Here is a 71,333-nt window from a genome sequence, read left to right as displayed (position 1 = left end):
ATGGAAAATGTTTTCTTTTTATTTTATTCATTTTGTCCTCTATTCTCAGTGACGACCCACCAAGTAAGTTTACAGAGTTATGTTTTTTCCATGACTGCACTGTTGTCACCACTTCTATCACATTCACTGATACTGGTGAAGCTCAGAGGAGAGCTCTTAACAAGTCACTTTACAGTCTGAACACTGGTTGGAGTCTGGTCTCTAATGGAAAATAACTTGAGGAGCATTTATCTGTTTCGAATGACTTGGAGACAGAGTGTCGGGGTCGGATATTTCACAGACAGCAGTTCAAAGTTAATGTCATCTTTGTATCTTGTCTTTATCCAGACTTCTTGTGTGCTGTTGAAGAGCCTCCATATCCGTAAGTGTTGAGTTTCTTTCTAATCAGCAAGTGAAGCTTGATCTTTATTTGTATTAGCCGAGTACTGTCATGGCGTGTGAGGAGCACACTAAGTACTTCAGGTGCTTTGGCATTCACTCCATGAACTGCGGTGTTCTCTCTTTTTTTTTGTTTTTGTTTTGTGTGACAGTGAACAAGAGGTGGACTTCACAGAGCTGGAGCTGCTTCCTCCTCCACCACTATATGCTGACACCTTCTGATTGCCACATCAGCTAAAGCTGGGAATGTCGGTGCAGAAAAACCTCAACTGTACAGTTTATCTGTAGGATTTCATAGCGTGAAGAAGATTGATTTTCTTTGTCAACTATTTGAAAATGTTTATTTGACCCTCCACAGTAGAGAAAATAAAACACTATCATGTGCTAATGCAAATTTATTATAATCCAGATTAAACTTTTTGCTCACTTTGTGTATTATGGTGCATTTTCACTTTGTGTTCTTCACTCTTATTTTCTCTGAAGTTACTGTTAAAAAAATATAAATGGTGCACATATTTAATAATTGCACTTTGTCCAAAGCTTTACAACATGAAATAGCCAGTTGTCCACTTGTAATATCCTGCGTAGATGTTTGTGACTGTGTTCTTAGCATTTGGATTTTCTTCAGTTTGTGTGTTACATGTAATAAATATTTGTTATTGATTCATGTTTTCATGACATTTTGTGACATTGCCACGTTCTCGGTACAGTAGACCTACAAAATGTACAGTTATATTCTGATATAAAGCCATGAAATCTGTACTATCTAAATCCGTTTCCTTTCACAGCACTTGAATCTCACTATATTTTGTTGCAGTATCATGGACCGTATCGGGATTTCCCACATGTTTTGTTGCTTGACTTTTAAATGATGTAGGAAACTCATTATAGTGTTCAGGGTTTCCGTTTTCATACTGTAAATCAGACTGGGAAAACCTGAGTAATCTGGGAATTTTACTCCAGACTTAAACCAGACTGTTTATCTTGCTGCATCTTGAGTGAAAGTGAAAAATAACACCGGCTTACGGGATAGAAAATAAAGAAAAACAGCCCTAAATATGGAAAACATACATGTTCTTCTGACCCTGGGAAACAAACCCTTTCATGATGGAAGTGGCTGACTTGAGTTTTGTGTGGAATCCCCCTTGTTATTGCTGCTGTGTGTTGTAGTGAATGGGCTTGATCACAGAGAGGTGAGTGTGGGAATCGGCCTGAGTGAAGGAGCTTGCATATGGCATTAATTGTGAGGGGAGGGTCTAGAGGAGGGGCTTTCTTGGAAGGCTGTCACAGGACACCCACCCACCCCCATTGGAAAGGACTAGAGTAGAGGATGGTTAGAAGTTGCAAGGAGAAAGCGAGTGGTGATTGTAGTGAGAGGTGGCGGTCACTTTTAGAAGCAGCCTTTCCCCTTCATAGACTTTTCTTCATGACTACTCCTCCTCAGGATTCACGCAGCAGCCGCCCGTCACCTCTCGTAGTAGTTTAGCAAAAACTTCAAGTGAGCGCGGCGCTGACATAGCTTTTTTTTTTTTTTTCCTTTTCTTTATTTTATTTTCTTTAGCACACACATTTAGTTCCCTCACATTTGAAGCACACAAAACGTTTTAAATGCAACGCTGTTTGATTTATGAGAAAACTATGGCAGCCGAGACGAGGAACGGCGGGAGTTCGCTGAACAACAATAACAACTGCAAAGACCACCGCCGGAGAAAGTTACTGGTCGGAGTGGACCTCTTCTGCCTCTTCTTGGGTAAGTCACCAGTTACCGTATCAGTAACGTTACTTCTGTGCTCTGCTGTGACTTTAAACTTCCCTGTTGTTTCATTGGACATTGTTAATAATTAGGCTACTTGTGGTGTGTTCAAGGTGAGTTTGGCTGTCGGATTTCTTAATGTTTCCTCACCCTATGTTGTTTGATACCCCCCCCACACACACACACACACACTACTATACTCCTTACAATTAATTGTGATATTTTAAGACAGTATTAGGCTATATGATTAAATCACTTAGGCTATATTCAGAGCAAATTTAATTTTACACCGACAATTCCCTGATATGTTATCTGGACTATTCCCCGAGTAGAAGTGTCACTTAGTGTCACCAACTTAATTAAAACATTTAATAAAAGATGGGAATACATTAATTCAAAGTGAATGATCATAAATAAAACCTTTCTCAGTCAAGTGTGTTAGGCCTAAATGTTTTTGCCAGTTTTTACCAGCCTCACCAGCTGCGTTACCACAGCAACAAGTGATGCTTCATCAGTAACCACTGCCAGCACATTTAGCTGTTTGCTACATATTTTCCAGAAAGTAGCTTTAGCTCAGCTAGTGGATCTGTTTTTCTGAGCCTACACACAAAACTGCTGGCAAAGGGGAAACTAATGAATGAAATGCTCCAGGGGAAGGGGGTACATGTACATTTCTTTGGTCTCCACTCACACCTGTAGAGTAGACTTTACCTACCTCTGCTCTGCTTTGACTCCTCATTATATTTTCCAGAATGGCTCACATTCCACACCAGCAGGAATTCTTCTGATCCCAACATCTGGCATAATATATTTGTGTGTGTGTGTGTGTGGAGTAATTAAGGGAAGTGGTGAAAAGGTCACAAGTGTATGTGTGTGTTTGTGTGTGTGTGCATGTTCATGAGCAGATCCTGTGATGTTTTAGCAGCCGCAGACATTGTTATTGCAGGTGAAACAGTTTGAAGTCCAAACCTAAAAGTCCTAGAAGAAGTTTGCCGCTCCCCTCGGGATTTAAACCTTTGACTTTTCACTGATTTGACTCATTTATTTTCTTCTCTGAAAACCTTAATGCTTCCAAAATGCTGCTCTGTATATAGATCATGACATCAAACAGCCAAGGAGCATGTTTGGTCAAACGACTGCAGCTCAGTGAGAACGGCAGCAGTCCAGCTATTGTTGAAATATTCCACAAGTATAAACTCTCATTTTCAGACAAGCTATATTTAGTTTCGGTCTAGTTTTTGTCTCTGTGGAGGGTAAATCCCCATGATTTGCTCTAGATGTACATACCTCCCCACAGAGAGGCTTGTCAACAAACCAGGAGTGTTTTTCTGGCAAAAGATGTGGTTGAAGGGGAACGACCACAGGAGGAAATGGTGGGCCAGCTCTAGTAATCACCGCTCCTTCATTCACTGATTACAGCTGTGGTGTTGCAGCATCTGGGGATATCTCTGTCCCATCTCTGTTGTTCACAAGAACCTTCTCCAGTCACTCAGACCCCAGTAGACCATCAGTGCCAGTAAAGATACCATTAGTCAGTAGGCTGGAGGAAGACGTCACTCTGATTCAGAGGTGATTAGGGCTAAATTCCAATGAATAATGCTAAGGAAAGCAGGGGGGGGGGGTATTATTTATTTATTTATTTGCTTTAGCCTCCAGTGAGGTGAGCAGGCTCAGCTTGCAGTAAGCTGTAGCGGCTTTAATGTTTTCCAGTTAATCATTTTATAATGTCTCTGTGTTGTCTTTGTGCTGGTTCTGCAGTAAACAGAAGGTAGTAAACCAACCACACGTATGCCTGTACTTTCAAGTCAGTGAAAAAAACAAAAAAAACATGGTGTGCCAAGAAATCAGGCAAATGATGTTGAAAGTTGGGGTAATTTATGCTTTTTTAAGTCTTGGTTTTCCATATGTGGGTGGTATTTAGTGACTTGTAGCCTAATAGTTAGAAATTGCAAAGACAAATATCTCAAAACCTCAGTATGTAAAACTGAAAATTAAAGATTCAATTTTTTTGTAATTTGGTTTAACTGCCCCTTTAGAAATAATAACCATTAACTTGATCTTAAGCGAAGACAAGTGCGGACCAGTTGTACAGTAAGTTAATTTTTTGTGTGTGTGACATTATGAAAGAGTTGAATCACAGAAACATCTAAATGCTACTGAGGCTTTTATATCAGTTTAAGGAAGTACCACTTTTGTATGAAAATATTTCTGTATCATATTCTACAAATAATCCAAAAACAGGACATGGTTCATCATGTTAGACAGCGACATACAAAAATACTTAAAAATAAATAATATTTACAAGGAGTGAATAAGATGAAATGATTATTTGATAAAATCCACATTATCTAAGCTAATATTTTTGCTCTGCTTGACAGGTGTACAATTCATGGTATAGTCATGTATGTACAGGCATCATCTATTGAATGTGGTATTGTCTGTGATTAATGTACATGTTTGAATCTCTTCTGTATGTCTGTGTTTATTGGGGTTGTAGAAATGATGAACGAACAGATCTAGAGCAAATTGTAAACCACCTTGTGGATAATACCTGGTGCTCCTCTGAACACATCTGGATTATAAATGAGGGGCAAAATGGAACATGAGCAGCGGTTTGAGTCACTAGCAATAGACTGCTAAAGCGATTGTTTTGAACTGAGCAGGCAGATCCAGTTTCTCCTCCACAGTGGAACCGTGGACTAAAGTTTTGCAGCAGAACCAGACTGACTGACTGACTGACTGACAGGGAGCAGGTTGTGTGGGGGGCTGCTGCGAGTAAAAACAACTGCATCTGTGTATACACCACAACTACCTCAGACATGTATACATTTCTACACCAGACAGTGAGGGATCCCTGCAAGTGGAAAATGTGCGTCCGTTTATTTGAACAGTCACACTCGGTGTTTTGGCGAATGCCTTCAAAATACAGCGGCGCTTTAATTCAACGCGAGGGTTATACATTGATTTTAGTTTCCACAGAGTGCAGCTACATGGAACTTGCCAGGGCTGAACTGGGAGAGAGGCAGAACGGACAGGCGTAGGAAACATATTTTTTGAGCCCATTTTGATGCGAGGCGACGCGACGTTCAGTAATGTGCTGAAAAAGCCATCATCATTATTCATTAACTCTTGTTTGCTTATTTTCAGTTAGGGCTCCTCCCCTGTTGATGACCAAGCAAACTGCCTCAGGGCAAAAAAAGAAGTGGAGGACACCTGATGTTTAGATCAGGAACCAAGAACTCAGAAAAAAAATCCCTCCAACTATTTTGTTTGTTTCTGTTCTCTTCGGGTTGATGTTGAGCTAATGCAAAAGACATACCCATGCTTGCTGACTGGTGTTGTCGTTGGCAAGACGAGGACACACTCCCCCCCCCCATGATCCTCCTCCTCCGCCCCCCTACCCGGCTTTTTTAGAAGCGGGAAGGGAGGAAGAGGGTAGGAGGGGAAAATCCCAAGATGCCGTGTGTACTGCTGATGCTGCAGTGTTTAGACGGATGGAAGGGGTCAGAGGACTGAGCGGAGAAGAAAAAACAGCTCAATTTCAGCGAGACAGGACCTGACAGTGTCTCATTGTGTTTTCTTCCTGTCTTTCCAATCAGCTGTCTGAGGCTCCTGACCTCGCGCAGGTTCCTTTTTTTATAAACTCGAGACGTTTAATTTGATCAATCCATCTGCCACCTCTCTGTTACCGGCTGCCCTCTGCCTCCAGCCTTGTGTTTTCTATCAAGTCTGAATGTGTATAGGCACTTACAGAGGTCAGGCCTTCTGGGGTTTATGTGTTTCACGTCCAGCACTTTTACCCCTGTGATCCCCCCCCCCCCCCCTGACTGGTTAATATCAGCATTTTGGGCAGCATTTATATGTCCCAGGGACTGTGTTTTGCCAAGGCCTGTGTTGCTCTGTTCATGGCCAGGCTAAGTCAACTCAGGGATCAGACACTGAGGATTTGAAGTACAGTATATTTTGACTGTTGCACGGCTCAAACCCGTATCGCCCCACCACTCTTTCTACTGCTTCAGCTCCGTCCAAGGTATTTGTTTTAAGAAGGCAAGTGAAAAAGACCGAGTTAATAACGTGGATCCTGCTGAATGCGGAGGGAAGGCCAGTCTTCTGGAGTTCCCATCAAGCAGCACAGCTCAGCCTGAAACCTGAGCACAGCCCAGCTGGACCTTCAAAGGCCCAGTCAGCTGTGTGTGACTGTGTGTGTGACTGTGTGTGTGGATGCTAGGGGTTGAGGGGCTCAGCAGCAACTGAGGCCTGTGTTGACATTTGGTTTGAGAAATCCCCCCACCACCACCACCACCACCTCCATCCTGCCTTCAGCAGCTCTGACCTCTACACCCCAGTGCTTCTTAGCTTTTTTGACAAGGGGGGGGGGGGGGGGGGAGGGAGCGCTGATGTTTGATTTTCTTTGTATCGACAGATCTCCGAATTATTCAAAGGGGCGACTTGACTTGAAAGCCCCCGCCATCAGTTTAATGCTGCTTTGAAGTGATTTGAAAGTATGTTTTCCAAATTCTGTCAGATTTGAGGCATCTCCTGGGTCCCACGTCCACACTCGGATTTCAAAGTCCCCTCGCTGACGCCTCTAGTAAATGGAGAAAATAAGCTGTCCTTTTTGGCTCGCATCTGAGTTACACCCACTCTGTGTTTGTTGTTGGGAGATAAATAAGATCCTTTTGCCACTTTAAGTGGTGAAACACACTAAATTGATCAGACGTAGACACCCCCCAAAGGCATCTTAAAGTGGGCCTTTTAAAGTGCACTTGAAAGCCTCTGCGGGAAGGGAAGGAAGAGTCTCATAGTGTTTGTGTTTTTTTTCATCCTTGTCAGTTAGCCGCATTGGTCTCTCTCAAGGACATGACACATCGAAATCCCTTCTAGCGCCAACGCAGCCTGGTAGAACCTGAGAGTAGCATCAACTCGATCTCAAAGAGGTTCACTTAAGTCTAAAAACAATTGTATAGATTTGATTTTAACATTTATATCAGCTGATTTAGTTTTGTTTATTGTCTTATGACAGCATCAGTGTGCCTTCCTGTGAAAACAGGACGAGATCTACTTTAATCCATGTCTACGGGGAGTTTTTAATGTGTTTGTATGTCTAAGATTTCTATCTGTTTGTGCCTTTCTGTTTGTCTTCCTGTTGATAATGTCTGTTGATGCAGCTGTTCACTGTTTTTTTTAAAGAGCTGTCTGACCTGTGCTCGTGTATCTGTCCAACCATGCAGTGTTGCTTGTTGCCGTTTCTTTGCACAAATCCCCCTTCCCACCTTACCAGAGAGGATTCTTCTGCAACGACAACAGCATCAAGCTCCCCTATAAGAGCAGCACGGTGTCCACCGCTGTGCTCACAGCCGTGGGCGTCACTGTGCCCGTGGCCTCAGTAAGTCCTGGTTTTGGTGCAAGCAAGAGAACTAGAGAGCATCTGTCGGCACGCTGTCAATTCATCCCCTGGTTGGCTCCAAATACCTCTAATGACATGATTGGAACAACAGGCTCTGACTCACACTCTGTGGTGCATCCACGCTGTACCTCATTGGCTGTAAATCATGTATGCTGCACAGAACTGCCAACAGTTTCCCTGTGCGTATCCTTGTGAGCCTAGACTGATTTTCTTGCCCTACAGACAGCCATTGGTTTCCATTTATTTTACCAGTCAGAATATTGATTAATCGTCAAAGTAACAAAGACCTTTGGAGCCCTCTGTAGGTCAGCTGACAATTTCATTCCAGGTTCATTTTTACTTACAAACATCTGCTGTTTCATTACCATTCCGTATAGTTCAATAAATGGAAACCAATACGGCCCGGAGAGACAGATTGATATGAAATATATGGTGTGCTTTGGAATATGGTCAGCAATAAAGTAAAGCATACATGATTAGCAGTTAACAGGCTGAAACATGCAACAAACGGCACAGGTATGGTCCCTTAATACATCCAAAGATGTGCTCAGAAAGCCCCATTTCTACTGAATATTGAGCAAAGCGGGAGTCATTATTTCTTCATTAGTCACAGATAACAGCCGCAGAATGAATTGAGCCAGTCCCAGATGTTCCCTTGTTACCTCTTGCTCGTACCTGCGACCTCTGTAATTTGCGTATCATTAACCCAGCGCCTCCATCTCTCTCTCTCTCTCCCTCCCTCCCTCCCTCTCTCTCTCCCCCCTCCCTCACCCACCCTCACCCCCTCTCTTCCTCTCTGTGCCGCTCACTGCTTCTTCACACTAGCCGGCCTGCCTTTCTTGGTCATTGAGACCAGTGCTGTTCAGCCTTACCGTAGAGGGTTTTACTGCCACGATGAGTCCATCAAGTACCCGGCCAAACACGGAGACACCATTAGCGACGGTGTGCTTAGCGCTGCTGGCATTCTTATCACCATCCTGTCTGTAAGTTCACTTCACTTTGATCACTAATGACATCATCAGCTCTTGTGTTTCAGCGGCCTTCACCATTACTAGCAGCACGTACTGACACCTTTTAAAGGGATGGTTCAACATTTTGGCAGATTGGCCCATTGCCACAACCCCTATAGTCTTAGGAGTAGGTTTGTTCTCAGAGCTACGCTACGGAGGCTCATGGGATTTCTTGGTTTCCCTCATCAAACTTATCAAATACACAATCCAACAACTCCACAACGCTCTGGTGGACAAGTTGTGACCTGCACATTCACCACGCTATGAGATAATAACAGAACGTTATGAGACAGAGTTGTTTTCGAGGTAAATTCATGCAAAACCACTGATGCACGTTTCCTTCAGGGACAGTTTTTCATCAAACAATCTCTGTATTTCCCTCTAAAACAACTCTGTCTCGTAACGTTCCGTTATTATCTCATAGCGTGGTGAATGTGCAGGTCACAACTTGTCCACCAGAGCGTTTTGGAGTTGTTGGATTGTGTATTCGATGAGTTTGATGAGGGAAACCAAGAAATCCCATGAGCCGCCGTAGTGTAGCTCTGAGCAGCTCGCGGCTCTGCTCCACCATTCTGAAAAAAAGCCTGCACTCAACAATTAAAGGTAACAAACCTACTGCTATGACTATAGGGATTATGGCAATGGGCTCATTTCCCAAAATGTTGAACTATCCCTTTAAACTAGATGTTGACCACATCATTTCACAGTCCATCCTAGTAGTTCTCATCATCACCAGTAGGGGCTCTACTTATGATCACTGTAACATTTCCAAGAAGCAAGGTGTTTTATGAGTGTAATGATGTAGAGATGTTTATGCTGTGATATCAATTACAGGTGCAACGTGTGTTCATGCTTTTTCCCTAATCGAACCAGAAATACACAAGTGCTGTCACCATGATTGATAATTGACACTGACTATGACAATGGGTTAGACCATGTCTATATTTTAAGTTGATGATACATTGATTTATTTTCGTGCAGCCGTTCACACTTAACTGTTTTCTATTCATCATTATGGAAGCACTACCTTTCTGTCCTCTGGGAGAGGCGGGGCTGCAGCAACACACACAGACACGCACACACACGCTTCACTAGACTCAGAGCAAGGTGAAATAAAGTTGATTGGAATGAGTCAACTTTACGTTGCAGTAATGGTAAAAAGCCAATAAGAACTTTATGAAACCATCTGTACAACAAGCAACAATAAAAGAGAGATGTTCAGCTGCTTTGTTTGTTGAGCTAATAATTATCTGTTGGGAGAAGCTGTATGGGACAATGTCTTTGTTTACCATGAAACTTACAATGTGACTGGTTGTTATAAACTGAGGAACTGGTTGAGACCAATTCAAATCCTGTTGTGAATTTAAAAAAGAATCAGCAATAATATGATCCGGATCAATACGTTTATGGATGAGATCAAGTTAAAATGCTAACAACACCAATATCTCCAGCTGGTTAGAGGCTGACTTTAGGAGGATGAGCACATCAAAGCTCCAATTCCCTTTACTATAAATCCCCTGACTGTAAATTATTTTTATTTTTGTAAATATAACTTTTTATGGCACAGTGAGATCAGTAACAAACATGTAAAGGATTACTTCATTTTTAAGTGTTGTCTGTTCATTAATAGACAGAGCTGTTTAATATCCTTTGTCCTTGTAGCTGCTAAATACTCTCATAAAACCAAAATCGTCTGCTACTGCCTTTCTTTTTTTAAACTGAATAAGTGTTTGAGCAAATGTGGAGGACAGAATCTGGATTTATTGACTGTGCCAGTGTTTTAGTAACATCTTCTGAAGAAAAAAAAATTCTTAAGCTCAATTGACTACTAATAAAATAGTTGATGATTTCATCATTAAAAAAATAGTTGTCAGTGGCAGCCCTAAAATACATTTCTTCACGCTCCATCAGAGGGATTTATCTGAAAGTGACACTGTGTGTATGGACCCAGATTATCCCACATGATTACTGAAACAACACCTCCCCAAACCTGTGCTATCAGCCTCTCTGATTGCCTTCAGCACATTCGAGATAACAACCAGTCAACAGCATTTGTTCAAGATTTTCTCTTCGGGGGCTTAAGATGACAACAGCTGATAAAGCCACTTGAGAAAGTGAGGTGTTGAATTGTTTCTCTGTCTCAAATCTTCTGGGAGAAAACACTGAGGATCCAAAATCTGCGCTAAATCGTTTCCCTGCGTCCCGTAATTTGAAATCATTTTTGAGGCGGAGCTCAGATACGCTTCCTTTTTGACCTACAGTATGCGTCTGTCAACACCGGCTTTGGAGCGGCTCGTACTCGGCTCACATATTCACGGGGATAGCTGCGATTTCTACCCTCATGTGCAAGATTGTCTTTTGGCCCGTAAGGTTTCACAAAACACTTCTGAGCACTCAGCAGTACTGAGGCTCAATACATCCACTGTAGACAAGTGATGGAGGACTGCTGTCTGTGGTGCTGCTGACGAGGTGCTGCACCCACTGTGGACAGCACAGAGTAAAAGAACCATAACCCTGCATATCTTCTTTATATATCTACCAAATGAGTTTAGCAAAACAAAACAAAAGCCTACTTTGTGACTTAAGCGGCCAAACCCACTCGTATCTGGTAGCGTGATGAACATGAACACAAGGAGACTGGATCAAAACAACTGGGTCTGTGATTGTCAGAGGTCTGGACTCACTCAAGACGACTGCTTTTTTCCCCCCTTTTTTTGTTTTTTTATTGTGCAATACAAGTAACGAACATAGAGCAAACATAAAGACATGACAGCACAAGACAGGAAGGACATAACACTGAAATGCAGTGGCCAAAAAAGTAAATGAATTGAGATAAGAAAGAACAAAACAAGAGAATAATTAAAAAAAAACAAAAAAAAAACATCAGCAGCCAATCAAAGAGAGTTAGATCATTAAAACAGAACAAACCTTTCTCTTTTTTCAGGACATCTTTGGAAACATCACCAACCTCCCACTCCATAATGTGGTGGCAGTTCAAAGGAGCAGCCTCAGCAGAGGAAGTGAATCCTTCCATCACTTTTAGTTTGGACATTTACATTTACTTATTAGACAGAGACTTTTTTCCAAAGTGACATGCGGCATTCACACTTAAATCATTTAGAAACGTCCCACCAGCCTCTATGTTGCAAGTGAGAACTCCCCTGGCATGTCCAGTTGTCACCTGGCATGTCTTGGGTGGGACGGTGCCTCGCCTCATGGCACGGCTTCGCCATCGGCTCTCCCTTCTCCTGGAAAGCAGACTGCTCTGCAGGCTCGGGGCCACAGGGGTTTTCATGGTGAGAAGGAGTCCTGGCCCCCGTGTAATTATGGTTAACGCAATGGTTGTTCAGTTAAATACTGTAATTGGCAGGGTGGAATTGTGGTGAAGGCCCCAAAACAAGAAGACTTTGCCAGATAGCTCATTTTCCCTTGGCAAAACGTGACTTTGTAATCCGTCTCCCCCCTACAGCGTTCTGCCAAGCTTTGTGTTTTTTGAACCAGAAAACAACAACATTAGGTCATGTAGTGCTTCACAAACTCACCCCCCCCCCCCCCTCTTTAAAGAGCTGAGAAATGTAGGCCACATCCTTTATAATTTATGCAGATCTCTTTTAGAAGAAAGGAAAACACCATGGTGTCATTTGGAAAATGCAAGACTTTTGACATAAGCCACAAATCAACATCTCGTCCCCACGATTATCTCTGCGGTTTTTGAGTGCAACAGCAACATAATCTACAACGCCAGTTCATTTATTGCGCCATATTGTTGAATCTTTCACACGAGGGGAACCAGATCTGTTTTCTCCCCCCATCCCTCTCTCCCATGAAAGCAGCTGGCCTCTGTTGAGCTGGCTCTAAAGGCCTGGATGGTGGAAAACGACGCACTCTATCAGCTTGTTAAATCTCCTTAAGGGGCTATCCCTTTTGCAGAGAGTGTTTCCAAGAATGAGACTTATTCCTGCGCCCCTCGCAAGAATGTCTGATGAAACCAAGATACTAACATGAAAACAGCCAGACATCCCTTGTGAAATCGGAGACATTTCAGAGAGACAGCCGGAGCGGTGAAAAACAAACGCGCCCCCGACGTGCGCCTGGTGGAGTCTGGCCACCAAAAATCAGACATGTTGCCGAGCTCAGCGTTTCTGCTGATTAGAACCAGCGGTGCCTCCCCCACTCTCTCCCTCAGTCCTCCTCCTCCTCCAGCCTTCATTCCTCCTCTCACCTTCCTCTTTCTTCCCTTCACTCCTCCTCATTCGCACTCTTCTTATCCTCTTTTGCACAGTTTTTATGCTCTCTATAATCCTCTTCCATCCCTCCAATTTCACCCTTTATCTCCCCTCTTCGCTACTTTCATTTATGAGTGTCTGGAAGACAACAGAGGAGAAGAGGGGGTGCGGGGGGGGGGGGGGGGGGGGTCATATTTGAGCTTGAACAGCTGTTGCGAGTTATGACCGTCCACCTCCTCCTAAGTGCGCCTTACCCGTCAGTCGTCGGTTTTAGACGGTGGTTTATTTACACACTTCCATGGAGCTATACATGGCGGACAGTTTGAGTTGCCTCCCACGTTGCCTCACTGTTTTCTCTCAGAAGTAGAATGGCACAGGTAAACACGTTTAACTACAAAGTGGCCCCTTTTCAAACCACTTCAGAGGAAATCACAGCATTCCATTTCAGCTATCATAATAACATTTTGATTCTAAAAAAGTTACATACATATATTATTTATATTTATTCTTATATTCTGCTCTGTGAACATCAGAGCTCAGTGTGTCCTGGTTCCAAATGTCACTCTTCACAGACTTTGATGCATATTTCCATTAAAGGGATAGTTCACCCAAAATTCAAATTTCACTCATTATCTACTCACCCTCATGTGGACTAAGGGCTGGGAGAAGTTTCAGAGTCCTCCGTGGCTTCTCTGAGTTACAGCGGGGCTCCGTGCAGCACTGCATGTCCATATGATGGTTGCAAACGGAGCTCACTTTTCTTTGTCCAAAAAAGACAAACCAAAAAACATCCAAATACTTCCATACTGCTCGTCTGTAATGTCCCTCTTGTATTGAAGCCCCGACATGAGAAACTGTTCCGAAAAAAATTAAATAAGTCTATGTTTTAAGCTTGTTTGTAGCGGAAGCTCCCAGTGTCCCAAGCTTAAAATATAGACTTATTTAATTTTTTGGGAACAATTTCTCATGTCGGGGCTTCAATACAAGAGGGACATTACAGACGAGCACTATGGAGGTATTTGGATGTTTTTTGCTGTGTCTTTTTTGGACAAAGAAAAGTGAGCGCCATTCGCAACCGTCATATGGACATGCAGTGCTGCACGGAGCCCCGCTGTAACTCAGAGAAGGCACGGAGGACTCTGAAACTTCTCCCAGCCCTTAGTCCACATGAGGGTGAGTAGATAATGAGTGAAATTTTAATTTTGGGTGAACTATCCGTCTTGCTTGAGGGTTCGTTCATGAACACTTTCTGCTGCAGTCTTTGCTTGAAGGAATCACCTCAAGCAAAACTTGCATTCACAATTACCGATGTTTTAACATCCATCAGTGGAATATCAGGGGAAGTCTGAAATTATAAATAAGTGATTCTATATTTTCTTCATGTTATTAAAACAAACTGTCAGCTGGATGGTAAAAGACATGTAAAATACTAGCAGATGAAATTCGTCTGACTTTCGAAGTTCTCCACCGTTCCTCATGAAGTATTTTGGCCCCTCTCTACTCACACATTTTCACTGAACACTCAGGAGATTGGACATAAGTACTTAGGCATAAGTGGCTGGGACTCTGTCAAAATCACGATTGTGACATCGCCATCTCTTCTCTTCCTTCAGATCATCATCGGAGAAAGCTACAGGATCTACTTCCTGAACGAGGGCTCCAAGTCTTTTGTAGGGAACCCCTACATCTCTGCTCTCTACAAGCAGGTCGGGGTGTTCGTCTTTGGCTGTGCCATCAGTCAGTCCTTCACTGACATCGCCAAAGTGTCAGTGGGCCGCATGCGCCCGCACTTCCTGGATGTGTGCAAACCTGACTTCTCCACTATCAACTGCTCCCTGGGATACATCACTGACTATCAGTGTCAGGGGCCGGACAGCAAAGTTCAAGAAGCCAGGTATTGTGACAGACGTAAAGGTTTATCATGTCAAATGTTTTCTTTACAGACTATAAGATGTAGTAAATTGCTGATTCTCCTTTGTCCCTTAGGAAATCTTTCTTCTCTGGACATGCTTCGTTCTCCATGTACACCATGCTGTACTTGGTGGTGAGTTACTCAGTTGTTTTTCACATGCATACACGCATGTATTGTGGATACACACTATATGAAACCCACCTTCTTGTGTCTTTACCAGTTTTACCTACAGTCTCGTTTTACTTGGCATGGAGCCCGGCTGCTGCGCCCTCTCACCCAGTTCACCCTCATCATGATGTCTTTCTACACCGGCTTGTCCCGTGTCTCTGACCACAAGCACCACCCCACCGATGTCCTGGCAGGCTTCGTGCAGGGAGCGCTGGTGGCCTACTGCATAGTGAGTAGCTCTACCTTATTATTGTATCATTGCTTTGCATCTTGCCTTCCTGTTGATGAATAATAATAATAGTCATGCCTCCATTTATGGAGCCCCTCTCCAACAACAGGTTTTAAATTCTTCACAGAAATAGAAAAAGGACGTAGCACAGCACTGTAACAATAAATTCATGAATAAGGAAATACATTTCAAAATCCAAACTCAGAATTGCGGAGTTGTACGGTCAGTCTCTCTACAATAGTTCTCAAAGTGGGGTTCGGGGACCCTCAAGGGTCCTTGAGAGTGTTCAAGGGGGTCCCCAACTTTTTCTTGAAATTTTACCACTTTTTTCTAGAATTTTTTGGAGAAATTATTTCATTTTATTTTTTTATTTTTTTTTAGAAATTTAATTTAACTTTAAAAGAATATACTGTATATCTTACCACTTTTTTCCAGAAATTTCTCTATAATATTTCCAAAAATTCACGCCATTGGCTCTAATTTGAACGCACATTGACTGAAAAAGTAATGTTCTTCAGTCTCAGAAAAAATATTTGTGTATTTTGCTTCAAAATTTTGTCCAATGGGGGTCCGTGGTCTAATTTATGTCAATTTAGGGGTCCTTGATGTAAAAAAGTTGCTCTAGTACATGTCTAAACATTGTGGTTTCAATCATTGTAAATACAGGAACGAGCATCACTGTTCACTTTATAAAAGGTTACAGTAATGAATGTGAGGAAAATAAGAAATGAATATACAAATAAAATTAGAGGAATTTGAAACGTTTACTGTAAAAATTGGACTGACCCAATAGCTGTCCATGATCTACAGCCTGAAATCAGGTCAGGGTTTTCTGAGAGCTTTGGCAGAGCCACTGAAGAAGGAAAATCAAAAGGTTTCTCCACACTGTGAAGTTATCTTGATAATACTAAGAAGGTTTCTAATTAACATTTTCACTTTTCATTTAAATCCTACAGGTAAACAGGTACATACAATTGGCTTCTCTTAGCATAACAATAAAAGTAGAGACAGTGTTTACGAATTGAAATGGGGCAAGGTTACATGTAAATGGAAAAGAGAAGGAGGGGGTTGTGGGAACTTAAAGAACTTCACAGTCTCTCTCTAAAGGGAAGGGAGTGAGTAGGTAGGTGATTTATGAGGATAAAGATGTTGAAGGACGTTTTTCTCTCTACTCCCGCCACAGGTTTTCTTTGTGTCAGACTTGTTCAAGCCCAAAGGAAGACGTTCTACCATGTTGCCAACTCCAGTGAAGAAAGACCTGGTTCCTCCGGCAGACATCAGAGAGAGAAGCAACCATCTCATCATGGCGTAGGGAGGACTGCAGACTGACCCGCGCCATTCAAATCACTGCTATAGCCACTGGTCAATACTGGATGAAATAAACTCCCAAACAATCTGGATAACACAGGCAAATATGGAACCTCGAACATCTCAAAGGATGAGGGGACGCTACGGAAAAAAAAACAGTGAAGCAAGTTGTGCTCTCTCAATGGAAAGTTTCATCTTTTTCCCCAGACATGTTAATGTGGAAAAGAGGGAGAAGCGGGGGATAATTGAGTCTCTTCTCGTGTTGTGACAGAGATCGGCCTCGTAGATTCTCCTCTGTCGAGGCCTTTCCGTTGACTGAAGTCTGAAATGAAACAGAACTGAGAAATGGCAGCTGTAAACAAAGCTCTGTGTAGCTTTTGTGCCTCCTTCCCTCAGCTGTATCTCCAGCACGGGAGCTATAGGCTACTCGTATTCCTGCCGCTCGCTCACTCACTCTGTGACTAATGCAAACAAATCACGAGAAGAAAAAAACAAAACAAAGAAACAAATTCCTTGATTTCGGGAAGGATATTGTTGAAGTTTGGTGTTATTACAAGCATATTATTGTATGTATGTGTGATTTATAGCACTATTTTAGCTAAACTCAGTACTGTCACCACTTGAATGATCCTGAAGTGAAGCTTTTGGAAAGCTTTGTAAGCTTTTATTATGTCCATGATGTAGAGTTCCTCAGAAGGTGCACATGAGTTCCAGTAGGTGGAAAGTCTAGTGAGGGCGTATGTGTTGGATGTGGGCCTCTTTCTGCTGGCTGGGACGAGCCCCCACTGAGCCATTTAATGAAATGACTGTCTGTTATATGTACCAGACGGTGCCCACAAGTGTTAGGTCAGAGTGTGTGAGAGAGTGTGTGAGCGTCGGGTGTGTCTCTCGTGTACGCTCATGTGTATGTCTGTGTGTGTTTGGGTGAGGTCTTTCCCTGTGTGTGTGTGTGTGTGTGTTAATGTCATGTCTATATATTTCAGTGTTTATAGCCGTGGAGTGTGCCTGGCACCTGCTCCAACAGACACATGGAACCTGAGACTGGAACACTGTGGAGAAAAACGCATCATATACACTTAACATATTTTGCTGTTGCTAATCAAAGTGATTTTTCTCATCACTGAAGAGTCCTGTGATTTACTGTATCCTATACAGACCTTTTTATATACTTAAAAGCACGACTTCAGTACCAAAGCACAATTTAGCAAACAAATGACACAAACCAACTTAATATTTTTGGCACATTGTACCTGCTTAATATCTCATAAAGCCTTGTAAAGTAACAACAAGGCTGTCAGTGAGGCTGTATATTATAATAACAAGTGACGAAAATCATTACATTGAATTTTAAGGTAATAATCATGCTAATATGTTTGCATGAGATTGATGAAATTAACTTCTCAACAAAAAATGCTAATAATGAAAATAATTATTCTTAAAACCACTGACTGAAAGCAGCATCTTCCTGCAGTTTGAAGTCACTGAGACAAACTTTGATCTGACGCTTCTAGAGAAACTAGTCCTGTTCTCTTACATACATGTGTTGAGAATCTACTACAGTATATATATATATATGTATATATAGCATCAGAAGACTCTGCATGCTACCATACATTGTACAATACTGTAATGTTTATGTATACAGTTTGTTTTTTGAAGAAACACCCACTATGACCTTTGTGTCAAGACCTGTGTAAATGTAAAACGTGCTGCTTTAAAGAGGCAAAGCTTGGCAGATGTCATCCAGTCAAGTTGACAACATGTGAATATTGAGTTTTATGAAAAAAAAGAAAAAAAAAAGAAAGAGGGAAAAAAAACAAAGCTCTCATAGTAGACAGCTCAAGTACATTTTTATTAAAAATGCCTTTCATTATTTTTGTAATGTCATGTGAAATTTTGTACAATGAAACTGTAAGACGTATCAAAAGATAAAGTGTCTTTAATAAAACACAAAAGATCAAGCGAAGTGTGCTGTGGAGTTTATTTTATTCTCTGTGCCACACATGACAGAATACATTTTCTCTGATTTTTTGTTCTATAATTCAACAGTCGACCGGCTGCTGCGTGTGATGTGGAGATCTGGGCGTGGGGCAATAGTAGACTTCCATGCTCAACTTCCTGTGGGGAAATAGTGTACATTCCAGGCTTTAACCCCTCTCCCCAATGGTCCTCTGGAATAATATAGACTCCACACAGAAACTATGCCAGAGTGGCAAAGTACATTCACATGTGAGTGTTCAGGAATAACAACCTGCCTTCAGTGTCTCGTACTATCGTTTTAGGTTGCTTTGTCTCCATATAATGCATAAACAGTACCGACCATCCACAGGTTGTAATGTATTATGTGACTCAAGGTTATGTGCCAGCGTAGGCTACCATGAGCTGGGTTTTTGGTCCAGTGTGTTCACATGCTCTCCTAATCTGATTGATTTGACGGAGGATCAGGCATGTTGCCCAGAGGGAGATTAGCGCTGATTAGTTTAATAAGCTGCAAAATGTGTTTTGTTTTTATGACCACGCCATGGGTGATAGTATTGTGGAGCAGCTGCTTTTTGTTATGACTACTACTAAATGACTGTTTCCAGTGCCTTAATTAGGCACGAGACTACACCCTACAGAATCTGTGTACTCTGTGGAAGTAGTTTTTTTTTTTTTTTTTTTTTTTAGCAGTGTTATCTGGCTCTAGAGATGATAGCGTTAGTTGATGCCAGTCCACCACTTTAGTCCAAACTGAAAATATTTCAACAACTTTTGGATGGATTGTTATAAAAATGCATTCACAGTCCCCAAAGGATGAAGTCTACTGACTTCTGTTTTTTTTTTTTCCTCTGGCACGCTACAAGGCTGACGTTTTTGTTTTGTAGTAATGTTTCTCAACAGCTATAAAAATGGATTGCATTAAATTGGGTACAGCTTTGCACGCATCTTCCCCAGCGAACCCTAGTAATAACTTTGTTGATCCCCTGATTTATCATGCAGCGCCACCGGTGGCTCAAACCCTACTTTAGAGGTTGTTAGAAATGTGCACACATATTCATGAGCCCCTTACTGTTCCTGCAGAAGTGCTATAAGGCTGATTTGCAATTATGGACGAAATTATATCAAATTGCATCGAAACATCCAACCGAAAACTATTTGTAAAAACTATATTGCTTCAGTGCTACATCAGGTCGACATTTCATTTGGTACAGTTTATGAACGCATATCTGCAAAACTACTAACGTCTTAGCAGCCTCATGTTACCATACCAACACACTGAACTAGGATGGTGAACATGCTATAAGGCCTAGGGAGCCAGGGGTGGTGCACTATTATCCTATCTACATTGTTTTAATGGGGAACAACACTGTATGTGTAACTTTATGCCAACTTGTTCCCTTCCACCTACATAATTCCCACCTCTTTCTGCGTCCTCCTCTTTCCAAACCAAACATGGAGTGCGTTTGATTTAAATGATCAAACGGAGGTGTAAAGACTTCTCTGCTACCAAACATGGCAGTGCCTTTAATTCCTGCGTTCTCTGTTCAACAAATGCTCCTATCCCAGAGCCAAGGACTTGACATAATGTTTATCTTCATGACCGGCTACATTAAACCGTCAGTGGTGAAAGATTTTCTCAAAGATACAGTCCATTCATGTGTAATTGAAAGTGATAGAGGCTGCATGCTGAGTATATTTTTAGTATTAACCAGACCAAAAACAGTTTGATGTTTTTTTTTTTTTTTCACGTTTTCAGCTGGACCCCATTTTTCTCTTTGGGATTCAAAGAGGCTTTCTTCATCAGTGCTTAACGTTGTAATGGTGGAATCCTTTTCATGTGGTTTGGAGGAAAGAAACAGTTGTTGTTTTCCCACCACAGTTTAACCCCCGTTATTTGTGAAGTAATTACCCTGCGTGATTTACAAATTCCTCTTGTGAACTCTGTAGCACTGTTGTGGTTGCTCTGAAGTGATTGGTTATTCTCTTTCTTGTTTACCCCCTACACGCAAACACACAGACACACATACATACATACACACACACTTGAACCACCATCCCTGTTTCCCGCTTCCCACTAAGATTGTTGTCAGACTAAAGTGATACATTTTCTCATCACACAAACACATTAGTTTGCTTCCTCTGTGTTTATAGTGCATTTTTGACTTGTCTCTGTACAATGTAGGGGCTATTAAAGAGAAACGACAATAATAAATTCAGAGTTGGGTTTTTTCAAAAGTTGAAAGCAGTTGGAAGAAAAGGAGAAAAAAACAACCCTTCCTCTATAAAGGCCGTATGTCAAAAAGTTTGGCCTGTCTGCTTGGACATTCAACCTGAAGCCTGTCATACAGTCTGACGCCGCATGACATTATTGGCACTAGTTTCTGAGGTCATTTGTCCGCTCCCTGACAGATGGAGGGACGCTGAGAGGAAGTGAGGCGCACCCTCCAAATGCCCTCTCTGATAAGTGACCTCATTACAGCTCCACTGGGCATGTTTTTCTTATTCACAGAACACCACCATGATGACTGGCTCCCCAGGAGACCTCGGCTTTTCAGCTATGCCAAGCTCTTGGACTTTCACAGAGTTTTTCTTCACTCGGCGCATGGCACCACAATCAGTCTCCAGGACTATCGCTATCAGGCTGAAACACAAACGCGCAAAAAAAAAAAAAAAAAAATTGAACCACATCCCTTTAATCCCTCTGCGCTCGCTGTTTACAGGAACATTCAGCGTTTGTAAATGTTTTGTTTGAGTGGACTGAAACAAAAGCAAAGTGAGGACAGCAGGGCCTTAAACATGTTATGTAAGTCTCCTTTATCTGCCCCTCACTCATCCACATACAATACACGCAAACGCCCCTCATAAAAAAGTACTCTAAACCCTAATGTTAGCCATAATACGCTGTGTCCGTGCCCAGAAGCCCTCAGTCATGGAGGACTCTGGGTTGAAGTCCCACAGCTGTAAGTAATTCTCCCTCTCCCCGCTTCCTTCTTTCCCTCTTTCTCTCTTCATCCTCCCCTGTGTCTGGAGAATGTAAACATCAAGAGGGAGGCCAGATCTCTGCCATCACAACCTCTCAGAAGAGACATTGCTACCCTGACAGGGAGTCAGAGCCTGAAGCGGTTTAAATGTACACAGAGGGTTACAGAGTGTGATCAGGGTTTGGATTGCAATTGCAAACATTTTATTGACAGTTTAACTCTTTCCTGGAGGTTTTCCAGCTCTACAACAAAAGCTCAGCCGTCCACCTCATCTGGAACGCCCCTTGACGTGCTCTGCCATGGATGCAAAGCCAACAATCAAAACCATTCCTTCTTTATAGCGTCTTTTATGACGGGGCCTGAGGGCGGTGATATTGGCCAACGTGTTGGTCAGTAACAACCACGATGTTCCATAACCCAAAGTCTCAGTACCAGCTCAACAACAGTTACTTGTTGGCTTTTTTGTAAACATTCATGGTCCTTACAGCCACAGCCTTTTGTCTGGTGCCAGGTGAAGATTTTTTCCCTGATTAACTTTATTTCATGACACAGTGTGAACATATCTAATGGTTAAAATGCTGCAACAACTGCCACAGAGTTTGTGACCTTCTTCTGGCACCACCAGCAGGTAATATATCAATGCAGAAACTTGAAGGAGCCAAATATCCATTAACTTTTATTGTGTTTATTCATGATTCCCAGATGACAAACTCTGTGTGCCAGTCTTAACAGTTTTCTTCTTGTATAATGTGATGTATGCCTGAATTATCCCATTAAATTCCAAATTGTGTGTGTGTGTGTGACACGCTCCTTTATTATTTCAAGTCTGATTCCACTACCAGGTCAAAATCTATATCACGGCAAACTCAGTTTCATGACAAAGCATCGAGAAAAGTTAAAGCTTGATTTCCAGAAAGGTTGCTGTTGATATTTGTGGAGGATCAGGCCAAGGTTTCAAGGGCAGAGCAGAATGTCACAATATTTACCCACATTCATGCTCCCAGAGGATGAACACTTTCAATTTTGAGTTTAATTTCTATCGATACTGATTTTCAATAAACAAGGAGTTTTTATTAACAAAGGATAATTAAAGAGGAACTGTGCAGGATTTTTACCTTAAAGGGATAGTTCAACATTTTGGCAAATTGGCCTATTGCCATTATCCCTATGGTTATAGCAGTAGGTTCGTTACCTTTATTTGTCGGTGCAAGCTATTTTTAGAACGGCGGAGCACAGTCACGAGCTGCTCAGAGCTACGCTATGGAGGCTAATGGGATTTCTTTGTTTCCCTGATAAAACTCATCAAATACACAATCCACCAACTTCAAAACGCTCTGGTGGACAAGTTGTGACCTGCACATTCACCACGCTATGAGATAATTGTGGTGTTTAAGAGAAAAGCACAGCAAATGTTAAACTAAGGTTAAAAGGGTGTCACGTTAGACAGCGCCCTGCTGTTCCAGGTGTTGCACACTATGTCCCTTAGAGGGCGCTAGAAATATGTAGTGAAGAGTGTCACGGGGTTTCCTCCTCAGGTCAGTGAGGGGTGCTTTGTTCATGTCCACCTGCCTGCACGCAATAAATGGCTGCTGCCGGCTAGCACTCCTGGTCGTCGTTTTTCACCCCCTTTCCCACACAGTCTGACGACACGACAATAATAACAGAACGTTATGAGACAGAGTTGTTTTCGAGGTAAATTCATGCAAAACAGCTGATGCGTTGAACAGGGGCGTTTTTTTGGCAAGCAGTCTCTGTATTTGCCTCGAAAACAACTCCGTCTCGTAACGTTCCGTTATCTCATAGCGTGGTGACTGTGCAGGTCACAACTTGTCCACCAGAGCGTTGTGGAGTTGTTGGATTGTGTATTTGATCATTTGATCCCATGAGCCTCCGTAGTGTAGTTCTGAGCAGCTCGCGGCCGTTCTAAAAAATAGCTTGCACTGACAAAATGATAAAGGTAACAAACCTGTAACTTGTAACGAGGGAGAATGGAGGCTCTCTGCCTTCCACCTAGCGTCTGGCTGAAAAAACACCCTTGCAAGATCAGAGCCTCGTGTGGCACTGGCACCACGACACAAATGCGCCCCACCGGTAATCTCTTATGATACATGTAGATAATACTACACAAATGCACACATCGTAACGCGTATATCATATAGCTATAATGTTATCCACCTCTCCATGTATTACTTTCTTGCCAGCTTCATTGAAAACAAATGCACAGTTAGCAAAACAGGGGAAAAGTGACCAGACAAAATTCCCCTTCAACTAAAGACTGGCAGCCATGTGCTGGGAAACACAAAATGAATAGTAACCCAAAACAACCAATAAAACACAACCCAGACATAGGGATCCTGTCCACAATGCCACAATCTCCATGATTAGCTGCCACACTGGCTTGGCTGGCCCACTCTGGCCCCGAGCGCGCCTCCTCCAGCAGTTACACCCCGCCTCCTGATGGGGAATTGGACACAGGTTTGCTGATTTACCTGCTGGATGTCATTTTAAAAGCTCCATGACCTTTCCTCTGGTGCATTCTTTGAATGAAATCTTATAATACCAAAAAAACTGATTGCTGGATTACCCCCCAAATAATTACTGCAGCTATCACCGGTCCAGAGGATAGTTCTCTTAGGTCCTCCTGTGGCCAACATTAGACCGAAATGAAAAGAAAAATATTTCAATGCAATGGGTTAACTTGCTTGTTCACATACTTCCCAGATGCAGAAACATTTACACTTGGTGAGTTTACAACCTGATGCGTAGTGACAACCTGACTTTTAACCTTTCAGAGACAGAACAGAAGAACAATGAGGTCATCATGGGGAGCTGTAGACAATGATTTTTCTATATTATTTTTCATTTTCAGTTTGATGAAAACATCATGCAATCTCTAAATGCTCACGAACATGTTACTCGAAGCTCTTTAGAAGCCATTTCTCACAGAAAACCCCCACTCCCTCTGAACCCTCGAAGATGTGTACCCCCACCTGGTCCCAACCCCTCAAAATGATTTCCAACCCCAAAGTCCCAAGGCCATTTTTCTCCCTCCCATTTCTTTAGCTGCTGAAGAATTCAAACAAATTACCCCCATATGTGTCTGAAGGAGCCCCATGGGAGGGGGACCAAGAAGAATATACTGCTGACAGAACACAAACGTTGACTTCATCAAACATGAGAGCAGCGTGCTCTGATGCTCTCCATATGTTCACCTGGCACCGGCAGCCATTTGCTGACAGCACGGCAACATCTCCTCGGCGAGGCTCTTTATCTTCTCATGCCACATGTTGTTCAGTATCCAAGATGAGGAGTTGGATGGAGGTTGGTCATGCTTGTTGCTATCACCGGTGAGGTAACATGTCAGCGTAAAGAGGAGGCTGAGTGTTTCCTCAGGCCTTCAAAATGATAAAGAAGCAGCGTAGAGATAACAAAGATTCAATGTGTCCGTGAAATGTAAATGTTTTGGATGTAATGGTGGTGAAAAATCCCAGCATCCTTGTAGAGGGCCCCATGTTTTCAGCCAGTAACCCGAGTAACAGCACAAGGAGGAAGCGTGAGACACGACTGAAAAATGGAGTGAAGAAAAAAAAAGAGCAAGATGGGGTATAACTTTCCCTGCGTGATTAACTTAAATTTCAGGTGCCACGTTCATTCTAACTAAAATCTGTATTGCGTTTGGCATCTAGCCAGAGGCTTTTGACCTCGCTCCCTTTGTTTCTCACATCATTCGGCAGGTGCTCAGTTATGACCTTTCAGGCAATGAACACAGGGAAAGATCACTTACAGATTGTGCCTTAAAAAGAAAAATCACCCAATCAAGTAACAGCTATAGCAGGGTCCAAAACGACTTTTTTTTTTTTTTTGAGTATATATTTCACACAGTCATCAATGTGTCCGCAGCTGTGGTCCTCCCTCAGTGCTGACCTCCAACATCAGGAATGTGTGATTCACCGGGGGAGGGAAAGGGTGGACTCTGCTCCTATCTAGCGAGCTCCAAGCTGTACTATAACAGAGCTGGAGGCTGATCCAGAGGAATCCTGTCAGTGGTCGTGCCTCTTCCCCAGGCGTCTCTAACACCACAACATGCGCAGAGAGTGAGGGGGAGAGAGATCATCAAGGATTTGACGACAACAGACTCTCTGAGTAGAAGTGCAGCTATTAAATTGCAGGGGGGGCTTCATTGTGTAGCTTTCCATTTGGCTCCATAACTCAGCTGTTAGACAGGTTGTTTGGTGGTGATTACAGTGCAGAGGTAGAAACACAGCAGCCCGGTCGCTGTACGACTGAAGTATTGTAACACAGTGTGAGTGCTTGGTGTTGCTGTGCTGCAGGACAATCACACATGAGTAAAACATATATTTTCTCATGTCAGTGTGTTCAATAGGTGACCCATGGTAATTGTATAGTTAAATGTCATTCCTAATCTCACTCAACATGTTGACATATTGAGCAACACTAAAAGTACAGGCTGTGAACTTGCACAAATGTCATAACATCTGAATCACCAGGTTAAATCTTGGATAAGAAAGTAATTTCCAGCTTCAAGGAAAACAATAACATCTGATGGCCTCAGTCTGTTGTGGTAACCTGTCTATTTAAGGCTGCTCCATTCAACATTTCTTATTTTCACAATGGGTCAAATTACTATATATAATCATAACATATAATGGTAATAATGTATCAAATATACTATACACATAAACAGTCACTGCAGTGACAAACCAACTCTCCCTGGAGCAGTTCAACAACTTAAAGCTGCTTGTTCTGGCTTTACAGGCTAAAACTTTAATATTTCCTGTTGTGTTCATTAACAATATTAACTGATTTGCTTTATATTTTCTTCCTGTGGTATCAGTATCAGTGCTGCATTCTGAGTATGTGTGTAGCACTGATTATTGCTTATGTTATTTGATCTATATGACAGGCCTTTTATGAGTTTATTGAATATTGGTGTTTTCCAATGGACAGAATATTGATGTGTCTGAGCCTCTGGTGATCATAAATGATGCAGTCTGAGTTATGTAGTAATAATGGATGTTATTGATGACTTTAATGCAATTTGGTCTAGGATGTCATTTGGAGATTGTAATGGCTCTTGGCTCTACAGATTATCTATGAGAGTATTGATAATGAAAACACTTCCATTAAGACTGGAAACAGGTTATGGTGTATGCATCAGGTGCCAATGAAATACTTTCTACTGGTTTCTTTTCAAATGATTACAATCATCATATCATACGTTTTTGTTTGGTTTGGTTTTTGTCACCTACTGAAAACAGACCAGTCTTGGTCAAGTAAGAAGCTCAGGAAAATCTGGCTCACAAACTGAATCAGGTCACAATGGTTGAACATTGTTTCAGGGTTCAGTCTCTAGAACTGCCCTATTTATATGCACAGACCAGTGCAGGTACAATACTGAGCAAAACTCAGTCAGAACTTAAAAATGTGATACTTTTGGATCTAAATCACTTCAGTGTGAGGAGGACTAAAATTTGGAAGGAAGTAAATTAGGTCCTCAGGATATGGCATTTAAAGAACAGTAGAAAAAATGAATTAATTATAATGGAACAGAAAGATGAGTGAATACATTTAAGAGGTTATTAAAATGTACAATTTGTACTAAGGAGTAATAATTAAATGAATTTCCCAAGCTTCAAGATAGGAGCAGCCTTCTGATGTATTAGACTGATGCATTAGACTGCAATAGCATTAGATAGCAATGCATATTTTAGTATAAGATGCACCTATAAGATTTTATCCATACATGTTTATGGTAAAAATGCCAATTGAGACTCAATTAGCCTATGTTGGCTATGTTATGAGGGGATGATGATGCATTCACTGACATCTCCAAAATGTCACAAGATGAAAAGAGAACTAGATTTGAGTAAACAAAATGACAGAGAAAATCCTTGTCTTGTTCAATATTCTTGTTTTTTTAGAGGTTGAAGCAAAACCTAAATCTCACCTCTTCACCCTTACTGATTATTCTGAAAGCCCATCATTACAAACACAGGATGTGAGGTTATTTATGTGAACTCCTAGTATAGGCAAAATTGTAAAACTGTAGCCTACTCTCCTGTGGAAAATGACAAAAGCATAAAACATAGTTTTAAATTTTGATCTGGATTGATGGTGATTAAGTAAGTTTTTAATAAAGGGGTCAGGGGTTTGTGTTTGACAGCTTATGGTTTAAAGATCCAGGTGTGTCTGTATGTTTCGGTGGCGTATGGTTGGTCTATTTACAAGGAGTAATAAGCCTGCACCATAACCAGAATATCCAGAATTCTTTCATGTGGTGCAATTTCTGTAATTCTTAAAGAGATTTAATTTTTTTAAAGGAAGTATATGAGGGGTTTAAATATCTCTTCCTTTTGACGCCGAGTTCTTGAGCTGCTCTTAACCCCGGGGCGATGGAAACACCAGAGTGATGCCTGGCCGTTCTCCTGGGCTCTAGGAGGAAAATCCTGTTTAACGTCTCCACAATAACATTCCCTGGGGTTATTTATTCAGGAATGTTAATGTGCTTAGAATCTACTGGCCCCCATGGCCTCTGACACAGGCTCCTCTGGGCTTTCCTATCAAGCCTTCGATCAGGCACAGCAGAAGCTGTTTGGTGCCGCTGCCATCTGTTTAAACAACAAAGATTGATGCAGCAGGAATCTATTGATGACCCTGCAGTCAGACAACATGGGCTATCTGTTTGTGTAAAATCCTGCCTTTGCGCGTTCATTCAATGTGAATCACTCTTTTCCCTCATTTTGACATCACGATATGCACATGTTAGTGAGTCCTCTCAGTGGAAGGTCATGGGTTCTTGGTATGACTCCCCCTGCACTGTAAATACTGTATTAGTGTGTCTTTTTAGCTCCAGGATATGTGCTTTATGTCATGGTTTTAATAAACATGACACAATTACAGGATGTAAATGGGCCTCTCCATACATATGAGATCCATTACGTTTCCACACTCATTTAATCTCACTGTAGGTTCCTAAATGGAAACAGATGCACACAGCAGCATGATCACCTAACTAAAAATCCATGTGCAGAGGGAGGTATTAGCTATTTCTCTTTTAATCTTGTGCCTTTTTTTAAACCACAGTTCTTAGATATGTCAGTCAGACCCTTAAGGTATAGTTTGAAGTTATAGGCCTACTTATTCACTTTCTTGCTACAGTAAGAGTTTGATGAGAAAATCCACTACACTTGTAGCCATAAACATGAAGCTACTGCAGCAGCTGGCTAAATCAGCACAGCAGAGCAAAACGAAAAAGAAAAAAAAACTGCCTTCCAGCACCTTAAAGCTCACCAATTAAAAATGTTATAGTTTGTTTGTGTCTCTGTACAAGAATCAAAGTGTGAAAAAACATTATATGCGTGGGACTACTTCTTAATCAGTACCAGAAACTTCCTTGAGTCTTGAGCTGCTGGATGCCAGGCAACCAACCGCTCCAAAACACAGTCACAGTCACATTTAAAAAAAGTGATTTGTTGTCTTACATTTTTACTTGTGCTTTTCAGTATTTTTCCTTTGTGCAGATGCAACAAACAGCATGCAACGTGTACACAGATGCAGATACTTATAAGATGTTTTTGTTGTTTTTGACCAAGCCAGGCTGTTTCCCACTGTAGATTTTGTGCTAAGCTAAGTTAGCTTTTGGGGGTTATGAATATAGTGAGTTGTATCAGTCTTTTCTGAATCACACCAAGAAAGTGAAGAATACAATAAGAGTGTCTTACAAAACGAGTTTTGTGCTAAGTTAAGTTTGCTAATGGAGGTTGCATCAGTATGAGTCTCGTCTCAATCTCACCAACAAAGTGAAGAATACAATAAGTAGCCTATGCCTTATAAAATGTGGAACTTTTTCTTTAACATCATCTCTGCAGGCAGCCAAACTATTTTACATGAGGAAATGAAAAGTCTCAAATTGCACATTCGACAGATGAATATTTCCATCCTTGAGAGCTTATTTTTCTTGGGAAACTTGTGCGACCCTTTAACAGTTTTCTGGCCTAATTGTGCTGTAAAAAACCCAGGTGTCCCCACCCTCCCCGACCAGCTTTGTTTGCGTGTGAGGACCTTCCACAGCCCATGTGAACCTGAAGGATTTCCTGGCCCAGTGGCCTACCTTCATTTTAATGCTGTTTTTCTGACCTTCTACTCAGTGCATGCAAACACAAACACACACACACACACACACACACACGCCACGCTTCTGGCTTATTCACAGGGGAATCAGGCTCTACGCCACGAGGAAGTTTAAGTATCTGCTCCTCTTTTAAGATTACCCAAGATTTAAGGATGAATGCAGTCCACAGTCATGTATGTGGTTTCATGTCAGTCTCTCTGTGCTCTTCATATGTTTCAGGTGGTTTGGCCAAAATTTAGGGCAACTCCCCTAATAAACCACATATCCTCTTTATGAATCATGGTAAATCACATTTAATTGCACTGACAGATGCAGTAAAATCTTATCTGCTCATAATGCTGGCTTTTCAATGGCAGCCACATTTTGACCATTTTTTTTAATGTTTGCGTAAGTTTATGATTTCCCTAAAACTGGAAGTCAGAGGCCCGGACTCGTAAAAAACATAATTCTTTCTGTGTGAAACATTTTTATGATTAGCCTCCACCTCATGTAACACTGACCCCAGGGTCAGAGCCTCCCCGAACACTCTTGCTTCAATGTGGGTAATATTTTACAGAAGCCCCTGGGACTGCAGAGTAACCACATTTTTTTTTAAAAAGAAGTAGAAAATCAACTTCTCATTGCAATTTCTCATTTACATTTTCATGCCAAGAAATTACAAGAATGCAGAGTCAAGGATGACAAATTTGCTCTCAGTGTTATGTCTCTCGTGGATGAAGTCATGGAATATGTTCGCAGCAGGTGAGCATATTTGTCAAAAGATTTGGACAATTAATGGTCGACGCTCTCCTATAAAATTACAGAAAACATATTCTTTATGATTCCTAAATAGAGGAGATGACCTCAGAGTATTGACTTAGGCTCAGTTTCCAGGATTTTTTGTGAGTATGACGGCCTCGTTGGTGAAACGCGATCCATGCTCCTATGAAAACAGATTTAATGAATGAAATCCCAGAGGTGCAGGAATCAGGCTTGATTGCTCAACGCCTGAGAATGTCCTCGGCTGCCAGAGAGAGTAGAAATATTGAAGGTCTGCTGCCATCTAAAGGCCAGCTCAGAGAAAACAAGCAATTTGAGTTAAAAGACACTAACACAGTGATACTGCGGTTAGCGGTCCTGCCTCTCAACAAGAAGGCCCTGGGATCAACCTTGGGCTTTTCTGGGTGGAGTTTGCATGTTCTCCCGATGCCCTATGTGAGCTGGGATTGACCCCAGACCCCTGAAACCAGATGAGTATTATAGAAAATGGATGAATGTATTATAAAAACAAAAGAAGAAGCCCTGCATCATGGCCAAAAGTCAGAGAGTGTGTCAGACTGAGCAGATGTCTTTTAACAGCCAGACAGTGTGGAGTGAATATTAATGTTTCCTATTCATAAGAAGCGAAGAGCATCCAGCCACTGTCGACATCTATAACATTTGTATTTTATCCCTCCCAAGCTCCTTGGCTTTACTGCTTGGGTGCACTTTTGAATACAAAAAATGATCAGAAATCGTGATGTGCAGAATGAGGAAGGCCAGGTTATAAGATCAAAAGCTCCTTGGACTGTGTGGGGGGAGAAAGTGACATTGCCAGTGAAATGGCCTGCATGTTGCTGACAGTTTTTCTTTTTGTCTATAAAACTTTCCCTCTGGCTCCAGGTTGTTCAGAGATACAGTTTGTGTGAGAACAGTAATCCAAATCCTATTTAACCCTAACCCCCCCCCCAAAAAAAAAACCTTCTTCGTGTTACCACAGTGTTGTACTGCAGGGGTCGGGAGATTCTGTTGCACTGCTGAGATTTAAGAGCATAGGTGACTGAATTTTACGAGCCTCTAAAGTGTGAAGTAACCCACTGAGGGAGGTAAAGCGATAGGCTGGTAAAATATCCATCCTTTAAATCACACGAGTGAGATCATGATCCATTCTTAACCTTAGTGCTAAACTCTGTGAGCTTCTTTGGATCGCCTACTACATTTTTTAAAATGTACTGAACTTCTCTTTCCCACTCACACCTGACAAACCAATCACATGGGGTTTTCTTAACAGCCACAACTACTGTAGGCTACATCAGTCTGAGACTGTCATTATTCTGTTTTGTATGGTGTTTGCAGCAAGCTGACTCACTGTGGTGGAGGCATGAGTCTTTGTCTCCCTCTACAGTGGCCAGTAGTAAAAACCCTCCTGAAGGTTATCTCTGCAGTTAAACAGCCTCCACCCACAGTCTGACTTTTACTGTCATACATGTCATAGTTCCTTATCAGCCAATGCTGGGTTGGTCTACTTGTATTTCCTAGAGGCAGACACCCTCTCTGCATTTAAGATAAGGCTTCAAACGGCTCTCTGTGATAACACTGGCTCAAGTGAGACCATCCCTTTGTCATACTGCCTAGACCTGGACTGCTGGGGGATTCCCATGATGCACTAAGTGTTCTCTCTCTCTCGCTTTGTCTATCCCTCTGCATTTATATCATGCTCACTTTGTATTTCTCTATAGCTATCATAGTTTGTTCTCCTCTCTGTCTCTGTGTGTGTGTCCTCATTCCACATGTATGTCTGTTTTGGAGTAACATGACCCAGGCCTACGGGCATTATTATTAGCAATCAACATTATATATAGTGGAGAAAATAAGTATTTGGTCCCTGCTGAGTTTGTAAGTTTGCTCCCCCACAAAGAAAAATGTCTGTAGTTTTTATGGTAAGTTTATTTTAACATGAAGAGAATATCAACAAAACATATACTGTATCTATAGGCCTACTCCTATTCATGGTCTCTCTGTACTCTCAAACCCAACAGGTGGAGGCAGACAGCTATCCACCCTGATCTGATCTGATCGGATCCACCAAGTTCTGTTAGAAAAAGTGCTCACTTTTTTTGGGGGGGAAACTGCTGGGTCTCTCTCTGTAATAAGGTCCTGACCTGACCCTGTAAAGTTCCTTGAAATAAAGCATATATATATATACAGGTTTGTTTGGTGCGGAATTAAAAAGGGCTCTCCCCATATCTTTCAGTAATCTGTGTGCTACATTTCCCTCAAACAAAGAACTTAAATTTCCGTTCGCCTCCATCACCAGGAAGCAGGAAACTCCCATTGCCCTGATTTCAAAAGGCATTGATATGGGGCAAATAAAAATAAAACATCTATTTGAGTTGGTAGCAGATGTTAGCTGCTTATTTGGCCCATGTCTGCGTCTAAAAGTGGACTCTGTCCTGCAGACCTCTTCCTCCACCCATTTTCTCTTTGAAAAGTCTTGAGCACGTTCAGGCCGCAAAGTACAAAGGTAAAAAAATGTTTTTATCATGTGCATGGCAGAATGATTCAGATACATATTTGTACAGGGCATAAAAAGCTGTTTATATATTTTATTTTGAACAGAGTTTTCCGTACAAACTCACAGATATCAGCTGTTGTTCTGAATTTACCTGGAGCTAAACTTCTCAGGGACCAGAATCAGTTTTTCTTCATGTACCCTATGAGCAGTTTGACATTATTGCATGCATATTTTATGTGGACATGTTGAGTAGCCTACATTTGAAACAGGAGCTGATCCAAGGATAAGTAAAGATTTTAAATAGGTCTGCCTGTACACTGCAGATATAACTCCAGCTCTATGTTTACTGGCTTCAGTTTTGATCTGATCTTTATTTTTACACGGGGTTGTTTGTTTTTCCTGTGGGGCAATCAGTGTGTAATTTATTGGACTAATGGTAAAACACCGTGTTGATTAGTCTCTAATCAAACTAATACAGAGAGTGAGTCTCGTCTCCCTGTTGGAATATGTAATAGCCTCATCCCGCGCGCACAGGTGTCTACTCTCTGCAGCCTCTCCATGTAACTCCGCGTGGAATGAAACTCACACTCCCCCACTATTGTTCCACACAAAGAGCATTTCCACTTTCCAGCATCATGTTCTGGCTACATACCAGCAATACCTCTGCAGCATGAATGACAGGCAGCCGTCAGCAGGACGGACGGCTCGCACGTTCACACTTCCAGCGTTTTCACCGCTCGTTCTGCGCTTCTGTAGCGAAGTTTGTCATTGACGACCATGCTTTACAGCGGACTGTTCAGGAATATAACGTGAGAGTGCGTTTGTGTGTGCAAATGTGTGTGTGTGTGTGTGTGTGTGTGTGTGTGTATGTGAGAGAGAGTGTGTGTGTCTGATTTCTCACTGGAAGTTGGAAAGGTTTATGCACAAACTCATCTCCATCAAAGGTCGGGAACACTTGGAGGTGAAGAGAGGGGAGAGGGAGCATGGCGGAGGAAAACATCGACGATCCGTTTCCAGAGCTGAGAGAGGTGGAGAATAAGATCGGGAGGAAAACACCGGAGAGTCTTCTGATTTGGATGAAGGATGCTGCGGACTGCGGGGACGGCTGGAGGTCTGATGTGGGGGACGGTGAAGACCCCGGCTCTGTCCTCAGCTCTGATGGCTTCTCTGACAAGATCAGCAGCTTAAAACAAGAGATGGTAAATACTTCTAATTGTCTTCAGCTGATTTCTCATTTACTAGTACAGATTCGTGTTCGCATAGGCTTCAAAATAGTTTTCCCCACAGTTCAAAACCTGTGCATCTTGTTTCAGCAATCACCGCTGTGTTTACTGAGACATATCAGAATGTATGCAGCCACTTCACCTGCTCATTTTTTGTGCCTGCTGACAGCCACTGTCACCTGCTCTCAATGACCTCCATTCATTAGTCACATACTAACTGGATTCCTGTGCTGCTTCTCCACCACTATTGCTCCTCCCATCATTCCTCTCATGTCTTTCTCTCATGTGTTGTAGTGAGATGAGCGCACACAAGTAGGGGTGTTGTTTCGGGAGGTCCCTGACACCTAAGGACCTATGATGGGTGGTCACGTTAGGGAGGAATTTGTGGTGATGCCGATGAAGAAGAAGTACCAGAGTCCTGTATGTCTTATGCTGAAGGAGTTTATTTAGGCTCGGCCAAGGAGAACAGAAGAGTCGTCATGCGTGAGGCCACCTCAATTCTAAGGGTCAAACAGTAACGCTCAGATTCTTACTAGAAATGGACTGAGATAGCAAAGGGGAGATGTGTTAACATCCAATTGGCTATAGTGCATAAACATGAAGATAAGCATTCACACCAGCTAGGAAATGAGAGAGAAACAATAGTTTCTCTCCCCCCGCAAAGTGTCATCCAGTGACAGAGAGCGTTATCATCTGACTCTACAGCTGTGTCTGCAACCAGCCAGAGAGTGAGACTGAAGTCGCCAAAGAGCGACCATGGCCTTGGCATGTTCCTCAGAGAGAAAATAGGGCAGATAACTGCCCCAGCAGTAATCTAACAGAAAGTCACCATAACACAGAGGGATTGACCATTATCTACACAAACTATCTATAGGGAAGTGAAATTATTCTCTAACAATAGGTGCTGCAGGGAAAGCATAAACTTGCATCTTAGCTCAGGCCTAAAAACTAATACCATGCACATACAGTACACCTCAGTTAACTCTCTGTGCTGTTCATACAGAGGTGGCTGCGTTCTGCAGATGTGAGGATTCTCCGCCAGCTGGTGGCCGTGCACGAGGGGATCGAAGCCATGCGTTGGCTGATGGAGGAGCGTGGAGCCTTAGTCAGCAGAGGCAGCAGCTTGACAGGCAGCCTGAGCAGCCTGGTCACTGTGGAGGAGCACGGGCCCTCAGGCAGCCCCTTCAGGTAAGAGATGGAGAGATCAGACTGTCAGGTGTACTGGAGCCTGTTCTCTGCACTTATCACAGTCATAAATGTACATACAGGCCTATAAATGACAAATTAATTTTAAACTCAACCAAAACATTTTAATCTCTCATTAAGAATCACCATATTCGACATATTCACTGTTCTGAACAATGAGTTTATGTGAATTTATAGGATTGTACAAACATGTAAGAAAAAGTAGACAAGTAAAACTCTTGTACCTGAGCTGAGAATTTCCAAACATCTTTTTCAAACGTCCACAAAATAAATGTTTCCAGATTTTAAGAGAAGTTTTCCTGTCACATGTCAGAAAGAAAGTTTATACTTCTATTACCAGTCCCACATTTTGTTAGTTTCCCAAGTTGGGTGCATTAGCTGATGCTGCATCCTGAGGACTGAGTTTCCCAAATAATAAATAAGTGAATTTATACTTCACTGCCGCACTTTGTGGGTTAACCTGTGATTATGACTTTAAAGTAAAAACCCAAAGAAGTTTTTGGCTGAATCATGCTGGATGTAAAGCATCATTTGGTTTTAGGGCACATACTGTGCTCCACATGTGGCTCAATATTTCTAGTTTTTCCGATACAGGGGAAGCCCAAGTCCAACCTGCCCTCACACTGATGACGGTGACTCAGACCACAAGAGCTACTTTGACGTGCTGAGCCCTGAGTTTACTGAAGCAAGACCTCCCAGTCCTTCCAACTCCAAGTTCGAAGCCAGTGGTTCCACACATGACACTTATGATCCAGCAGCGCCCAATCCTGCCAATGATTTGGTTAGTGCCAGTTTACGAAAGTCACAACCACAGGACTTGGACATAGATCCTCTGAAAGACATGAAAGCTGGCACCATCAAAAGAGCTCTGCTCAGATCGACCAGGTCAAGAAAAAAAGTGGATCCTGGTAGTTTTACTACCCCCCAAGAGTTGAGGGAGACACATACAGAGCACAGTCTGCCTCAGGAGAGCGTCAAAGCCTCGCAGAGCAAGACAATGGAGGAGGAGGAGGAGGAGGAGGAGGAGGAGGAGGAGGAGGAGGAGGAGGAGGAGGAGAGCACACCTAGTGAAAAGTTGTTGCTGGGGTACGATGCTCAGTGGTGCTGGGTGGAGTCGCAGGATGATGTGACATTTTTATGATCTCCTTAAGCACAAGTGAAGCTCCTTCACCTCAACAGTTACTGTAGCTGACAGTAATGCAGTGGGATTTAAAATGCACTTTGATATTTAGTGTGTCTCATTTGAATAAGAATGATGCTTAAAGATGTACTTTGTAACTCTGTTGAACTGTTAAATCTGTCAGTAATTTTGTTTACACTGTTTCAATTGTGTTTTTTTCCCCCATTATCAATGTGAATTCCAAACCACCTAAATTACAAATGAAATTATGAATATTGTAGCTTTTTAAAATAAATTATAGAAGCCTCTCGCCTGAAAATGTTCTAGACACTGGGGGTTTGATTTTCATTATAACATCTTGGACATTGATTAAGCACCTCTCTATTCATTTTATTAATATATAAAAAATGCAATTATTGATAAGGCAAGCAGAGTAGATAATTTCACATGCTTATTTTTTCTTATAGCCTATTGTCCAGTCTTGTTAAAATCTTCCAGACATAGGATGATGCATCGACATACAGTGAGGCTTTAAGATGATGTTGTTCAGCTTCAGTTGTTTTGCAATGATGAATGATCAGTTTAGTTTATTACAACTTTTTTTATAATAAAAAAAATAACTTTTGAGATGTTCTCACTCATTTCTCAATCCAAAAAGTGTGAATGTGTTGAATGATTTATATTATATTATATTATATTATATTATATTATATTATATTATATTGTATTGTATTGTATTGTATTGTATTGTATCATATTATATTATATTATATTATATTATATTATATTATATTATATTATATACTTTTGTGTAATATTCAAACACAACTGTTTATTTTACATGTCGATGTGCGATGTTGATATTTCGGACGGACCCCAAAGGCAACACCGACGTCCCTCCTTGCGTCATGTGTTTTGTGCCTGAATCAGGAAGTGTTCCGCACGCAAAATGGTTAGCGACAGGTTAGTGTGACATTACAGGTGGGTAAAGGACGATGTAATGGTTCAGACAGTCGGAGGGGAAACATGGAAGTTTGTTTTCTACGCAGTCTCCTCTTCGTCGTCCTGTCGGCTGTGACATTAGGAGACGGTAAGTGTTTTCCGGCCGAAAGAGAGAGGTCAGAGAGAGTTAGCATGTTTGCTAACTCTGACGGCTTGTTAGTTCGCTGATGGCAGGTGCATAAAGCACCGTCCGCTTCTGTACAATGGCTTCACGCTACTTTCACTGTCCTAAGCACATTGTTGGATAACGTTAGATATTTTTGTCAGTCATCCGCTGACAGTTTGATATGAAGGTGACACCGAGCTGTTAGTTGGTTATTTATCGTAGTCAAAGTTGACTGTTTTTGCTTGGTATTCAGCAGCGTTTAGCCCCTTTTTTTTTTTTTTTTAACTCCATTATTATCGCAATGTGGTTTGAATTGCTATCCGTCAAACATTGAAAACCTTGTCCCGTACAGATGGACAGGTGACGTTTGTATCAGAGCTGTCGTCCAAACCAGCTCAGAAGTTGTCCAAGTACGGCTGGTACGCCAACGTGAGGCTGCAGCGGTTTCACATACCAGAGGAGACCGCTGTGGCACGCTGGCTCTTCTCTGTCACCAAGGGCCACAACTTCCACTGTGGACAGCACAACGTCACCATGTGAGACACTGAGTCATTTATCACGGAGAGATCCCCCTCCATCCACTGCTCTTCATCCTAACCTCTTCTTCTCTCCATCTCTCTATGTCAGCCATATTCGATGGGGTGCTCCTCCTGTCATTAACCCGACTGGTTCAGTGTTTCCTAATGCAACATTATGGATCCCCAGTCTGTCCCTGACACTGCCGGTCACATCACACAGCTCCACAACCTTTAACCTCTCCAACCCTGCTCCTGGTGATTGGTACATTGCTGCCCACCTGCCTGAAGATGACGGGCGCATAGAGCAGAAGGTAACCTGGATAGAGCTGTGTACAGTATTAGATTTTCTGTGCTTGTTCGTCTGCCCTGGTTCCTTTCATTATAATGCTGCAAAATCAGATGCCAAGTATGCTCTACTTATTATTTTCCCTCCAACCTGTTCCACCAGAGCAGGATTGTTTCTTATGTTAAGTAGCTAAACCACATTCTTTTGTTTATTTTTTTCTCAGCCTCTACTCATGTTGTAGAATTGCAGCAGGATGGTTTTAAAAATTATTATTATAATATATATACTAATGTCACGCCATGAAAGAAAGTTTCTTTTTGTTTGATTAGATCTCTTTATACTATATTGTGTTTGCCTTAGTTCAGTAATGTCTTACTGTATATGTGACTCATTTCAAAATGTGTCATTCACAAGTGCTGCATGAATATGAATGAATAATGCTATAGAAACAGAGTTTGTCTGACTGATGTTTATATACAATACAAATATTGGTATGAACTAAATTTGTCTTTTTTTTTTTCATCTGTCAGGGTTTTCCGTCCTGCTCCTATTTCTTCCAGCCTCAGTTATCAATCAGGAGAGCGGTGGACACACCCACTTTACAGCAGGGCACAGTCCTCCAACAGACTGCAGCCCCCGACAGACCTGCACGCCTTAAGTAAATAGTGCCAGTGTGTGTGTGTGTGTGTGTGTGTGGTTTATTGTATTGTTATTATGATTGTATACGGCACAGCTAATTTATCTGTGCATGTTTTAGGTTGTATGTTCCAGAGTTTGCCTCCTCTCTGTCCGTCTCCGTGGCGGACTGTTCATCAGGGGAAGGAGCAGAAAGTGGAAACTGTTCACTGATCCTCAGACTGGGCTCCTCCTCTCTGCAGCATGGCCCAGTAACGGTGAACTGCTCAGGGACCGGCTGCTCCGCGGTGCTCTCCAACCCACCTTGGGACACCTGGTTACGGGTTACTGTTGAGAGCAGCCAGGACAACCGTACTGTAACCTTTAGTGTCATCTCAAACTACACAAGTGAGCACAGAGAGACACGCATCTCAAAACTTCAGCTTGACATACTGTATTTCTGCTTTACTTGATTTTCTTATCTTCATTTGTGGGTGTTTGTTTCAGTTGGATGTAAGCCACAGAGTGTAGGCCTTAAAGTCGATGATGACATGAACAAGCTCCGTGGCAACAGCAGCCGTACCAACTCGACATCGACAAGCAACGGCTCACTAGGCGCAGACGTGGTCGCCTTTAACGAGTCGGCGTCGCTGTTAACGCCGCTGTCGGCGTCGGCGTGTGTGTGGAGCGTCCCTGTCCTCTACGAGGAGGTGGACGTCCTGTCCCTCCGATACACTCCGGTCAACGGGCCCAACGTCAGCGTCACAAACACACACCCCACCCTGCTCACCTACCCCCTGCACACACAGGCCACCGGTGGTACCCTCAATCTACAGCTCACACTCAACACCGTGAGTACCGCACAACACCACACACACACACACACAAACTCGGTATTCTCAGTGAGCTTATTGGATTTGAAGCAGCGTGTGTGTCTGTGCTGTTCAACTGTAACGTGTGTGTGTGTGTTTGTTTTGTGGGTGTGTGTTGTAGACTAATGTAACCCTGGGGAACGGCAGCAGTGTTGTGGCCTGTTTCACTCAGTGGGCTCCAGTCCTCGGTCTCAACCACTCTCAGCCCTGTCGCACAGGTATAGATGTACAGTATGCATTCAACTCACCAAAAAGATCAGTATGTTAACCAATCAGATGAATCATTATGTCATGATGTCTGCAGATTTGTTTGGAGGATATGGAGTCCGTGTGAACGTCAGCGTTCCCAAGGCTGTGGTCAGGCTACCGTTCCCTCAGTCAACAACATGGTACCTCACCCTGCAGCTCACATGCAACAGGTAACACACTCGCATGCATGTTGTATTTGTGTACTTGCAAATCTTTTTGAATATTATCTTGCCCCCATCTCTGTTGCTGCGTCCCACTCTTAACGATATACACATTTATTAAACACATGTTATAATTTCTGATTTAGACTAATGTAAGGGTTTTATGTTTTATGTATTTGTAGGTGTATGAAATGTGGGAATGCATGTAAATGTACTGTATGTAATATGGTCAAGGATACACTTTTCCTTTTTCCTGACTGGCTGTATGTATGGAATGGTGAAAACAATTTTCCTGTAAAGGACATATCTATCTATCTATCTATCTATCTATCTATCTATCTATCTATCTATCTATCTATCTATCTATCTATCTATCTATCTATCTATCTATCTATCTATCTATCTATCTATCTATCTATCTATCTAACTATCTATCTATCTAACGTGTAGTGCGTCTACAACATGTTTCATGATTACAAATCTACATTTAAAGTGTCAGTCTATATTTTTACCTGTAAATTTTAGCTTGTCTTTGAGTCAGAGGATGTATCGGCTTATCTGGGTGTGGTATCAGTCCACTGGGGTTGATGTCATATATCAGTCTTTTCTGTGCATCTTTAAAATGTAAATGTGTGTTGTTTCTTGCAGCAGTGACTGTGGTAACGTGTCAGTGGTGTCTGTGGTCCCAGAGGTGTCTGTCAGTGCCTGTATAGAGGACTGTGGGACGTATGGTGAATGTAGACTACTGAGATCCTACAGCTACCTGTACAGTGCCTGTGTCTGCAAGGCTGGTGAGACACACACACACGCACGCACGCACGCACGCACGCACGCACGCACGCACGCACGCACGCACACACACACACACACACACACACACACACACAGAGGAATGATGAATTAATCTATTAATCTAAAATGATGAGTGTCCTCACTGTGTCCTATCTTGCACTGATTTCTGTGCAGGCTGGAGTGGTTGGGGCTGCACTGATGACTCCACAGCTCTGTCCTACAGTCACCAGTTGACAGCCACTCTCTTGCTCACCATCAGTAATCTGTTCTTCCTGCCTGCCATCGTGGTGGCCATCAGGCGCTGCTACATCACAGAGGCATCCGTCTACCTCTTCACAATGTTCTTCTCCACGGTAAGAAACTCTAAATGCAAACACGTGGGCTGAATTTTTTATTTTTATTTTAGGCATTGTAACAGTTCGTCGTGAGTGTCGTGGTGTGAGCAGGGAAAAAAAGGAATGTGCACAAAAATACCTTACTTGGGACTTCACTGTTGCCCTTTTATTGAGCCGAACACCACGTTTTATCATACATGACAAAGAAGCGGTCTCACTTTACTCACTGTTAGGCTAGCTGAGTTGGGAATCAAGGAAAATGGGGAAAAACGGCAGCTCAGTAATGGCGTGCACTCATCGCGTACTCGTCTTCTCAACTGACCAAAACAAAGGGGCGCGACGCTCAGTGACGTCCTGGCGCTGTTACGTTTACGTTGTTAAAGGAACATTACAACTGTTACAGCATGTAATGTTGTGTAACAGGCAGGTTCCTGAAATCCAAAGCTACAAACTGCTCCAAGTTTAAACACATTGTAGCTAAAGTTTAGCAAGTGTTTGCTCCTGTCATCACACTTTTACTGAGTAATGTGACCTGAGGACTCAAAACACTGATCTAATTTAATACAATAGCATATTGCTGTGGTATATGAATACCAAACCAGTAATTTTGATATTGATAATGATGAACTAAAAGTACTGCAAAACCATAATTTATCACATCTCTCGATGTATGCTTGAGAAAACATTGTCTACAGTGGAAAGTGAAAGTGCATTTCATGTATGAATATGTCTTAAAATATTAGATCTCCATCCAAGTTAAAATAACCAACACCACAATCTAAACAATGACATTACTGTATTATAGCACACCATTGCTGTGAGTTTTTTTTTTTTTTTTTTACTGTGATTGAAAACAATTAAACAGACTGAGTTTGCTGTTCACAAGAAAACATCTGCTGATGTTAAACAGGCCTCACAATCAACAGAGCTCAGACGTCAAGCTAAAGGCTTAAAGGAGTTATTGGAGTGCAGCTGGTTAAAGGGATAGTTCACCCAAAATTGAGGGCTGGGAGAAGTTTCAGAGTCCTCCGTGGCTTCTCTGAGTTACAGGGGGTCTCGGCGTAGCAGTGCATGTCCATATAACGGTTGCTAATGGATACCAACTGTCTTTGTAACAAAAAGACACACCAAAAAGCTTGAAATATAGACTTATTTAATTTTTTTCGGGACAATTTCGCATTTCGGGGCTTCAATACAAGACGGACATTACATACGAGCAGCATGGAGGTATTTGGATGTTTCTTGGTGTGTCTTTTTGTTACGAAGACAGTTTGTATCCATTTGCAACCGTTATATGGACATGCACTGCTATGCCGAGACCCCCTGTAACTCAGAGAAGCCACAGAGGACTTCTGAAGCCCTTAGTCCACATGAGGGTGAGTAGATAATGAGTGACATTTCAATTTTGGGTGAACTATCCCTTTAATATCTCCATAAATCATGGTGCATAGTTGCATGGACGATGGTGTCTAAAGCTGCTGCTCTCAAAAAAAGGCATGACTCATTAAGGTTTTAAACTTAATTCTGAGTTTGAATGACAGAAATCGTTCAGATTTTAATGAGTGCAACAGGGAACCATATATTATGTAACAAAACAGCTTGATTATTAAGATCCCAAATAACATGGATTAAAACTGTTTAAGAACAAGAATTAACTTTAGATAGCCCTAGTTCAATACAATGTGACAAGGTTTTATAGCCTGTATATAAGGCCTGGGGTCGGGCCAAATCTAACCCTGCAGCAGGACAATGACCCTAAACATCAAAGTACATGTGCTACAGAATAACAGCCTGGAGTCAGAGCCCACCACTTAATCCACCTGAGATGATGTGAAATGACCTGAAGAGATCCGCTCACATCAGACGTCCTGAGATTAATTCTGAGCTGAAGCAGCTCTGTAGGGATACAAAATACCTCAGAGTGTTTTAGAGATCAGCTGACCAGCAGCTACTGGGATAGCCTGTTGAAAGTTATTGAGGATGTCTGACCAGTTTATAAACGCAATGGTTCACTTACTCTGTCTTCCAGCATTTTAAATGTTTGAGGCTGTGTTCAACAAAGACATGAAAGATTGTAATTATTGGGGGGTTGTGTGCTGAAGCACATTGTGTTTGCCTGTAGTAGTGACTTGGATGCAGGACAGATGTCCTGTTATTTATAGAGCTGTTAGGCATGGCCACTGATGTTTGATATCTCAAAACATTATCTCACAACAAAGTGCACACAAGCTTAACGCATTTATGATAAATGTTAAAGGTTATAGCTACAACTTTTTCATTAAAACGATTCATTTTTCAAAAATAATGCATCCACAGAAGGTCTAGAGGAATGCAGGATAAAAGTATTAATTTTACTGAAAAAAAAAGGATATTGTAGAAATAATTGTTTTATAAATTTTGACGGGTCCAAAATATTTTACATCTGCTGACATTGGCAACGTGGACAGGAAATTATCCCTGCACCAACAGCATTATTACATTGATGTGACATGACGCGGAGATCGTGCTGTGCTAACTAATGGTCAGCTGGTACTGTCAACAGGGTATTGCACAAAAGTAGAATAAAGAAATCCAGGATAACTGAGCAAGCGCGGCTTGACCTAGTCTGGTCGGAGCATCTTGGCTTAATTGGTTGCACTAATTGGTTGCACTAACGCCGAGCCAGGCTGAGGAGCAGCGGCTTGGTCGAGCCAGGTGTAACTTATTCTCTCGTCAGTAGACCACAGAGATTGATCACAGATTCACCGATGAGAGGACAGGTGTGGCTACTTTCCTCCAATCAACAGGAACTTAGTGCTGACGTCAGGTGACTCCTCTTGAAAAAAAAAAAAAAGCACCACTGTCTTAAAGCTCAGAGAGAGCGCAGCGGACAACTGCGGACTCATTGAATAATCCAAAACTATAATCACAGCTCAAGTTCCTTGTCCCAGTTGTGCACTTTGCCTAATAAATGATGAGCAGTGGAAGTTGATTCATTGCCCAAATTCCTTATAATCTTAAGTACATAACAAGTAATACAAGTTCATACAGAAAAAATGGCCAAAAGTTCAACAGGTGAAAATGAATTACCGGTAAATATAAAAACATTAAGCAGTCTGCTGCTTCAATAAATTGCTGATAACAATGTTCACATGAGGTGTATAAATTATTTGGAAGGTGGTTGCTCACAGTCACTCAATTTTATTCTCATTTTCTTACCTCAACCAATATTTAGGCCAATATATTAACATTTTATTAAAAAAAAAAAAAAAAAAAAATCTATATGCCATTTTTGCTACATTGCTTTTTATGAGAAGCCAGTGATGTATAGATAATAGTGGTCATAAAATATCATAGATGGACACAGATTTGTAAATGTATTTAGTTTGTTTAGAAATCAGGCCAATATGTACATAAGAACATGGAATAACTGTATGAAACACATTGATTTCTGATCAGAGTGACTGCTGACTTGACAGATAAAGACAACAGAATCAACTTAGCCTGGCTGTTAGCCTGGTCTGGAGCAGGCTAGCTGCAGAGAATAAATCACCATAGTAACTTGACCAGGATAAAGGTAGCTAGCTTTTGAACAACCGACTTGAGGCTAAATTCAGCCAGGATAACCAACATATCCCGGCTTAATCCCTTATCTAGGTTTTGTGCAATACCGCTACGTTAGCTTAGCTTTAGCTACTAGCTGAGCGTTAGCTTAGCTTTGGCATGCCTGAAGGTTGGAGCGAGATCGGGCGAGTGTGAGTGCGACACCTACTGACTGGGAGGAATTAAAGTTGTAGCTAACACCTTTAAGTTGTGTAATGAACTTAAAAACAACTGGGTATTATGTGTGTGTGTGTTTTGTATGTAACTATGAGGAAGTAGAGCGTGCAAAAATGTGAGATAGATTTATGTGATGACTGATTATTCTCCACCATGTCTTTCTTTATTTAAATTTGTATTCCTAGTTCTACCATGCATGTGACCAGCCGGGTGGAGCCGTGCTGTGTATAATGGACTACGACACACTACAGTACTGTGACTTCCTGGGCTCTGTGTGTGCCATCTGGGTCACCATCCTGTGCATGGCTCGCATCAGAGACACATTCAAATATGTACGACTCTTACAAATGTATCATTATATGAAACTTTATGCTCCAAGATTACTTTGATGTTGTGTTTGTTTCTGAATACTCTTGTGTGTGTGTATGTGTGTGTGTGTAGACTCTGTTTATGCTCGGGGCTCTGCTGATCGCCATGTCAATGCAACTGGACCGCAAAGGCCTGTGGAACCTGCTGGGCCCTGTCCTCTGTGCACTGCTCATCATGGTCACTACATGGGTAAGATACTGTGAGACAAAGAATCTGTTGCTGATAAAGACAATAGTTTACATTGAGCCAGTCACATACTGGTACCATCTTTTGTTTTTTCGTTTTATTTGTTTATTTCAGTCAATACATGTCATTAAAAGAGAAGTAACAAACCAAAGAGAGAAAAAACAACAACAAAAACATCGATCAGAGTAAACAATAAGTAAACAGAAAAAGAAAATTTGGACCGAAAAGGCATAGGCTGAAGCATAGCTTATTACGCCTACCCTGTTACAACTCAAGTTCATTTAAAAATTTTAAAATGTACAATTTGTTATTTATTAATAGAAGAAATAAGCAATCACAAAAGAGTGAAAAGAGAGAAGCTGCTTGATTTGATTTCCCTTTCTTCTTCCTTTCCTTTCCCTTCCTTCTTCTTCTCCTTTCCCTTCTTCCTCCCCTACTTCCTTCCTCCTCAAAAAAGAAAAAAGACAATCAAACATACAGAACAAAACCTTGCTAAACCTGGTTCTGTTCTGTTGACAGGTGTACCGAGGTGTACGGCGTCGACATTGTTACCCGCCTTCTTGGCAACGCTGGGTGCTCTATCTGATGCCCGGGGCGCTCTGCGCTCTCATCGGGGTGTGCTTGTACATTTTCGCCGAGACCGAGGACAACTACTACTACATCCACTCGCTGTGGCACATGCTGGTGGCCAGCTGCGTGGTGTTCCTGCTGCCACCAAGGGAGAAGGACAGGGAGGCGCTGGGCTGGAGCAGGGGCTGGACGTGGAGCCTGAGCTGGAGACCCCGGGTCTGTGGCTACACTCTCTGTGAGAGCAGCAAGGATGAACTCTACACTGTCACGTAGTGGGAGAGGAGATGCTGTAAGGAGGCAAAGTGATTTGACATTGACAGACACACATAAGAGAAATTTTACAATGTCTTTAATTTTCTGACTCCTCAGTTTTTGAATATCTTGAAAAACATATTTTAAAATCAAATTGAAACCTATATTCTCATAGGTCTATGGTTTTCATACACACATGCACTTCAAGTGTGAAACTGTTCCTGTATTTGGATTTAAAAAGATCTTAAAATCTTTAATGAAAAACACATTCATTTCCACACATCCTGAAATACACACACACACACACACACACACACACACACACACACACACACACACACACACACACACACACACACACACACACACACACACACACACACACACACAGACTCCACTTTAACCCAAATCGAACCTGCTGAAACCTCCATGGTGGCTTTTGCACCAGCTTAGGTATAAACATCAGAACCTTCAGGTAGCAGACCGCCTGACCTTTGACCTCATGACCAGTAGTTTGTACATATTGTGTATGTACATAATAGAGTAGATAATGAATGTTCAAAGTATTTATAAGGAATAGCACTTTGAGGACTATTTAAATCTTTTCTATACAGTCTATCATTCACTTTACTGATCAAATATGCTATATTTATAGTTGATGTAAACTCTTCTCACTCTTGCATCCTCCTCAAGTCTTTTTGAAATAGTTTCACAAAACCTGTCTCTATCATGTGGTCTTCATTCGCTACCTTCCTATCTTCAGACTAGATCACTTCAAGACACTGAATACGAATAGTCTCAAATATTTAATAGTCACCATTTAAAAAGTAACTCCACTATATACTGTAAACTGCTTTTTTGCCAAAGTCTAATCAACCCCATTACTGATGCCTTCCCTTTGTGTCACCACCAGCTGCTCAGTGTCCCTCCATGTTGTGTCTGTTGCATCAGATTCCACTGAGGTGCAGTGATTTGTAACCCAGGGTTCCTCCTGACTCCTGTAAACAAATCTGTGTCTTTAAATACTGCACAGCAGGAGGTTAAGTTGGAGCACAGACGTACATGCAGCTTGTATTGAAACTGCATGACTCCGTGTCCTGTCCTCTGCTGTGTTGACAGCCTTTGTGTGTTTATTCTCTCCCTAAAACCTTAATCTTATTTTTTACCAGCATTCATTCTAAAGCACTTTTGTGACTGGAAAGCTTATTCCACAATGTAATGTACATAGCCCATTGTGTATGAATGGGCACTTGATGAATGTATATTCAAATAACTGTGTCCAGTGCCTCCTCTATGTACTGTATGTGTTTTTTCCTCCATTTCCATATTTAATTTGGTCTCAGACCGACTTTATGTTTTGTCTGTTTTCACTGTTTCTTCTCCACTGTGATATTTGCACATGTTTCAAGTTGAACGCCTCAGAACTGTCACACTTATATAGCCTTCCTTTCATGGCTCAAAACATTGTTTTTCTCATGTGTGTGAGGGTGTACATCATTTTATGTTGTCATATTTAAGCAGGTGTATCAAAAAGGCAGTCTACCACTTAAACATACAGTAGCTCTCATAGTGTGTAAGGATGAACAAATGTAATTCTCCATGTAAAATGTGATTTTACTACCTTGTACTGGACAATTACTTTCAAATCAGTTAAAAATCCAAACAGCATTTAGTCCACCAAAAATAAATCTTTTGTATAATGACAAATGTTACATGATTTATTTTTTCATGGGTCTAGTCTCATACTGTTTTTCTTTCCTCAGGCGCACACAGACTCTCCTAGTGAGAGTGGATTGGGGAATAAAGGGAAGCAGATTATCATAATCCTTAGAAATGTTGAAAGTGCATGTGATGAAATGCACATTTCTGTGTATGCGCATGTTTTTATTTGCCCGTGTTCCTATTTACAGCTTACAGTACCTCCATTAGTGGATTTATTGGTCGTAGCTGACAGACCAGTGCTGCAGATCACTTCATCATCCCAGTGTTTTGGTGCAGCTGGCGTGTGAGAAGACTGAAGGCTGTGTCATGAATCTAAAATCTTGTTTGATGGGTGGGTGCACCAGCAATTTAGTAATGTCTGGATGAAACCAGCGGAGGTAGAGATGTGCTCATTTTAAGTCTAGCTTCAAAAATGTGTGACCCTACACATCCCATAATCCAACTTCTATTCAGTCACATTTTTCATTACTCTGATTTTTCTGCATCTTTAAAACTCCACACTGTCGGCCAGTGGAGCAGGTTCTCTGTCAGATGTCTCAACATATTTGACTATTGCATCTTTTGGTAACCCTGATAGCATCAGAGTCTCCTTCTGAGCAAAAGACATTATTCAAGTGTTCAAAGGCTGGGCTTTGTTTTCTCAACATGAGTAAACTGACATTCATGCTTAAAATGCTGAAATAACAATCAACAATAAAAAGTGACCTTGTACTATATGTCACAAGTGAAAATGATTCCCATGGTTGGTGGCCATGGTTCCCAACCTCAGTCCGACTCCTTCCCCAACCTGACATATGTCATATAAAACCATTATTTCTTTCAGATCTCCTCTCATTCTTTGCTGCTGTGATACGTTGACCTCCCCAGCTCCCTGGACGTCTGAGGAGTGAAATTCACTCTCTGGTTGAAATGCTCCTCTCATCTCACAATCAAACTAATTTGATGAAGGGTGTTCAGTCTTTAGTAACTGCCATGACCACATGATGCCACTAGAGGGAGCCAGTCCAGTGGAAGAAACTGCAGCTCCCACAGGACCAATAGAGGGAAGATGGGAGGGAGGTAAACACTGCAAGGTTATTAGATGAAGTAGAACGGTGTAAAAGGAGGAGAGAGTGCAGACAGATGGCGCTGTAGGAAACAGACTGGAGCCAAACAACTGCTGCTTTGATTTGGTTTGGTTGAGCATTACAAAGATTCAGTTGTTAATTTTAAAAAACAAACATTAGATTATCTTTTTTTTATTATCAGGGGATTGCCTAAATTCTGTAGCAGTTTATGATGCAGTCAGTATATCCTAAAACAAACCACATGTACAATAAAGTCTACAGATGAAGTGACGGATGTGAATGAAAGAGAAAATAGAGAACTTCAGAGAAAATGATGAAGTGGATTTAAAAATAAAAGCCTAATCACATCCCCCCACCCCAACCCCACCAACACACACACACACACACTCACAGTTTTCCATAGCATGCTGAGCTGAGAGCACAACACAACACCGAATGCTGTCATGACATTTTATTGGAATGAAAACATGCTCGAGCAAAATTAACAGCAACAACGATCACAAAGTGAAGCTCCGGCGTGGAATGAGGAAAACTACGATAATTAATAACACAGACATGCTGAGGCAAATCTCTCACTACCTCATTATTTTACTTCTCAATTACTTATAAATAACACCTTTAGCTCAAACTGCTCATAAGAGATAGGATTGGCTTCAGCAGAAATGCTAGTGAGAAAATAAAAAAGTAAGAGTGACTATAGAAAACAATGGGGCAGAGTCTTGGAGGGTGAGTATGGAGCAGTAAAGGCTGTAACAGTATCACCACAAGCTTGTGCTGTGGGAATAAGATGAGGTTTGCATTAACACCTGCGCTCTAGGAGGAAGCTCGTCTACGTTGAAATCCTAACCGGGGAAATTTTGCAGGAGAACTGCTCGGATGGTTACTATAGAGACGGAGTCGGATGGAGACGGAGATGATTGAGTCTGACACAGTTTTTTGTATGCCCTGGCATCAGACATTGGAGGCGGCTGCAGAGTTGGTACCTGCTTGCCCCGCCCCCTTGGCACGCCCGTCTTCCTCCGTGGCCTGGATGGCAGCCTGAGCGGGGGAGGGGCTGGAGTGGCGCTGGCGTCTCATGAAGGGGAACACACTGTGAGGGAGAGGGGGGCGGGGGGAGGAGGAAAAATTGTGATGGCACAGAATAAATCAGTTTTTACAAAAAAAAGAGAAAAAGAGGGACAAACCTCACCTCTTTTTGGTCTCCTGGGGGACAACAGCTTTGGCGAGCATGTTCTTATACAGGTCAGACTTAAGATATCTTGGGAAGGAGTCCTGAATTCATGAATACACACACACACACACACACACACACACACACAAGAAACGTGACACAGACACGTTGTTGTTGCTTTACACATCTAGAAACAGGTGTATATGAGTAAAGGAACAACGTTTGATCCTGACTGATTCCTCCGTGTTGACTTAAAGTCCCCCTCCAATGACACTTTTTGGTTGTGGTCTTTAAATTGTCATTATGAAGTTTTTAGCCAAAATCACAAAACCTGTGCCATTTCCCAGAGCTCTCCTTCTGCACAGTACCAGCAGCTCATTAGCAATGCGCCTCTGAGTGGTGGGCGGAGACTGTGCTGCTCTGCACCCACCCAGCCACCCCCCTCGCACCGACTATGCCCCGCCCTGGGGTTGTGACGTGTCAACCCCAGTCTCCCCTGAAACTGCCGGTTTGCGTCTGCATTTCTTTGCAGTTTTTTTGCCTTCAAATTATGACAATTTTGCACTTCCCTTTCTGCTGATATGTCCTCTAACATCAGAAAAATGCCACAAGAACATGTGAAAAGCACGAAAAACACGATTTTCATTGGAGGGGGTCTTTAAAGGGATAGTTCACTCAAAATTTGAATTTCACTCATTATCTACTCACCCTCATGTCGACTAAGGGCTGGGAGAAGTTTCCTTCGTCCTCCGTGGCTTCTCTGAGTTACAGCGGGGCTCCGTGCAGCACTGCATGTCAATATAACGGTTGCAAATGGATACCACACACCAAAAAACATCCAAATACCTAAATCTCGCGAGATTTGGACGAGGAAGAGGAGCTTCCGCTACAAACAAGCTTGAAATATAGACTTATTTAATTTTTTTCGGAACAATTTCGCATTTCGGGGCTTCAATACAAGACGGACATTACATACGAGCAGCATGAAGGTATTTGGATGTTTTTTGGTGTGTCTTTTTGTTACGAAGACAGTTGGTATCCATTTGCAACCGTTATATGGACATGCACTGCTACGCCGAGACCCCCTGTAACTCAGAGAAGCCACGGAGGACTCTGAAACTTCTCCCAGCCCTTAGTCGACATGAGGGTGAATAGATAATGAGTGCAATTTGAATTTTGGGTGAACTATTCTTTTAATGTTTTGCTCCGATAACATGTACGGTTTGAATTTTAGCAAACAGATCCTTTTTGTTATCTCTGGGAAAGCTGACAATCAGACTCCACTGCTGTTCATGTCACAGCTAGGCCACAGTTGTTACAACACACAGGTAAACCTTGATATTGTTACATGTAGTTTGTGGCCCTATACGTTTTGGTGGCTTGGTTCATACTCTACCTGCCATTGGAAACTTCCTGGAAAGTCTGGGAATGTTAAAATATCATGTGTATCTCTATATTGAGTGCCTGAAGCAAGCCTTGTTGTTGATTGGTTGTCCTTTTATTAATTTTTTTCCTACCAACAGCACCCTGCATCACCTGGAATTGACTTGTTTTGACCCCCCCCCCCCCCCCCCCCCCCCCCGCAGTCTCTTCATATTAAAGTATCATTGTTAAAGTGCAGATTGATTTGATGTCTGCACTGCATTAACTCACAACAAGTTGTCATTGTGTTGTGGTGAGTAGAGTAAGTGTCAAAGAGTCAGAGGACAGACCTTTTTCATGAGGAAGTAAATGTGCATTTGTGCGTCATCCATAACAAAGCGATGTGGGTGTTTGATTCCCTCTAGAGTCTTGTCCATGGTCTTACTGTCGATGTTGACCCAGCGGGCGGCGCCTGGAGCCAGGAAGTTTCTGAATCACACACACACACACACACACACACACACACACACACACACACACACACACACACACACACACACACACACACACACACACACACACACACACACAGAGAGAGAAGAGTGGCTGTCACCACAGACAGTAGATGTGAGCATGTATTCCTGCATTTTGTGTGTGTGTGTGCTTGTTCACTTACTTGTAGATCTCTTCCACGTTCTCTATGATCTTGGAACTTTCTCCATGTCTGATTTCCTCACAGGCCAGCCAGAAACACAGGTTCTCCGCTGGGGGCAGAGAGACAAACAGGGAGCTGTTGACTGAGGGATGGAGCAACAACAATGACGCAGGAAAAAGTGAAACACGGCAAGAGACTTTTTATAGCCCGGACAGCCTCTGTGGAAAACTTTGGCCCTTGGCAATAGTTCTTACAGTGCAGCACGTCTGCATGAGTGAACAAATCCTTCTTCTGCCAGCTGTCTATCTCACCTCTCCACTCTGCACCGGCCCGGTTTAATCTCTCCATCCTCCTTGTAGCCATGTCATGAAATGAGTCTACTACACCTCACCTCACCTCACTTCACCTCAGCTCAGCTCACGCTGGGACTGGAAAGTGTCATTAGGTAAGATAATGAAATTCTGAATGCTAAGCAGAGTGAGAACCGATTGCAGGTTAATATGAATAACAATTATGTTTATTTTTCTCTGTTTATTATTGTAATTGATTCTGCATTTGAATAATTATTCAGTGTGCAGCAGCACCCCAGTGGCAATTTATACCATGATTCATCAAAAATAATGTAATAAGGTGGAAGAAATATGGGACCTAGGAACATGAAAATGCTGTGTAATATTAATTCCATTGTATATGTGAATTATTAATAGTATTTTGGACATGATGCAACTCTTCTGTCACTGTTGTTCCTCACCACTAAACTCTTTCTCCAGGTAGGTCATGAACTCCTGCCGGCCCATGGAGTCGTTGAGAAGCTCCATGAAGCTGAAGCTCCAACGCTCCACTCGAAGACGCGTCGGCGCCGGCACGCTGCTCACACAAACACCCAGACAATGCAATGCAATACATTTCACTCTAGTATTCATAACAAAAACTATCACTTTCATTTTGAACTTGAATGTACATGATCAGAAATGCTTCAAAAGTGGAGAGCAGCAAATCCAGATGAGAAATGTGTGTACGCACTACATGTCATGGAGTGTAGTTTTGTATCTATTACTGTAAAACATGTGTGTATCTGTGTGTCTTCTCTCACATGTCTGTGTTCATTGTCCAGTGAGCAGTGTCATCTGAGATCCAGGGGTTACTGGGAAGGCAGCCTTGCATGATGGGATCGTGGTTCTGGTACTGCTCGCTGAATTTTACAAACCTGCCAATCCACAACACAAATGCAGAGGCATGCACACACACAGAAACACGCACGCACACCCACAGACACATACACACAATATTATTGTATTAGTGCAGCAGATCATAAGATTTAATGGCCACTAATTCCAACTTGCCTCAGGAAGCATCCATTAGTGGCTCTTACAGCGGGGGGAACTAAGCCTTATGTGCGTGTGTGTGCTAGAGATCTACAGTAAAGTTTGGTTCAGGCAGCGATGCATCCATTAGTGTTTATGTGTGTCAGTACATGTGTGTCTGTATATGTTTCTGCATATGTGCATTCAGTGGGACACACACCCTTCTAGGCAGATGGATGACTTTACACGGTTTCTTCCTAGGGCCCTTCTACAGGAGTCAATCTGTAAACAAAGACAGAAGTCACACACAAAGTGAGCTATAACATAGACTATAGCTGTATTTAAAGAGATAGTGTATAAATGATACATGATGTTTACCTCTCTTTTGTAGTAGTCACTATTCTAGTTCTGCAAAGAGAAACAACGAGTCATCATGTTAGGTCACACACTGACTGCCTCACATATTTATACTATGTAGTCATATCAGTAGTAAAAGCATATACAGTATATATATACTGTATACATAGTATATGGATACGTAGATTATCCAGCTGACTTGGACACTTACTTTTAAATAATCCCAATAGGAAGAAAGAGGAAAAGCAATAAAAGAATAGAGTTAGACAGTAGATGTGTGGATGGAGAATATAAAACAGGAAGTAAAACAATGTGATGATGTCACTGACCAGTGTAACTCGAGAGCTGAAGTTATTTGGTCTGTCTAGACCCATTTCCAATACATTGTGTGCCCCACTCTGGAAAAAGAACATAACATAAATGCACTGCAATACACTAACTAAGTATATGTTTGTCATGTGTGTGTGTGTGTGTGTGTGTGTGTGTGTGTGTGTTTGTGTGTGAGGATGCGTGTGAGTGAGCACTTATCCTTCCTTGAGATTTCCACTCCACTAGCTTTGACTTTTATTCCCTGGTTTGTCTTTCTTCTTCTCCATGCCCTCGTCCCTAATTCATAAGGGCAAGACAAGATGGAGTCCCTCCTCCAAACCCTTGTCCTTTGCTTCAACCTCTTATCACTCACACAGTCAGTAACTCTACACTATCCATCATTCCTTCCCCACCCACCCTCCACCCTTTCCCCCTCCCTTCTCTTGTCTGTCCGTGTCTGTTAGACAATCAGATGAGCTGCTGCTGCTGTGGTGTTAAGTTAACACATAAAGACAGTGTGGTGATTTTCTTTCTCTCGACATTACACCATCTCTCTCTCTCTCTCTCTCTCTCTCTCTCCCCTGTCGTCAGCTGAGGCTTTCACCAGATGGGTTGAATATTTCATGCAGGAGGCAAAAGGGACTGTGGGTGAACATTAGTGGGACCTCTGACAGTTTTATATAATATGATACACTTTTCATGTTTTTAGATGTACAGTGTTATACAGTGTTACATATATAATTTATCTTGATTTTATATTCACTTTACATTATTATCTAAATAATTTTGTTATTATTTGTACACTCTCTTGTCTATGCTATCATTGTGTCAGGTAGTCCTTTCAAATGAGAGTTTGCTCAAGAGCCTTCCCTGACTAAATAAATGAAAAGTAAATAATATATATATATATATATATATATATATATATATATATATATATATATATATATATATATATATATGTATAAAAATACAATAGGGTATAGTATAGTATAGTGTAGTGCAGTGTAGTATAACATAATATAGTATAGTAATAGTATAGTACCGTATATCATATCATATCGTATAGTATAGTATATCATATCGTATCATATTGTATAGTATAATAGGCTATAGTAAAGTATAGTACCATATATCATATAATATAGTATATCATATCGTATCATATAGTATAGTGTAGTACCATATATCATATAATATCATATCATATCATATAGTAGGCTATAGTATAGTATAGTATAGTATAGTATAGTACCATATATCAGTGGTTCTCAACTGGTGGGTCGGGACCCAAAAGTGGGTCGCGGACCCGTTCTGGATGGGTCGCGGACAGCTGGTCAAAAAAAGTAAATATTTAATGCGCATGTGATGTTGGATATGTCTTTTATTTTGAAATATAACTTATTTTGAAAGGCACACGACACTTGCACACATGCAGTTGTAATGGTCCTCCTCAGTTTCTTATAATTTACTCTGAATGCAAAGATATGAGTTTCTTATTAATGCGGCCTGAATGCAGTGAAAATACCTTGTTTTGTGGGTCTTTATTTTGTGCAATTTGATATTTATTCACTTTTGTGAACATGCTCTGAATGCAGAGATGCATTAGAAGTCAAATATATCATTTTGTTGGTCTCCATTTTGTGCAGTTTGATATTATTTTATTCACTTCCGTACATGCAGTTGTCATGGTCCTCCTCAGTTTCATTCATGTGCCCTGAAATGCACTTTGCTCAATAAAGAGCAAAATGAGTTTAAAAAAAAAAATTCTTGGTTTGAATTCTATAAAAGTGGGTCGCGACTTAATGACCATGGGAAAATGTGGGTCCCAGAGTGAGACTAGTTGAGAACCCCTGCCATATATCATATCATATAGTAGGCTAGTATTATATCGTATCATATCGTATAGTATAGTGTGGGATGGGGCAGTGTGGGTTGGAGTTGTGTACAGTAGAAAAGCACAGAAAACAGTAGAGTACATATTACAGTAAATTAGAGTAGAATAAATTAGAGTAGAGTAGAGTAGAGCAGAGCAGAGTAGTGACAGTGAACATACCGGTGGTCTGTTGATGAGCCAGTAAGCCTGCTCCTGACATTCTAGGACAATGCGGTCTGCCTTCCGCCTCTGTTTGGACGCTCTAAACATAAATCACATAGTAAGTGTTTGTGTGTGTGTGTGTGTGTGTGTGTGTGTGTGTGTGTGTGTGTGTGTGTGTGTGTGTGTGTGTGTGTGTGTGTGTGTGTGTGTGTGTGTGTGTGTGTGTGTGTGTGTGTGTGGAGGTAACATCTGAACACACCTGAGTTGCTCTCTTGCTTGCATCACCACAAAGTCCCAGGTGTGGTTGATCCTCTTGTGCAACACACTGTACCTCTCCTAAAAAGGAAGAGGAGGAAGGATGACGTGTTTCCACACACTTACTTCTGCATATTTCATAATACGCACATGTCCCTTCCTTTCTTTGACGCTGACAAACACACCCAGACACGTTCCTCACCTTTTCATATTCCATCAGCTCTCCTTGTTTCCTGATGTTCTTTTTAGCCAGATAGATTGCTTATGGGATATAAAAGGTAACAACAGAGAAACACATGGGTTAAGAGATGTATGCAATCATTTATATCACAGTTATAGTTTAAGTATAGGACTTCTTTCTTTAAAGTATGGATTTACATTCTAGTTTGTTGTTAGTTTCCACCAGTGTTTAATACTTTGGTCTTACCATAGTCCAGTTCCGAGGCCGGCCATCTGGTACTAGTCCAGAAGTAGGGAGTCTGCGGAAAACAAGTGACATTTTAAAATTTCTGATAGAGATTGATGTTGAAGCGGCTGATGTGAGGTGGCAGCAGAGAGTGGCAGATGGATGGTGGGATTAGGAAGTGGGCTAATGGAGAGAGAGAGAGAGAGAGGGAGAGAATATGCACAGTGGTAGAGAGACGGTGAAATGTAGATGGAGGGAGGGAGTATTTTTTTTACAAGCATGAAGCAGGAAGAACAGAATGGTCATCTGACCTGGAAGCGGTACGGCCACTCGTCTGCTCTCAACAGCAGAGATCTGGGCTCCTTCAGAGGGTAAATATACCCGTATCTCACCAACATGCCACCAAGATGTAGAGCCTCTGTTAAAAACCACAGAAGAAGTCACTGGGCTGTCACACATATTATGTTTTTTTCACATTTTAGTCCAGATCACACACTTTTCAAGGTAGAAATCTTTCTGTGGTGTATTTACAGACATATACTGTAATTATTTGTAGTAAATGACAGAATATATTAAGTTCAAAAACGTATTTATCACTTTTCGCAGGTTTCTGTTCATTCCTGTGTTTGATGCCAAGTCATAGAGCCATCAAACTGAAAATAGACGCTATAAATAAAACATAGGGAATAAAATTAGTTCAAAATGCTGCTGGTGTAATTTGTCATACGTTTTCTCTCACGCTCTAGCACACTGTCAGCACTCTCTCTCAAATGAAGGCTTTGTTCCAGTGATGAAATGCATCATCAATCTTCAGTCCCTGCTCATTTGTTAAAAAGCCCTACTTCTGTGAGTGACAGCTTCCAAAAAAAGCTGTGCTCTGCATTTTAATCAGCTTTCTCTTTTGCTGACTGACTCCACTCTTTCCCTATTTCTCCTGAGGTGAAACTGTCCACAGAGGCGTTAATCAAACCCAGATCATCAGGTGAGTTAATCAAACTTGGATCCTCTGGGGTTCAGCCCATGCCTGTTTACTGGAAACAGCTAGCGCCACAGCACACACACACACACACACACACACACATCACTTTCACATCAGCTTGAGAGAAAACACCATATCCTGGCAACACATTAGCAACCACACACAACAAGACAGACTGAACCATACAATCACAGCAGCTTCAACAAAGTCTTTCACCCAACAACACACATACACACACACACAGTGTAGGCATCATTACCCTCCTCACAGATGCTGTACTTCTGGATCAACCAGTCAATTATATCTCGACCTGCAGGCAAAGGAGCAGAGAGTGAGGAGACAAGAAAAGAGGACAAACTTTCTCCTTCTACTCTATAAAGCACACAGTATTTCTCCAAAATTCACTGCTGCATTATGCATGACCAGCGGGACAAACACAAGCTGCAATGTGCATTTCTACACACGCACACACAGATGCTAATGCACACTGACATAAAGGGACACACACACTCACACACACACATACATATAGTACACACACCTGTCATGGCATGAGGAATGACAGTGATAAGGAGCCTCTGGTTTCTCATCTTCATGCCCATGTCAGGGTCCTGCATGGCCACTATCACTTTCTCCATCTGCCAAAGGAACACACACACACACACACACACACACACACACACACACACACACGCACATACAGATGCAAAAAAAAAGACATGCACACACAATCCATAAACACAATCAACAACACATAGCCTACATAACTCTGGAGTCCAGTAAAACTATGCAAACATCAAATATTCCATCCTTTCATAACTAGTTTTCATGCTGTTGAAGGCTGACATGTAGGCTACTGTAGCTATGTTGTTGTTGGTACAAAAGGTCTCATCTATCAGCCTAATAGGCCTATTATATGTCACATAATATAATCAAACTAAAATAAACAGAAGCGGGTGATCTCACCTTTCGAAAGCATGTCATTTGCTCCCGGTGCCAGCCTCCTTTGGCCAGAGTATTGATGGTCATCTTGCAGGCTGCTGGGATCACTCGACGGGACGGGAAAGTGCCTGCTGTCTGACCGAAGTGCTGCCGGGAGCGCGCAGCAGAGAGTGCACCACCACCACTGTTGCTTTTTTTTTTTTTTTTCCTTGCATCAGGCGGTCGGTTGCCTGGCGGGCGCGCCCCTGTGTAGATTAGAAAGGATTACAGTGTGATTTTCAGTATATAGTTTGTGTCCAGAGGAAAAATACAACAGTGTGTCTGCTGCAAGCCTTTGTGTATCTCTGATTTATGAGCGTAAGAGATAAATATGTTTAATAACTACAAATAAATCTATCTGTCCATTAAAATTCAAATCTTTATAATCTTGAATTACTAAGATTTAAGTTTTATTTTTGTAGACAAATTAAACAACTGAACTGACTGAAAGTTACCAAACTATTCTGAAGTGCTTCCTCCAACACGAACACAGACAGTGAAACAGTCTTTGTTGACATTTGTTCGCCACCACATGTTTTTTTTTTATTTTTTTATTCAAAACTTTGTTTCACAATACAAAAACAGTTTTTCATGGTAAAATGCAATTAATAAAGCACATTTATATTATACGCCAGGGGGAATTTATAAGTTTACAATTTTTTTTTTCAAGTTTTCACATATTGATAGTCTTAATCGCTTCTGGTTGTTTGAAAATGTGATGGAGGTTATGTAGGCCTATTGCTTGAGCTCACCGTTAAAAGCAGTAAAGGAAGGGTTTTTTTTTAATGAACTTACATTTGTGAATATTAAATTTTGCCATTAAAATAATAAGGTTGATAATAAAAGTTATGTTAGCTTTTTCCTTGTTTTTTTTCAGGTCAGGGAGCCCAAACAGAACTCCAAAACAAAATAAAATCACCATCAACATTGATAGCAACAAAATTACAAATATCACTCCATAGTTTTTGCACAATAGGGCAGAGCCAAAACAAATGGGTCACAGTTTCAGCATGTAGCTACAGAACAGAAAGTACAATTCACATCAATGTCTTTTTAAAATCGTTTTACAATGTGGTCATTGGATGGACAACATTTATGAATAATCTTAAATGAAACTCCATAAAATTGTTCCAGTATGAGATCACGTATGGAACTGTGGTGGCATCCCTTTTAAACAGGAGTCTTATTAATTTATTGATTTTCCCATGGTTGCTTCCTCCGACACGAACACAGACAGTGAAACAGTCTTTGTTGACATTTGTTCGCCACCACATGTACATGCGCCGACTCCTCCGCTGAAACGTCAACAACAGTATTTTGTCCGTCGCAGGCTTCTGTAGGCACCGGAAGTGGCTCCGCTGTCGTTCACAGACCACTCACTAGTCTCGTTGTGGGCTCATTTCTTAAGCAAATCGCGTGTTTTTTGCAGAGGTAAGGTCTCCACCAAATACATTATGTATTTAGAGATGGCTCCCGTGAAAATAAAACCAAGCGAGGTTTTGTCGGAGATTGAAAAACAGTCTAGTCTTTTTTAGCTAACCTTGCTAACAGTAACTTAGCGGTAGCAGGATGGGGGGGACCGACTCAGTGTGCAGCCTCTGGTCCACTGGAATAATGTTGAGTTAGAGCTGTGATCCTACAACTTGTCAAACTGATATGTACGAATGATGTATACAATTATAATGGTAAAATATCACTTTTAACCTCGTTTTGTAGTCGTTTTATCCTTTGTTTAACACAGGCTAAATATTATTGCGTTGTTGTGGTGAAGCTATTCTCTCTGGAGCATCAGCGAGATTTGAGACAAACTGTTTACAAGATTTTATAAAGTCGCTTTTGCACCATGTTGTATAATTACACCCATTAATTACAGTTGTATGATCGCCTACTGGAAAACAAGCTACTCTGAACTGTTAAAACATACACTTGACTTTTAATGAAGATGTTAAAGGGATAGTTCAGAATTTTGGCAAATTAGCCTATCGCCATAATTTCTATAGTCATAGGGGTAGGTTCATTACCTTTAATCATCGGTGCATGTTGTTTTGAGATCCGCGGGGCAGCGACGGGAGCTGCTCAGCGAACACAATGGAGGTGAACGGTACAGATCCCCTGTCCCTCAAAACTCACCAAATACACAGTCTAACCACTCCAAAACGCTCTGGTGGGGAAGTTGTGACCTGCACATTCACCACACTATGAATTAATCATGTATGGTTATGTAACATTAGGACACATGTAGTTCCGGCTATGCATTTGCCTCGAAAACAACTCTGTCTCGTCATGTAACATGATTATTTCATAGCCCTTTAACTATTTCAGCTTTGTATGTGTTTCTGTCAGGTGGTCATGGGTGACATTCGTCAGTCGTTGCTGCCTCGGGATGTGCTGAGTGCAGCTAAAGAGCTGCTGTATCACCTGGACATCTACATCTGTAACCTGGTGCAGTCTGGGAGGCAGCCTCCTCAGGTCGACTCCAAAACCCTGGACCTGGTCGAGGAGTTCATTCTGCACGCACCCAAGGACAGAAACACCCCTGGCCGGGTAAGGCATGCCCCTGACATGCGTGTGCACTAATACTTATTGATACACAAATGTAGACAGATGATAAACGCTGCCTGTGTTTTTTTGTTGTTTTTTTCCTTCAGAGAATGAGCGCCCTGCAGGAGCTGCAGCTGTTGGAGATCATGTGCAGCTGTTTTCAGGAGCAGAGTCGCGACACTGTCCGTCAGCTTATGTTCTCCGCCCTCTTCAGTCTCCAAGGCAACCAGGCGGATGAAAGCCGCATGGGACTGCTGAGCAAGTTGGTTTCCATGGCAATTGCTGTGGGCAGGATTCCGATCTTGGAATGTGCTGCTGTGTGGCTACAGGTGAGAATATAGAGGGATTACCTGTTTACCAACAAATCAGGATGCGTGCGCAACCTGACTGCAGAAAGAACTGGTTGTCATGGTTACCTCTATGGATCTAGTGTAGTCAAAGCGGTGTTAGCTAGCGATGTTGTCAGCCTACTACAACAGTTTATCACCTACTGATGTAGTGTGTGTTTTATACATAGACGGTTTTATAGTTTTATAACGGCAGGAAAAAAAAAAAACGTCAGGACGGAGGATCGAGTTTGTACCGCGGCAACAGCAACTCAGCCACGGGACAAACCACGGACTCTCACAGCACGGCGTCGGTCGGTCAGCGGTAAAAACAACACTGTCACTGTGCCTCCCTAACGTTACCTACAGCTATTTAACAGACAATAATGTTCAGGAAAATACTCACGATTACAAAACTCAGTGTCTGTGAGGACTGATGCTGCCTGGTCAGAGAGGGAAGAGGACGGACCTGTCTAAAGTCTGGAACAACTGCATAACGTAACTGTAACGTTACGTGCATGACTGAGTATGTACCGGTAATGTAAAACAATGTAGTTTAACGTTAATTAATCTCAGCTGCTTTCCATTAGTATGTGACCACGTCATCAGTCACTGTCGTAGTAAACATTTCACAACTCATTCGCTGCAGTTCTCCAGCTGTGCCTGTGGGCATATCTAGCTTTATCTCCATTCAAACCAACGTGTCTAACACGTTATATTGCTCGAAATTAATCGCCAATGTACTATTTTCTCTCTCGTTTGCCTTGAAAGGGGTGCGAGTTGACGCTATTCTGTATATTTTGCGCGTTTTGTTATTTTTATCAAAACAATTAGTGCAACTAACAGCACAAAAAGACCTGATCACGGCTCTTGCTGCTCTCTTTCTGCAGGCGACATGCGCAGTAGAACGTCAGTGACGTAGGCTGGTAATCCCTCTATATGCTGTAAATGAAGAGGAGAGCAGACACCACAGATGAGTGCACATATAATGTTATAGCCTTGATAACGGTAAAACGTTATTTCCGTCACATACGAGGACTACAGTTTCACACAATATAGCAATCACAGCTTAATATAAATGTATTTCATATAGGCTACTGCAATAATACACAAAAAATATGCATTAAAACCTCAACAAATTACTTACAATTTCTAAATTCTAACCGTTTAAGACGAGGGCTGCCATGTTTTGATGTTGTCGTGACGTCAAGTCGGAAAGTTGGGGCTCTGAAATATGGAGTTATTTTTGTCTCATAAATATCTGTAAACGCACAGAAGGTGATCTACAAATGTTCCTTGGTTTGCACACATGTTTTGCTATCCACAAATACAAATTTCTAATTTGTAACTTGTATTTTGGTTTTTACAAATAAATGTGTATTTGTAAATATATTGTGTATTTGTAAATGTATAATTTTCCATTTGTAAAAACAAAAAAGCCATTTGTGAAACCGAAAATTCTGTTTGTGAAGTGTGACTCTGCATTTGTGGATCACCAATCACGCACACGCATCTCTTTCCGCAATGACGTATTTCTGAGACATTCCTGTCGAGATCCACACAGATTCACAAACTCACAGCTGCTGATTCACAAAGGGCCGCTCTCCTCACCAGGAGGGGCGGTGTTGGCGAGTAGCTGAATGAAAACTAACGAAGAAGACTGGTACTGGCTTATCTCGAGAAATTATTTTAATTCCCACTGTTAATGCGTCACTTTATAAAGTTTTAATGTTTTTTCATGCGATAAAGTAACTGTTTAGATCCCCAATATGCGGTTAGTTTATCCAAATGACGCCTGTTTGGAAGTTTGCTCCGCCGTTCGCGGAGCAGCTAAGCTAACTAGGCTACCACCGGACGAGCGGTCTATCACAGAGGCTACAGCCGGGCTGCTGTGGTGGTCGGCCGGCTAACCTCCGCTGTCATCCGGGTCTCCCCCGGCTCGTTTTTTCCCCCGGAATGACGAAGCTGGTTAGCCAGCCCACCGCAGCAGCCCGGCTGCTGTTTAGATCTGATTAGATGTTTAGATGTTAGACTGTTTAGATCCCCAATATGTGGTTATTTTTATCCAAATGACGCCGGAGCAGTGAAGCTCCACCTGTAAAAACCAAATACAAGTTACAAATTAGAAATTTGTATTTGTGGATAGCAAAACACGTGTACAAACCAAGGAACATTTGTAGATCACCTTCTGTGCGTTTACAGATATTTATGAGACAAAAATAACTCCATACTGAAATGATACCCGAGTTTCCAACCTGTAATTTCCGAGTTCGACGCCGTTCAATTTGTTTTTGACAACTCGGAGCTCGTTTTTTTCCGACTTCCGAGTTGTCTTGAACGCAGCATTAGATGCATGTACCTGCTGAAATAAGTGTGTGTGTGTGTGTGTGTCTGTGTGTGTCTTGTCAGTGTGTTTACTTGTAGTGAATATAAACCTCTGGTTGTGTGCTGGTCCTGCAGAGAACCCACCGTGTGTACTGCGTACGCCTGGCTCAGGTGCTGGTAGACGACTACTGTAGTATGGTCCCGGGCTCCGTACCCACGCTTCAGAACATCCACAGTGCCAGTCCACGCTTCTGCTGCCAGTTCATCACTGCTGTCACCACCCTGTATGACCTCACCAAAGGTAGTTTGCTGGAATGATACAAAAGCACAAAAACATCTACACACTGGGAACTCCAGAAAATGGGATTTTGAACTTTAAATATGGACAGAGGAGATTCGTTTTCAACATTTTCTGTTTAAAGGGGTAAAATATAAGTATCTTGTAATGTTTTTCATCCTAACTTTTGTTCGTGTGTATTTGTTTGTGCGTAGAGGAGCTCACCCCTCCACTAGAACTCCTCCAGATGATTGTGTCGTGGATCCAAGATGACCCTCGTCTGGTCCTAATCACCTTCCTGAATACACCCCTGTCTGGCAACCAGCCAATCAGCTCACTTGATCTCACACCATTAGGGGGTTTGGTGCGTTGGTGTGTCAAAGCACCGCTGGCCTACAGGAGAGGCAAGAAATCAGTGCTGACCAATGGCAGCACAGAGGATGAGCCGGAGACGGGCCCACTTTTCTCAACACTCCATCTAAGTGTTTTACAGGTGTGTGTGTGTGTGTGTGTGTGTTCTTACATTTCTGAATATTATACATTGTGTACATTTTCAGTATATAAAACGTATACAGTGAAGCTTATCAAACTACTTGCCGTGCTTCATTTAGGTCTTCATGCTCCTGCCAAATATTCTCAATGAGAAGGGGCTTTTTGGTCGCCTGGCGCTGCTCCAGATGGAGTCCTTGGCCACGTTAACCTCTGACCTTTCCAGACTGTTGGACCAGGCTGACAAACATACGCACACGTCATCCACAGACACACATGCATTGTCCCAGCTGACCCTGGACCGGCTGGCACAGGCCCTGCAGGTGGCTATGGCCAATGGAGCCCTGCTCTGCTCCAGAGGTAAGAGTGTGGACAGGCCGGGTGGGGAAGTAAGACTCATGCAAGGGAAGCAGCTAAGAGGCTGGAGAGAGGAGAGAGAGACTAGGGAAGTTTACTCATTCACGATCAAGTCGTTAAATGAGTCACTTTGTAAGGATGACTCCTACTGGGTTGTTGTTAAATTCAAGAACATGAGAAGCCTTCGTGTCTGGCCTGAAATCAGATCTGCAATGACTGTGACTGTGATTGTGCTTTATGTCTCTGTCCCGTCTGTCTCTACTGTGCTGTCTACAGAAGACAGCAAAATGCTGAGATCCTACAAGGCACAGAGACTTATTTAGCAATGCTGAACTCTTTGTAAAAGCTTGAGGCTGTAATTATTTGATTGACAAATGATTATCACAAGTCAATACATGTAGTTTACTATCCTGAAATAAATCAACTGTAAGTGGAACAGAACCTACACTTGAGGCCACAGAGCTTTCACGTTTGTATTTTTATGGAATAAGAATTAAGCGTCAGCCGAATGGAGTCCCATTTCCCTTCAGCCAGACGTACGTATATCGGTGCTCGCAGCACAGAACAAAATAATATGTGCTGAATCAAGTGGGCCACCTCGAAAGTGACTGAACCCAAATGAAAGGAAGCTGTAGCACTCAATAAAATTGCAGAGCTTTCATAAGGTGCAAACAGACTAACGTTTTGACGCTACTGCGTCTTCATCAGAGTCAAAACATCTCAAACATCCTCAAAGGGAATCTTTCTAGTTTTATTGAAACTTGAATCACTGATGGATGTCCACTTAACTTTCTATGTACAACGTCTCTACCTCGAGACACACAGGGCAGCATGGAAGAAGTTACTCATTTCACATTGAAGTGATGGTTAAATTAGTAATGATTGATTGGTTACATTTCCTGTTGTGTGGTTTGATTACTTATTACATGTCTTTCCTCTTCTCTACAGAGGATCTGAGAGCCATCTGTTCCCGCCTCCCCCACAACAAGTAAGAACTGAACCAAGTCTTTATTATCTTTCCTTCACAGTTTCCACTGGCAACTTTTTTTTCTTGAATTACTGAATTAATTATTAACCCTTTTGTGAAGAGCAAAGCGTAACCCGCTCTTGTTTATGACAGATAAGACTACACAAATATATAAAGTTATCCATCGCTCCATGTAGGGCTGTTCGATTAATCGATTTCAAATCGTAATCGCGATTATTTGCCTAGGACGATGTTAAAAACGTGAAATCCTAGAAATCGATTTTTTACTCTAACTAGGGTAATTACGGTAAGCCCCCGTTCATGAATCTGTGCTGCGCTGAATTACCGTAATGACTGCCGCCTCCTTCCTCCCATCACGCTCTCCCCCTGCTCTCCCCACACACTGTAAACAAGCATGTCGGCATTCTGCTATGACCAGTGAGGATTTCATTGCCGAAAAGACCAACAGCCCTTTTCCACTACACAGCTCTGCTCGGTTCGGCTCGGCTCGACTCGGCCGTCATATCACAGCGGTACTGTGATATGACAAGGATTTTATAAGTTACAGCCATAGACTGTAAAAAGAATGGACGTAGCGTCCGTGACGTCACCCATTGGTTTTGGGGAGTCGTTTTTGTGACTCAAATATGGCGGCCTGGACAGCGCCATGTTGGATTGGCCGGCCGAGAACCGCCGAGAACCCGCCCACTGGCCTCGAAGCAGCTGTCCACGGAGCTGCTCAGACCTGTCACTCAACATTTCCGCGCCCTAATTGGCCAGAGTTTTAACCTAATAACAGTAAAACGGTAGAGTTTAAAAAAAATTCACCCCCCTCAGAGTGTGTGCGGGGGTAGAAACTATCGATTGAGAAAAAAAAACGTTCTGACACCAGGCTTTTAACATGTTTACTGAGGATGTAAAATCGGCGATTTTAACATGGGGGTCTATGGGGAATGCTCCCTTCTGACACCAGCCCCCAGAGGAAGCCGGGGGGATTGCAGTTTTTTGAACGCGGAAGTGAGCTTCACTTCTCAGATCCACAACTGCCCCCTTGGTTACAGCTGAGTTCTTCAGCGGGGGCGGGGTCGTCATATAACAGCGGCTACGGCCGTGTCGTCTCGATTACGGACCGCGTGGTTCTCCACACAGCAGACATTTAACTCAGATGACAGAATAACAACAGTTTGTCGGTGTGTTTTTACTGTAAAATGAGCGGTATTGATTCTCATGACGGACCTATGGTCGGACGTCGCGCTTGCGACTCTTCCGGTGACAACGCTCTGGCCAATCAGTGGAAGGCAGTCAGTTGACGTCACGTTTTTAGATAGATAGATAGATAGATAGATAGATAGATAGATAGATAGATAGATAGATAGATAGATAGATAGACAGACAGACAGACAGATGTGCTTCATATATTGCATATTATTTTGAAAAACTTTTTTGTATTGTGAAACAAAGTTTTGAATAAAATAGATAGATAGATAGATAGATAGATAGATAGATAGATAGATAGATAGATAGATAGATAGATAGATAGATAGATAGATAGATTTTTTTTTTAATTAGACTCTAGGTCCATTTAAAAAGACACAAACAGCACACAAAATAGTTTGTCATTTAACAAAAAAAATCGTAATCGTAATCGGAAATCGATTTTTGAGAGAAGAAAATCGAGATTTTACTTTTGGGCAAAATCGAACAGCCCTAGCTCCATGGATTACTTTCTCGCCGGCTTCATTGGAAACAAATAGAGGAAGGTTAGCAAAACAGCAGAAAAGCGACCAGACTTGCATAGTTCCCCTTTAATATGAGTTTAGTTTTGATGTGGTCTTTTTGTGTTAAGGGTGTGTATTTCGTGAATCTGTATATTCTTTTTTTTTTTTTAAGCCTTTAAAGGGATAGTTCACCCAAAATTCAAATTGCACTCATTATATACTCACCCTCATGTCGACTAAGGGCTGGGAGAAGTTTCAGAGTCCTCCGTGGCTTCTCTGAGTTACAGGGGGTCTCGGCGTAGCAGTGCATGTCCATATAACGGTTGCAAATGGATACCACTTTTCTTCGTAACAAAAAGACACACCAAAAAACATCCAAATACCTCCATGCTGCTCGTATGTAATGTCTGTCTTGTATTGAAGCCCCGAAATGCGAAATTGTTCCGAAAAATAATGTAAGTCTATTTTTCAAGCTTGTTTTGTAGCGGAAGCTCCTCTTCCTGGTTCGTCGATGAACCGGTATTTGGATGTTTTTTGGTGTGTCTTTTTGTTACGAAGACAGTTGGTATCCATTTGCAACCGTTATATGGACATGCACTGCTATGCTGAGACCCCCTGTAACTCAGAGAAGCCACGGAGGACTCTGAAACTTCTCCCAGCCCTTAGTCCACATGAGGGTGAGTAGATAATGAGTGCAATTTGAATTTTGGGTGAACTATCCCTTTAATTCATTTGTATTCCATCTTAACATTAGTCTTTTCTGCTTGCCTGCTTTTCTGTTCCAGTTTGCTCCAGCTGGTGTTGTCAGGCCCGGTGATGTACTACAACAACATCCACACTCCTCCACTGGCCTTCAGCCCACATGCAGCTCACTCCCCCATAGCCTCACACCCCACACACCCCACACACCCTGCACACACCCCACACACGCCTCTGGCCACCCACCCCTCCTCTCACCCTCAGTACCCCGGTCAGCCTTTCATGACAGGAATGCCGTTTCCTTTCCGACCCAGCCACTAAAAGAAATAATGTCCATCTCGTCTGCAGATGTGAAGGTGTGCGTGTTAATGAGTGTTGTTGTCTGTTTGTTGGCAGGTGAGAATTAATGTATGTATGCGAGTTATGTATTATGATGCTATTAAACATGTCTGTGTCTGAGAAAGTCTGTGAGGCTAACATGTTTGTCCAATAAATATTTTTTTACTTCTCTCTTGATGTTGTTCTTTATCCAACCACTTGTGGTCACTGTTGTCAAGGATTGTGAACTGGCCGGCACTGCAGGCTTCATTTGAATTTTTACCAAACGTCATGGAAACATAACTACAGCATTTGCTTAATTATTATTCATGCTGATTGTAAATCATGCTAATAATTTATGTTGTAGCTTTAAACCATTTTTAATGTGGACAGATTAATTTTCCTTCAGGCTTAAAAACAGAACCATCATCAATGGAAAGAAAAACAACCAACTCCTCAGGCACCATGCATTTTAATTAATCATGTCAGTGATTCATTCCAAGAACAAAAAGCACAAATATCTACAGGTACACTTCACTTCTTTCCCAAACTCAACATCTTTTATTACGTAACCAAAGATGTCAGGGACTTCTGGAGCCAGCTGGTGCATGAGCATGGCTCTGTTTTGAGACAGATAGACTATCGCTCCTCTGCAGCGCAGCAAAAAAAAAACGAAAAAGGCAGCTCGACCCTCCTCAGGACCTCAGCTGCCCTCATCCAAGGTGAAAATTGCATCATCCACCCTCGTCTCTGCGTACGGACTGTGATGATTGCATTTCAGTATATTTACACAGGCAAACTTGAACTGCAGAATTAGTATTGACAGTTGGGTTTTGAGGATCCTACTGAGCGTGTATAATGTGTTTTCATCCCTTTTTTTTACCTAACCCATCTTTACTTCCTCGTATTTCTTTTGTTTATGTGTGTTGACATGGAAATAAAAACACAGAGTTCCCTTTGTGTTTGCAGTCTATTGTCAAAATAATTGGCGGTCACTACTTCCTTATCTATTTTTATAAGACATGTCTCACAGGTGCAGCTGATATTGCTAGGACATCCTGAAACAACATCGCCAAGACTTCAGGTTTGGGAGAATTTGGATTCCAGCTGTCACATCACATTGTTTCTCAGGTCTGTGTCCACATATCGTGAGACTCTACTGTCTTTGAGCTTCCCCCTGCAGAGTTCATGGGTGGGACAGTGATAAGCATATCTTTTCTGGGAAAATGATGCATTTCTGTTGGGCTGGGGCATGGTGCCAATAGATAATATTCGAGTGAAAAAGAGAGGAGATCGAAGACAAAGAGGGAGTGTATGCTTTGTTTCTATAAATCCAACAGGTGGTGTTAGGTGGATTCAGATTTCAACATTCTGCAGACTGGTTTTAATATTTGCAAATTGAATTCAGCATCACACATTCAAAATGTTCTGTTGCTGTCAACATATTTTTTAGTTTTATGATCATACGTGGCTTTGACAAGGTGACAAAAGCTCATAATACTTCATTAAGTTTCCTACTCCACCTGGAAAATGATTTCCTAATTGCTCAACCCAACCTACTTCAGTTCTACCAGTGTACCATGACACCAACCAGGCTGGTCAGTCTGGTTTTTATATGCATGTGTAATTTGAAGTAAAGAGCACATTTTTCTGTGGCATTCAGAAGAAACCTTGGCTTTCATTGGCCTGGTTTCCTCTGACAGGTGTGTGTTGTGGTTGCGTGGGACTGCCTGTGTCAGCAGCTAAGTTTACGGTAAGAAAGAAAAACCACCCAAGGCCAGGCATGAAACCGTATTCACTGAGCACTCCAAGCTAAATATAGGCCAGATGGGTGAACCTTCATTTTGAATTGTGAATAATGTGAGACATTGGCCCCTCAACATATCTGTTTATCTGATGAACGTCTCAATGAGTGTGAAACCTGAAAACGGATTATGAACAGAAAATCTGAAACAAAAGGTTATACACCTAAACCTATTGTTTCTGGTGCATCTTTTCACAGGTGCTCATTGGTTAGCAGTTCCCACTTCCTCTAAAGTACAGTAACACACAACAGCCTGAAACTAACCCTCAGTCTGAGAATTAACAGAGCACCTAGTCATTTAATAATAGAGGTTGTCAAACTATCTTGAAAGAAAGACAAAGAATAATAATAATTAAAAAAAAAAAAAAACCTTTCACGTGTATCTAGTTTATACAGTAGGCTATATGCTTTACCAGATCTTACACAGAAGTTTCTCCATAAAAGATTTGTCCAGCTGTGGTTACTGTAAGACCACCAACATTTGCTTTTCTCAAAGAGAGAGGCACCATAACTTAGTTTACATTCTGC

The 71,333-nt window shown here is 41.9% G+C and overlaps 6 protein-coding genes across 6 annotated transcripts in view; 5 read left to right on the top strand and 1 right to left on the bottom strand.

Moving 5' to 3' along the window:
- LOC311000624 (uncharacterized protein) overlaps positions 1-705 on the top strand; it is a gene marked incomplete at its 5' end in the record, with an annotated part of 6,390 nt that extends 5,685 nt beyond the window's left edge. Inside the window, 2 exons of the mRNA XM_083991364.1 lie at positions 328-361; positions 531-705. Coding sequence (XP_083847490.1) covers positions 328-346 — 19 coding nt within the window. The 3' untranslated portion in view covers positions 347-361; positions 531-705. The remainder of the gene's footprint in view (positions 1-327; positions 362-530) is intronic.
- Positions 706-1,707: 1,002 nt separating this feature from the next.
- On the top strand, positions 1,708-18,284 carry LOC311000199 (phospholipid phosphatase 3-like). The gene is made up of 6 exons (XM_083990850.1): positions 1,708-2,128; positions 8,364-8,521; positions 14,388-14,668; positions 14,761-14,818; positions 14,907-15,083; positions 16,267-18,284. Exons 1-6 carry the CDS (start codon positions 1,987-1,989, stop codon positions 16,393-16,395), a joined length of 945 nt encoding a protein of 314 aa, XP_083846976.1. The 5' UTR covers positions 1,708-1,986; the 3' UTR covers positions 16,396-18,284.
- Positions 18,285-33,395: 15,111 nt separating this feature from the next.
- Positions 33,396-37,263, top strand: LOC311000623 (leucine rich adaptor protein 1-like; the record flags this gene model as incomplete). Its single annotated transcript, XM_083991363.1, has 4 exons — positions 33,396-33,956; positions 34,984-35,168; positions 35,781-35,967; positions 37,237-37,263. Exons 1-4 carry the CDS (start codon positions 33,741-33,743, stop codon positions 37,261-37,263), a joined length of 615 nt encoding a protein of 204 aa, XP_083847489.1. The 5' UTR covers positions 33,396-33,740.
- On the top strand, positions 37,236-47,985 carry pgap6 (post-glycosylphosphatidylinositol attachment to proteins 6). Its single transcript, XM_083991037.1, has 13 exons — positions 37,236-37,396; positions 37,767-37,950; positions 38,042-38,243; positions 38,749-38,876; positions 38,976-39,241; positions 39,341-39,684; positions 39,827-39,923; positions 40,010-40,124; positions 40,764-40,906; positions 41,082-41,260; positions 45,187-45,333; positions 45,443-45,559; positions 46,076-47,985. Exons 1-13 carry the CDS (start codon positions 37,333-37,335, stop codon positions 46,397-46,399), a joined length of 2,310 nt encoding a protein of 769 aa, XP_083847163.1. The 5' UTR covers positions 37,236-37,332; the 3' UTR covers positions 46,400-47,985.
- Positions 47,986-50,118: 2,133 nt separating this feature from the next.
- Positions 50,119-59,032, bottom strand: rgs11 (regulator of G protein signaling 11; the record flags this gene model as incomplete). The annotated part of the gene is made up of 17 exons (XM_083991564.1): positions 50,119-50,257; positions 50,357-50,439; positions 52,051-52,189; positions 52,377-52,464; positions 53,107-53,222; positions 53,449-53,562; positions 53,880-53,941; positions 54,038-54,061; positions 54,346-54,414; positions 56,382-56,463; positions 56,623-56,699; positions 56,821-56,879; positions 57,046-57,097; positions 57,336-57,442; positions 58,263-58,313; positions 58,545-58,641; positions 58,970-59,032. 17 exons carry the CDS (start codon positions 59,030-59,032, stop codon positions 50,119-50,121), a joined length of 1,422 nt encoding a protein of 473 aa, XP_083847690.1.
- Positions 59,033-60,329: 1,297 nt separating this feature from the next.
- On the top strand, positions 60,330-69,147 carry ints15 (integrator complex subunit 15). The gene is made up of 8 exons (XM_083990857.1): positions 60,330-60,415; positions 61,328-61,528; positions 61,633-61,854; positions 64,312-64,477; positions 64,669-64,946; positions 65,065-65,302; positions 66,248-66,287; positions 68,770-69,147. The coding sequence occupies exons 2-8, from the start codon at positions 61,334-61,336 to the stop codon at positions 69,002-69,004; spliced, it is 1,374 nt and encodes a 457-aa protein (XP_083846983.1). The 5' UTR covers positions 60,330-60,415; positions 61,328-61,333; the 3' UTR covers positions 69,005-69,147.
- The last annotated feature ends 2,186 nt before the right edge of the window (positions 69,148-71,333 follow it).

The sequence above is a fragment of the Trachurus trachurus genome (genome assembly GCF_905171665.1).
Source record: "Trachurus trachurus genome assembly, chromosome: 17".
NCBI lineage: Eukaryota > Metazoa > Chordata > Actinopteri > Carangiformes > Carangidae > Trachurus > Trachurus trachurus.
The sequence above is the reverse complement of the archived record's forward strand: the minus strand, read 5'-3'. Positions and strand labels throughout refer to the sequence as shown.

Bases quoted from the DNA above. Each gene is read 5' to 3' on its own strand.
- pgap6 (XM_083991037.1), top strand. From the start codon at position 37,333: ATGGAAGTTTGTTTTCTACGCAGTCTCCTCTTCGTCGTCCTGTCGGCT. The intron at 38,877-38,975 runs GTAAATAGTGCC...TGCATGTTTTAG, and splicing joins GACAGACCTGCACGCCTTAA to GTTGTATGTTCCAGAGTTTG. The intron at 40,125-40,763 runs GTAACACACTCG...TGTTTCTTGCAG, and splicing joins CTGCAGCTCACATGCAACAG to CAGTGACTGTGGTAACGTGT.
- ints15 (XM_083990857.1), top strand. From the start codon at position 61,334: ATGGGTGACATTCGTCAGTCGTTGCTGCCTCGGGATGTGCTGAGTGCA. The intron at 64,478-64,668 runs GTAGTTTGCTGG...GTTTGTGCGTAG, and splicing joins CCTGTATGACCTCACCAAAG to AGGAGCTCACCCCTCCACTA. The intron at 65,303-66,247 runs GTAAGAGTGTGG...TCTTCTCTACAG, and splicing joins AGCCCTGCTCTGCTCCAGAG to AGGATCTGAGAGCCATCTGT.
- LOC311000199 (XM_083990850.1), top strand. From the start codon at position 1,987: ATGCAACGCTGTTTGATTTATGAGAAAACTATGGCAGCCGAGACGAGG. The intron at 14,669-14,760 runs GTATTGTGACAG...TTTGTCCCTTAG, and splicing joins AGCAAAGTTCAAGAAGCCAG to GAAATCTTTCTTCTCTGGAC. The intron at 15,084-16,266 runs GTGAGTAGCTCT...CTCCCGCCACAG, and splicing joins CGCTGGTGGCCTACTGCATA to GTTTTCTTTGTGTCAGACTT.